The sequence below is a fragment of the Malania oleifera genome, chromosome 5 (assembly GCF_029873635.1).
Source record: "Malania oleifera isolate guangnan ecotype guangnan chromosome 5, ASM2987363v1, whole genome shotgun sequence".
In the NCBI taxonomy this organism is placed as follows: domain Eukaryota; kingdom Viridiplantae; phylum Streptophyta; class Magnoliopsida; order Santalales; family Ximeniaceae; genus Malania; species Malania oleifera.
The window spans coordinates 29,206,637-29,278,725 of record NC_080421.1 but is presented as its reverse complement, the minus strand read 5'-3'; the positions used below and the strand labels follow the sequence as shown (position 1 = coordinate 29,278,725).

The window sequence follows — 72,089 nt, the reverse complement described above, 5'->3', positions numbered from 1 at the left end:
TCATAATCCTTAATGAGCTCTAACCATCTTCTTTGACGCATATTCAACTCCTTCTGCGTGAAAAAGTACTTTAAACTTTTATGATCTAAAAATATTTCACATCTCTCTCTATACAGATAATGCCTCTAAATCATCAGTGCATGAACCACTGCAGCCAATTTTAGATTATGAGTGGGATAATTCTTTTCATATTCTTTCAAATTTTTAGAGGCATATGCTACTACTCTGCCTTGCTGCATTAATACACATCTGAGCCCCCTCAAAGACGCATCATAGTAAATTACTTAACCTTCACCTCCCAATGGAATAGTCAATATTGGTGTTGTGACGAGTCTCTGCTTCAATTCCTAGAAGCTCTACTCACAATTGTCGTCCCATTTAAACCCGAAATTCTTTCTCATTAGTCGTGTCATAGGCCGTGATAATGCTGAAAATCCTTCTACAATTCGGCGGTAGTAACCTACTAGTCCTAAGAAACTCCTGATTTCTTGAACGTTCATCGGCTTCGCCCAATTCCCTACTGCCTCTATTTTGCTGGGATCTACTCAAATTTCATCCCCTGATATAACATGCCCCAGAAACGCAACTTTCTCTAACCATAATTCACATTTTCTAAATTGGCATACAATTTCTTTTCCTTGAGCATCTGAAGTACTAGCCTTAAATGCGCATCATGCTCCTCAAAACTCCTCGAATATACCAATATATCATCAATGAAAACAACAATAAAATGGTTGAAATACTAATGAAAAACTCTATTTATCAAATCCATGAATACAGCAGGAGCATTCATCAGACCAAATGGCATAACTAGAAATTCATAATGCCCATACCTAGTCCTGAAAGCTGTCTTTGAAACGTTCTCTGCTTTAACTTCCACCTGGTGATAACCTGACTGAAGATCGATTTTGGAATAGACCTGTGTACCTTGAAGCTAATCAAATAAGTCATCTATACAGGGTAGAGGATACCTATTCTTAATTGTTACTTTGTTTATTTCTCTATAATCCATACACATCCTTATAGTCCCGTCTTTCTTTTTCACAAATAATATTGGAGCTCCCCACGACGATATACTAGGTCTAATAAACCCTTTATTCAATAAATCCTGCAACTGATCCTTTAGTTCTCCCAATTCTGCTGGATCCATTCAATAAGGAGCCTTAGAAATAAGTTGATGGAAAATTCTACCTCGTGGTTGGGAGGCAACTCAGGTAACTCTTTAGGAAAAATGTCTAGAAACTCCTTAATCACTGGTGTACAACCAAACTCCAATTCATTTTCTGTCACCTCCTTTTTATAAGCCATAAACCCTTGACATTCGTCCATAAGTAGTCTTCTTGCTTGCATGGCTGACACTAACTGATATGGGGATTGCACCCATGATCCCACGAATCTGAATTCTAGCTTTCCTAGTGGTCTGAAAATCACCTCTTTCAGATTATAGTCGATACTAGCATGGTTAGTAGCCAACCAGTCCATACCCAGTATTATATCAAATCCGTGCAAATCTAACACAATTAGGTCAACTGGTAATACTCTCCCCTAAATTTCTACTAGATAGCCCTTAAGCACCCTACGAAACCTCACCACTGACCCTGTCGGTGTTGTTACAGAAATTTCAACATCTAATAACTGTGTCTCAACACCAACCAATTTTACATACCCTACAGACACAAAAGAGTGGGTGGGACCTGTATTAAATAAAACAATGGCTTGATATGATAAAGCAGTAAAGGTACCTATCATGAAATCGTTTGTGGCCTCTGCGTCTCCCAACGTCAACGCATAAACCCTCACTATGGCTACATTCCTCTTCTGGTCTCCATGAGGCACCCTATAACCTCCCCAGTAAGGTCTAGGAGTAGGAGTGGCACCAGGTGGTGTAGGGCAATCTTGCACCAAATGTGTTGGTCTATTGCAACGATAGCAAACGCCTCTCCCCACTCAACACTCTCCCAAGTGTCTCTTTCCACATGTCTGACAAGCCGGGTAGACCTGCATACCTTGAGTCTTATGGCCCTCTCGTCTCCTACCTCTATCCCCTACCATAATTACCTCTTCTCCACTGACTCTGACTATATCCATGTTGATAGCCTAAAGGCATGGACCTCTTCTTTCGTCCCTACTCCTATGCACCCATCCGCTCACCGGCCTTAGCCATAGCTGCTCTATTTACCAGCTCAGCAAAGTACTGCACTTTCAACACTGCTAATTGCTTATAAATTTCTTGTCTCAGACCTCTTTCAAACTGCCTTACCTTCTCTACTTTATCGGGAACAATATACAGGGTAAAGTGAGACAACTCTATGAACCTCTCCGCATACTGCTGGACTGACTGCTGTCCCTACTTCAAATTTAGGAATTTCTCCACTTTGGCCTCTTTGATAGTGATTGGAAAATATCTGTTAAAGAACAATTCTCTAAATCGGCACAATGTCATAGCTATAGGTATCGTCCTCTGTTCCTCTAGTAGTTTTATAGCAGTCCACCATCTCTTGCCCTTCCCTGTCAGCTTATAGGTGGCAAACAAGACCCTCTGCTCCTCCGTGCACTGCAACACTGCCAAGACTTTCTTTATCTCCTCCATCCATTTTTCGGTGACTACAGGATCTGCTCCTCTTGAAAATGCCGGAGGATTCATCTTGGTGAATTTCTCTATCGTGCACCCATGGCCTCCAGATGGGCCTCCTTGCTCTTTGGAGCTCTGTGTGATCTTAGCCATAACCTGGTGAGCCACACTACGTAATACTGCATCTGAATTAGCACTGCCTACACCTGAGGGCCCTACACCCTCACTACCACTCGCATAAGCATTGTCACTACCTAGGTCCATCCTGAAAAGATAATAAACATAGCTTAGGGACCCCATCCTTATAATTTACATATCTAACCAAAACTTTTAGTATCCCCACTCTCTTGACATCTTTAGCTTAATTCGAGATCCAGTCCTCCACTTTAGAAACACAACTCAGCAATAATTTACTATGGTTTTCTTGAAATCGTCACCACAGGAAAGACACAAAAACCACCATGGAAGTCCTACCTCTAAACTACAAAACAAAATCTCAAATCCTTATTTCTATACTCTGTTATTATTTCCGCTGCATTCTAGAGTCTATAAAACCTAACAACCTAGGCTCTGATACCATACTGTAACGACCTACCTATATTTCCATATATTTTTTTTTTTCACTTAAACTGTCATAATCATAATCAACCTGGACCCATGGGTACCAGGGATATACCTGCCATACAACTATGATACCTAAGCATTGAGAAACATAAAATTACATACATACCATAAAACACCAGAAACCATACCAGAGTTCTACTAAATTTGTCATATATATATACACACACACATACATACATCCTAAAAAAAGCAAAAAGTATACTAGGGTCATAATAAAAAATAAAAAAAAAACTCCATTTGACCCTTGCTCATCCACTTACCCTACAAACAAGGTAGCTCAGACCACTTCTACTGCTGCGAGGTTCTATCCACCCTCCTACCTGGATTTCCCGAAATATTTGTAATGCTGGCGTGAGACACCTCTCAGTAAGGAAAATAAAATAACATCAGTGTGTGACAACATGAGTATTCTTGTATGATAAATATAAATAGTACACTAATCATAAAATTTTTTGTAAATTTCTGAATAAAAGCGTAACTTGTCTTAACATAACACATCATACTATTTTTCTATAACGTGTAAATCATCTTATATAACTGTACAATACATGAATTAATACCCATGATGGATAGTAAGCTGCTGTTATGTCTTGTCCCCACATGATAGGGTTGTGCGACCTAGAGGCGGGACGCTAAGTCAAACATAAGTCTGTAAGTATGATGAGTTTGTTCCACCTGCTCTGGGCTGCCAAAGGAACACCTGTACTACCATGAAACCATATTGACTGTCATCTCCCACACTCTACATAAGATGTGTGGTAGCACTAACATAATCATAATCTTAAACATATAGCTACGGTACCGTGCTTCGTGAAACTAAACTAAGTCATCCAGAATATGATAACATAAAGTACGTTTCAAATATTGATACATGGCTGTTTCATATTCATAGTAATACCTAACATGATAATATTTTCATGAATTTAACATATTATACATGATTACGGCATATGCGTCAACATAAATCATGGCATCTGTGCTGACATATCATAATATAAATTCACGGCATCTGCGCTGGCATATCATATCATACTGAATCATGCAATTTCTATAATGTTTCACATAATATTCATAAAATCATAGTTTTTGTACTGTTTTTATGGTTTTCCTGATATCTGTCATAACATGCTTATTCTGGGAAAATACATAATATTTGATATAGCATAATTTCATGGAAAATTATCCTTATGCCACACAAGTGCAATTCAATATTCTACACAAAAAATCTAGTCTGAAATCATATTTTCTGATAAAATGTATTAAAACCATTTCCTTGTTCATGAATAGTATTCCCAAACACAGTTCTATAACATAAGTATTTTCCTAAAAATGAATGCTATATAATAATAAATAATTTCACAAAAAACACTGACTTAGTTTATCCCCTTACCTAGCTTACTTAGCAGCCCACAAAATTTAACCAAACCTGCACCGATGGTGCTCCCAACTCAACAACCTGAAATTCACATTTTTCGAACAAAATTCCAGTATTATTCCACCTTCTATATTTTCCTCAGTCCAGAATTACCCAATAACTTATAAAGCCTATAATAATCAACTTACCCAAATTTTGGGATGGTGCCCAAGTTGGCATAACCAACGAACTACTCCAGCAAATTTGAAAAGAATTTTATTAGGAGTAGTGTGGCGGCTTCCAATCGTCGAACTGGCGAAAATCAGAGCTAGAAATTTAGAGAGAATGTAGAGGGAATGAAAATTTAGAGAGAGAAACCCTTTTGTGTGAATTTCACTAAAAAAATCCCGAGCTTAGGATATTTATAAAACACAGATTCGTCGACCAAAGATGTCACCTCATTGACGAGTCCATGAAGGAAGTTCATCAATGAATACTTAATCCTTGTCGACGAGTTTAAGGCCCTGAAATCAACCCTCTTGGTAATGTCTCGCCGATGAAACACGCATCCACATCAATGAGCCCAAGAGGCCTATTCATTAATGAGTACTCTGCACTCATCGACAAGACCCTGCTGAAACCCTTTAAAACTCCTTTTGTCTCCCCCCCCCCTTTATTATTTAATTATTACAATTCTTCGAGTCTCTACATATATACCTGAATCCTTAGGAAACATCCTGAGGATTCCAATTGAGATTGAAATCTCAATTACCCCCCCCCCCCCAAGCTGAATTCTCTCTCTCTCTCTCTCTCCATCTGTAAGCCAAATCGAAAAATGAACATCACTTCTTGGTCCTAGTTTTGGTCCTCAACACTTTAACCGAAGTGGATTCGTCGTTTGGACAGTATAGGTACTACTCTAGAGTAAGGGGAATAAATTATATGAGGTTTTGTATTAAAAAATACGATTAAAGTTAGATTTGTGTTATTTAAAATATGCTCAATTTAAATTGAGTGTGTGAAATTAATTATATTTATGTTCAGATTTTATTTTAAAAAGATATCCGAGTTAAATTAAACTAGAGGGATTTGGTTATATTAGATTTTTGGGAATATTTTGGAATTAAATTAAACTGCAGGGATTTGGTTAAATTAGATTTTTGGGAATATTTTGGAGTTAAGTTAAACTTCGAGGCAACAATGCTTAAGACTGATCTAATGGTTGTTAACTCCACAACTGGTGCAAAGATGTCAGTGTAGTCCATTGCTTCCTTCTACTTGAAGCCTTTAACTAGCAACCAAACTTTGTACCTCCTAGATCTATCATGCTTCTCTTTGATCCTGTACACCCACCTGTTGTGAAGAGCATTCTTACCTTTGGGCAACTTAGCTTGTGGTAACCCAAAATTTTGCTTTGATACCAACTATGGTGACCCAAATTTTATACAATGGAAGATCTCAAATTCATCATACCAGAGTACTAAATTACCTCATTATAATAACAATATCTCCGATATCAAAATAACATCCCTAAAAATTCCAAAACATTATAAACATAACTAATTTAATATCTATTCTAAATAACTCTTCTATCCCACCTGCGCTTCCACTACGCTACTCTAATTTCGATTATACTCCTTAAGATATCTGAAATGTAAGATAATAATAGGGTAAGATGCCTCTCGGTAAGTACGGACTAGATTATTATCAGTGTGTGGTTAAAATGAGTTTTAGTGTAAAAATAGCTTAATAATAATTTTATATGATTAAAAGTTTCATTTGTAATTTTTCAATCACATATATAAATAAATATTCATACTTTCTTCCAAAACATAATCACATAAATACTCAAATATGTGTAAAAGATTCCTTTTTGGCTGAAGCATGTCATGTTTAACCCCCATGACGGGGTTGTGCGGTTCGAAGACTGGACTTAACTGATTTTCTGACTAAACAACCAGACTAAATCAAATATCATGTCTATAAGTGCGATTTGCCTATCAGATTCATACTCATTCTCATACTTATACTCATACTCAGGCCAAATCAACCATCCACCACCAATACTTCCACAACCATGTGGCTGCACTAATACTCATCTGTAGCTACGACCATTAGGGTTCTTAAAACATATAATACAATTTATGCAATTAAACCGTATAATAATCTGAACATTTTCCCAAAATCAAATTTATAATCAAGTCACCTCAATATTTTCAATAACTCACATAATAAGCAAAACACAGCAAAAATCCCAAATTTGCTTAATTGTGCAATAATTTTGAAACCGAAGGTGTAGTCCCAAGAGGGGGGGGGGTGAATTGGGTTATTTAAAATTCTTTGGAATCTTTTTATAAGTTTTTAACTTCTTTTACAACCTTTTAAAGACTTCTAATATTCTTGCTGATTAGGCAATTCACACAACCACTTACTTTTTCTATTCAATCCACAACATACAACCAATTGATTAACTATTCAAATCAAGCAAACACAACACAATCAATCAATATTTGCTTAGCAATATTTAGCAGCCCTATATGAATGTGCAAGTTCTATATTTGGCGTTTGAATTTTAAAATAACATCCAATCACTTTTTCAAAATTAGAATTTAAATAAACCTTCAGCTAATAGGTTTTAGGTTGTTAACTAATCAACGTACTCTCTCACGGTTTTTGCAAAAAATTGATTAACCAATGTACTCTCTTTCGGTTTCCATAAGCCCAAGAACAAACTAGGCTTTAGTTTATTTAATTTCCAGTATGCGTTATTTTTATGATTGAAAGAATTACAACATCCACGTAGTTTATATTTTTGCTGGAATTTAAAGAGAGTAAGGGAAAGAGAGTGACACTGCTACTTTTACGAGGTTCAGCTTACCCCAACCTACGTCCTCGCCTTAGGTCAACCACCTAAAGATTTCATTATACCTTGTTCCTTTAGGGTGGAACAAAAACCTTTACAATAACCAAACTCTTTTTCAGGAAGAGAAACCTCTCCAAGAACCAACATATGCTTGGTCCAACAATCCAACAATACCTTGAACCGTCAAAGATCTAGTAGAAAGGAATGGATATCTGTGTACAAAAACACTCTCAAACACAGAGCAAGTTGTACAAGTTAACTCTCAAATCGTACTTCAAAACCAAAACTAAATAGAAAATGTGAAGCTCAAGGTTTAGAAGTCACCAATGATTCTTTCTTAAAGATTTAGATGCAACTTAGAACCAAACCCTTATTTTTAATCTAGAAATTTCATAGAGTTTCCCCCCAACAAAGGTGTGAGCAAGAATGAGCTTTAGGACAGTTTTAGCATAGAAATCGTATATTGCTTGAGCATATTTTCATTGAGTAAGGGAGGTATTTATAGATTTTTTAAAGAAGAGTTTCCTCATTTAACATGGAGCATTTAAATAACTTTTCAAAAGATATTAAATCAAAGAATCAAGTTTGAAAATCTTCCCGCAAGTTTGAAATTTCAAAATTTCTCCACAAAGTCAGTCGGTTGACCCACTCGACTGGGTCACTTTTTGCACTAGTTAGTCAACTGGATGGGCGACTGACACCATTCTATCTCTAAAAAAATTATTTTGACAAATTTGAATCGACTGACAGAACCACGTTCAAAATTGTCAGTCGACTGGGCACTGTCAGTCGGCTAGGCATTTTCAGTCCATTGAGTCAATTGGCTGGACAGTTAACTTTGCTGAAGGTTTCTTGTCAGTTGGCTAACTGAACCACGTTAAAAAATGGTCAGTCGGCTGGGTACTTTCAGTTCAACGCGTTAGTTGGCTGGACAGTCCTCTCTTTTCATATATTTTCTATTTTTGATTTCTTTAAAATCTAGTTTACTTGAAAAACTTAATTATAACTTTTCAAAAATATTTTCAAGAGTTTTTCAAGTATTGGTCTCTAAGTTTTTGTATCTTAAGGAGCTTAACATATCAAAATAGTAATGACTTGAAGTACTTACAAATATCCTTCTAAGTATGATCTCCTTAATCACTAAATCTTACAGCTTATTGAGGTTCACTTTTTACTTTAGGATCTGCTTCGCCTTTTACCTCTTCATTTTTCATTCATTGCTTCAATATACTGAGAAACTTTCACTTGATTGACATTGATCTTCAGCTTACTTCCATGATTAACCGTGAGTATCCTTTTGCTTAGACCTGAAATAGAACCACTCAACAACATATGTTAAAGCATCTTTCATTTTGTTATCATCAAAACAAGATTGAAAAGCCCAGATAGACTAACAATCTCCTCCTTTTTAATAATGACAAATGAGGAGCAAAAATATGCGTAAGCTTAAAAAGAACCCCCCTTACAACAAGCATCATTTTACTCGCTCTTACAATATTTGTAGTTTACAATATCATACATTATCATACTCATAATAAATATCATACAATATCATGCTCATTTAATATCAAATACTTATCCCTCTACCTTTTGATACATATCTCATGTTTGAATTTTTTTAATATCATATTTTTCATTATCATGCTCAATTTTTGCTCAATTACTACTCCTCCTTTTGACATCAATCAAAAAGAGTAAGATACAACATTCATATTTACGAAAAATACTTCAAAAGTCATATTTGTCATTCATAATTCACCATTCAAATACCAAGATCATGACAATATTACCAATATCATTACATGCTCATAATTATGTTGTATTGCTCAAATACCATATATTCATGGATTCCAATATACTTCTTAGATACTAATGTAGATGTCATATCATGCACTGCTCATAGATTCCAATTTTCATTTATTTATGTGATCCATCATAAGCATACATCGTTAAGACATTTCAAAATTCATGTTTCTAAAGCATGCTTAATAACTTTATGCTTAGATTTTCAAAATACCAATTTCAAGATATACACATGTAGCATATTGCATATCAACAAGGGGAAAGAAAGCAATCAAGCTAAGTGTTGTGTCATACAACATATCAAAGTACACGCCAAAACAAACTTAGAGCACATGAAGAGACAAACCCTAGGTCATATTACTGATCACTCAAATGACTTGAGTTTTATAAACGAATCTAGGTTTGCTTTGTCAGTTAGTCGGCTGACCTCAGGGTTAGTTGGTCGACTAGCATCTGTTCCAGGAAAAACTGCTTCAGTCAGTTGGCTGACCTCAGAGTCAATTGGCTGACTATAAATTTTTCTTTAAGTTTGTCCTTTCAGTTAATTTCTCTACTATGTAGTAGACCAAGCTCTCTTCTAATGATTATGAATCTATCTTCTGAGAGTGGTTTAGTGAAGATATCAGCCCATTAATCATTTGTATTAGTGAATTCTAGAATGATATCTTCTTTTTGAACATGATCTCCTAGGAAGTGATGTCTTATGTCAATGTGCTTGGCTCTTGAGTATGAAATAGGATTTTTAGATATTTTTATCGCATTCATATTATCATACTTAATTGGTATAGTTGTGTATTTTAAATTGAAATCTCTTAATTACTATTTCATATACAGTGTTTGAGCACAACAACTCCTGGCTGCTACATATTCAGCCTCAGCAGTTGACAAAGCCATGAAGTTTTGTTTCTTAGAGAACTAAGAGACTAAAGATCTTCATAAGAAGTGGCATGTACCACTTGTACTTTTTCTCTCTATTTTACACCCTGCATAGTTCGCATCTGAATAACTAATTATTTCAAAACCAGTGTCCTTAGGGTACCATAGTCCTAAGTCCATAGTGCCTATTAGGTATCTTAGGATTCTCTTAACAGCTATTAGGTGTGATTCTTTGGGTGTTGATTGAGAACGTGCACACATACACACACCAAACATTATGTCGGGTCTACTAGCTGTTAGATATAATAGACTTCCAATCATACCTCTATAATGCTTTGTGTCTATGGGGTTTTTTACTTTTCATCTTTGTCTAGGCTGATAGAGGTACTCATAGGTGTTCCTATGGATTTACTATATTCCATACCAAATTTTGTATCATTTCTTTTATGTATTTGGATTGACTTATAAAAAGTCTGATTCTTTGTTTGTTTGATTTGATGCCCAAGAAAATAGTTTAATTCCCCCATCATGCTCATTTCAAATTCTTCTTGCATACATTTTACAAATTCTTTACATAGATGTTCATTAGTGGCACCAAATATTATATCATCTATGTAGATTTGAATTAAAAGTATGTCATCTTCCTTAGTTTTAATGAACAAGGTACTATCAATTTTTCCTCTTGAAAACCTCTTCTCAATTAAAAATCCACTAAGTCACCTCTTCTCAATTAGAAATCCACTAAGTCTTTCATACAAAACCCTAGGGGCCTGTTTTAATCCATACAAAGCCTTAATTAGTCTAAATACATGATTAGGACTTTCTATATTTTCAAAACTAGGGGGTTGTTCAACATATACCTCTTCATTAATATACCTATTTAAGAATGCACTTTTGACATCTATTTGGTATAACTTAAATTATTTGTAGGAAGCATAAGCTAACAACATTCTAATAGCTTCCATTCTAGCTACCGGGGCAAAGGTTTCATCATAGTTTATCCCTTCTTCTTGGTTATACCCTTTTGCTACAAGTCTAGCTTTGTTTCTAATGATTATACCATTCTCATTCTTTTTATTTCTAAATACTCATTTAGTTCCTATGATCAAATATTTTCAGGTTTGGGTGCTAATTGCCATACATTGCTTCTTTCAAATTGGTTTAATTCTTCTTGCATGACAGTTATCCAAGAGTCATCTTTAAGGGTCTCTTCAACATTTTTAGGTTCATTTTGAGATAGGAATGCATAGCGATTGCACATATTCTTTAGAGAGGATCTAGTAGTTACACCTCTAGATGGTTCACCTATAATTTGTTCTTGAGGGTGGTCTTTCTTATACTTCCATTCTCTTGGTAATTTCAGATTTTCTATAAGTTCATCTTTTGGGTTTTCTTCATTTAGTTCCTTTTCTTCCTTGATTTCTATCTCATCCTCCTTTTTGAAAATATCATCCTTTTCTTCATTTTTGACTTCTCTTGAAAAAGGATTTGATTCATCAAAGTCTATGTGAATTGATTCAATTATGGTGAGTGTTCTTTTGTTATAGATCCTACAGGCCTTACTATTTGTGGAGTATCCTAGGAAAATACCTTCATCCGATTTAGCATTAAATTTTCCTAAGTTGTCTTTGTTATTGAGTACGAAACATTTACATCCAAAGACATAAAAGTAAGTTATGTTAGGCCTTCTTCATTTCCATAATTCATAGGGTGTCTTGTTTAGGCTTGATCTAATGGAAACCCTATTAATTACATAGGAAGGTGTATTTACAGCTTCGGCCAAAAAATACTTGGGTAAGTTATTTTCATTAAGCATAGTTCTTGCCATTTCTTTAAGGGTTCTATTTTTCATTTCCACAACTCCATTTTGTTGTGGGGTTCTAGGTGCTGAAAAGTTGTGACTTATGTCATGTGTTGACTCTATGAGTCCAATCTGATTTTGATAATAACAAATCACTTGGTATTTGATCTGTGCATTGAGATTGTGAACAAGAATTATATTAAACATGCACGGAAGGATAACTAGTCATGGAAGCGATGAAGATTAAAGCATACATATCTTGGCATAATTCATGGAACTCAAAGAATACAAGAATGAAGATGCAAGCAACAAGTTCAAGAACGTCATGGGAATGGTTACTTAGAACCAATGTATTTACATTTTCATATGATTTAATTTAAGGCTTAAATCATAATCTAGAATGACCTTAGGACTTATGCATTTCATGAACATATTAGGGGACTTTCATGGACTTAGAAATATTTTTAAAAGTCAGGAAAATATTTTTATAAAATGGCCAAGAAAGAGAGCAAAACATTTTTTCAAAATATAAAGAAAAAATTCAGGAAATAGGAACTTCAGTAGACCAAACTCAACATTCAGTTGCCTGAATTTGCCACTTCAGAAGACCAAAGTTAACCTCAGTCGTCTGAATAATTTCTTCAGAAGACCGAAGATTAAGTTCCGTTGTCTGAAGAATCTATGGTGAAACACGGAACCTAATAGAAGCACCTTAGAAGATTGAACTTAGACTTTAGTTGTATAAACCCGACACTTCAATTTTCTGAACCCCAAATTTCAGTCGTCTGACCCTGTGTCTAGGTTTATTTTTTGAAGCTCTAAGGAACTTCAGTCGTCTGGGCTTTTAACCTCAATCGTCTGAACTTGTGGGAAAACTTAAAAATCTAATTTTTAATAAAAGAACTCACGAGATATTTTTTGATCCAACGGTTGAGATCTATTCTAAGGGTAAGACACCTATATATTGAACATCTAAACCTTAGTACGTTAGCTAAGATCAACAAAAAAAGAAGAGAACATTTTTCTAAAAGAGGATTGAGAAACTTGAGCATATGGCTATACGATTGTCTGCACTCTAGCTCATACTCATCAAGCTTGGGCAAATCAACTTAAAAAAAAATAAAGGGAATTCATATACACATCTTAATTTTTTTTTTATATTGAGGTTTGGTAAATCAAACTACTTGTTAAGAGTTATTCTCATAAAAGGTTCTTCATCTAAACTAATTTTCTGATTGATATGTATTTTTCAAAGAAGCTTGTCATTGCAAAATCCATTTTTAAATATTTGTTAAGAGGTTGATCTTGAGTGTGCATATATTAAATCATTTTGATAAGATTACCACTTGAGAAAAGTTTTTGTTATTGATTAAATATTTTTTATGCAAGTGAGTTTTCATTCAAAGACTTGATATTTTTAATATTCCAAAATCTACTTGATTGAAAAGTCTAAAGGTTATATATACACTTGAGAGAAATATTATTGTGACAAAGTGTGTTTCAAATCTTTGCACTCTTTAAAGCTTTTTATGTATTCAAAGATTTAACCTAAGTTCTCTAAAGCATTGACTTATATAAATATTTTTTAGAGATTTGATAAAAGGGAAAGTTAGTGAATCATACTCTTGCATATAACGATTATATCATTACATACATTCTGAGCTTCAAGTTTGATCATATGATTATATATTAGGAATTTCAATTGTACTCACTAGCTTTGTTAGAAGCAGCATTAAGTGTTTTGTAGAAATTTGATATTTCATTGTAATCACGGTTCGAGTTGTGAACTGGGTTTGAGGAGAGAGCTGTATCTCTTGTAAGTAGTGGATTAAGAGGAAGCTGTACCTCCTGTAAGCAACGGATTGTAAGGGAAGTTCCGTCTTAATTTAAGGAGTAGGGATTATAGTGGAATCCTTAAGTGGGTTGCTCAAGGTAAGGACGTAGTTCGGGTTGGCTAAACCTCGTAAAATCGTGTTTGCATTCTCTCTTTCCTTATCTTTTTATTTTCCGCATTGCATGTCAATATCTAGCTTGCTTGTGTATGTTGAATAACTCCACACACACTTGATTGGGTAAAACGGAATTCATTGAGATTATTTAAATTAGCTTCAAATCCCTGTCATTAATTAGTTAAATATAGAAACAAGGATTAATTGGTAAATAAGTTTGAAAAAATTTAAAATACCCAATTCACCCCCCTCTTGGGATTACACCAAAATCAACACCATGTTCATTGCAAAATTTGTCAACATATTGATTCTTAAATTCTCTTCCTTAGTCACTTCTTAGATTTGAGACATTATACCCTTTCTCAATTTGAAGCTTCTTGCATATAGTGATTAACGAATTACAAGCTTCCTCTTTGTTAGTTAAGAACAATACCCATGTATATCTAGAGTAATTATCAACAATTACGAAGGCGTATTGTTTTCCTCATAAGCTTAGAGTTCTAGTAGGACCAAACAAATCTAAGTGTATGAATTTTAGGGGTCTACTAGTTGATATATGTTTCTTCTTTTTGAAGCTTTTTCTTGATTTGTTTTCCTAGTTGACAGGCATCACACAATTTATCTTTGATAAACTTTGTGTTAGGCAAGCCTTTAACTAAATTCTTTATAGAGGGTTTAGATCTGAGATCCATGCTTGCATGTCCTAATATTCTATGCCAAAGCCAACTATTTTCACTCATGGCAGCTAAGCAAGTTATATCTTGAGAGATCAAGCTATCAAGGTTTATGTAATACACATTGTTCATTTAATGTGTAGTGAATAGTGTCTTATGATCCTTAGAATTCTAAATGATGAATTTTTATTTTTTAAACATTATTTCAAATCCTTTGTTGCTAAGTTGACTAATGCTTAATAGATTATGCTTTAGACCATCAACTAACAAGACATCATCTATAGTGAGTGAAGAGTCTTTACTTATTTTACCAATTACGATGATCTTGCCTTTTGCATTGTCACCGAAGGTTACATATCCTCCATCCTTTTGAGTGAGAGAAGTGAACTTAGATTTATCTTTTGTCATATGCCTTGAACATCCATTATCCAAGTACCATTTATCTTTAGACGGAGTGGCCCTAAAGCAAACCTACAAGAAAGGATTTATGTTGTTACTTTTGGAACCAAAACTTTCTTAACTTTCTTTAAATCTTGTCTAGTTTTGGCATTTATCTTCCATTCATTTTTTACTTTAATGTACTTTTTCTTGAGTGGACAATTAAACATTATGTGTCCTTTATTTTTACACATGTAGCAAGTGGTATGCTCATAAATATTTGTCGATGAAGTACTTGCATAGTGTTTAGATTGATTTACAAAATATCCTATGAACAAGTTTTTCTTTTTCTTGTTTGGTGTTCCATTGTAACCTATTCCTTCTTTATTATTAGTCATCCTTTGTTGTCCTGCCATTTTTTTGAAATTATCTTTACCTTTGGTAAAGTTGTAAATGACTTTTTCCTTTTCTTGAATTTGATTTTTAAGATCACTTATTTCTTGCACTCTCTTGCTATCTTCATTCACTTGAGACTTAGCTAATTTTTTAGACAAGTTATCTACTTTCTTCTCAAGCTCTTCAATCTTTAAGTCTTATTCTTTTTCATCAAGTTTTGAGGACTCAAGATGATTTCTAAGTGTTTCGTTCTGTTGTTTCAAGCTTATATTCCTCTTTGAGACTTTAATGAACCTATTATGGAGAGAGAATAATTCAGCTTAAAGTTCTTTATAAGAAGGCATGCTTTCACATGAGTTATTACATGATTCATCACACGAATCTTCAGAGAGAGAGTAGTAAGAGTTTACCTCTTCTTTGTGTGCCATGAAGCACATGTTTGCTACTTCTTGATCGCTTGACTCACTCTCCAATTCACTCGAACTTGTGTCATCCCAAGTTGCCTTCATTGTAGGTTTCTTTTTCCTCTTTTCCTTCTTGAGTTGTGGACAGTCCGACTTGATGTGTCTATCCTTTTTACAATGATAGCAAGTGGGAGGTTCATTTTTGCTTTTGCATTCCTTCTTATTACTTTCACCTCTTTCAGCTTTTGATCCATTGAATTTTCTAGTGAATTTCTTGTTTCCTTTGAACAATTTTCCAAGTCTTTTAGTTATGAAAACTAAGTCTTCTTCTTCTAATTCACTAGATTCATTATCTTCTTCACTTGAATGTTCTTTCAAGGCTTTTAGAGTTATAGACTTCTTATTTTTATTTTCAGTGCTTCTTTCCTTCAAAATCATTTCATAGGTTAGAAGTGATCGTATGAGTTCATCTAATGAAGTAGTTTTGAGGTTTCTCCCTTTCGTAATGGTTGTGGCTTTCAGTTCCCAAATAGGTGGAAGTGCATTTAGAATTTTACAAATCATCTCATGGGTGGAATATGTTTTTCCTATAGCACTTAGTGAGTTTATGATATGTGTGAACCTAGTGTACATGCTTGTTATAGTTTCATCAGAATTTATCCTAAAAGCTTCGTATTCACTGGTTAACATATCAATTCTACTGTCCCTAACATCTACCGTGCCTTCATAGGTTACTTCTAATTTATCCCAAATTTCTTTAGCTGTTTTACACATCATTACTCTATTGATCATTTGCATCAAGTGCACAATATAGGGCATTTATTACACTCGAGTTAATTTGCAGTTTTTTGTAATCTAATTCGATTAGTCTTTATCTTCTTTTGGTACTTCTTTTCCATCTACTAGTTTAGTAGGGATCAGATTTCCATTTATGACAACATTCCATGCCTTTCAGTCCATTGTTTGAAGGTAGATTCTCATTCGTTGCTTCCAAAAGGTGTAATTTAATCCACAAAAAATAGGTGGTCTAGTTGAGGGTTGACCCTCACCAAAGGGAGCTACTCCTATTTGTGTCATCTAGATTTTTATATAGCTACTCCTATTTGTGCACAATATAGTTAGGATTTGCTATAATCGGGCTCTGATACTAATTGAAACCTAAGGTGTAGTCCCAAGAGGGGGGGGGGGGGTGAATTGGGTTATCTAAAATTCCTTAGAATCTTTTTATAAGTTCTTGACTTTTTTTACAACCTTTTAAAGACTTCTAATATTTTTGCTGATTAGGCAATTCACACAACAACTTACTTCTTCTATTCAATCCAAAACATACAACCAATTGATTAACTATTCAAATCAAGCAAACACAACACAATCAATCAATACTTGCTTTGCAATATTTAGCAGCCCTATATATGAATGTGCAAGTTTTGTATTTGGCCTTTGAACTTTAAAATAACATCCAATCACTTTTTCAAAATCATAATTTAAATAAACCTTCAGCTAATAGGTTTTGGATTGTTAACTAATTAATGTACTCCCTCACGGTTTCCGTAAAAAATTGATTAACCAACGTACTCCCTTTCAATATCCACAAGCCCATGAACAAACTAGGCTTTGGTTTGTTTAATTTCCAATATGCGTTATTTTTTTTATTGAAAGAATTACAACATCCACGCAGTTTATATTTTTGCTGGAATTTAAAGAGAGTAAGGGAAATAGAGTGACACCGCTACTTTTACGAAGTTCAGCTTACCCTAGCCTATGTCCTCGCCTTAGGTCAACCACCTAAGGATTTCATTATACTTTGTTCCTTCCGGGTGGAACACAAACCTTTACCATAACCAACCTCTTCTTTTAGGAAAAGAAATCTCTCCAAGTAACAACCTATGCTAGGTCCAATGATCTAACAATATCTTGAACCGTCAAAGATCTAGTAGAAAGGAATGGATATCTACGTACAAAAATACTCTCAAATACAGAACAAGTTATACAAGTTAAATTTCAAATCTTACTTCAAAAACAAAAATAAATAGAAAATGTGAAGCTCATGGTTTAGAAGTCACCAATGGTTCTTTCTTAAAGATTTAGATGCAACTCAGAACCAAACCCTTTATTTTTAATCCAACAATTTTGTAGAGTTTCCTCCCAGCAAAGGTGTGAGCAAGAATGAGCTTTAGGAGAGTTTTAGCATAGAAATCGTATATTGCTTGAGCATATTTTTTCATTGAGCAAAGGGGGTATTTATAAATTTTTTAAAGAAAAGTTTCCTCATTTAACATTAAGCATTTAGGTAACTTTTCAAAAAAATATTAAAACAGAGAATCAATTTTGAAAATCTTCCTGCAAGTTTGAAATTTTAAAATTCTCCACAAAGTCAGTTGGCTGACCCACTCGACTGGGTCACTTTTTGCGCTAGTCAGTCAGCTGGACAAGCGGCTGACACCATTTTGTCTCTTAAAAAATAATTCTGAGAAATTGTCAGTCGGCTGACTAAACCACATTCAAAATTGTCAGTCGGCTAGGCACTGTCAGTCAGCTGGGCATTTTTAGTTCATTAAGTCAATCGGTCGGGCGTTTTCAATTCATTAAGTTAATCGGCCAGACAATTAACTTTACTGAAGGTTTCCTATCAGTCGGCTGACTGAACCACTTTAAAAAATGGTTAGTCAGGTGGGTACTTTTAGTTTAACGAGTCAGTCGGCTAGGCAGTCCTCTCTTTTCAAATATTTTTTATTTTTGATTTCTTTAAAATCTAGTTTACTTAAAAAACTTAATTATAACTTTTCAAAATCATTTTCAAGAGTTTTTCAAGTATTTGTCTCTAAGTCTTTGTATCTTAAGAAGATTCACATATCTAAATAGTAATGACTTGAAGCATTTACAAATATCCTTCTAAGTATGATCTCCTTAATCACTAAGTCTTGCAACCTATTGAGGTTCACTTTTTACTTTATGATCTGCTTAATCTTTAAGCTCTTCATTTGTCATTCATTGCTTCAATATATTGAAAAGCTTTCACTTGATTGACATTGATCTCTAGCTTACTTCCATGATTAACCGTAAGTGTCATTTTACTTGGACCTAAAAAAGAACCACTCAACAACACATGTTAAAGCATCCTTCATTTTGTTATCATCAAAACAAGATTAAAAAGTCCAACTAAGCTAAAAAAATATAAAATAAAATCATGTTATACGATTTGTATAATAATTATAATTTTAATAGATTAACAGAGAAAATGTATAATAATATACTCGGGTATATTTTAATAAAAATGCGGGTATAATCACCTCCACATATTTAATTTACCACAAATATATTTAAATAAAACAAATATAACTGTATTCATGTACCCAAATTTAATCGATCAAATCCGTGTAATTTAATTTAAATCAGGTATATATTTGAATAAAACCAATATAATCATGTAATTAATTTAAAACAGACATATTTTTAAAATAAAATATGAACATGGAAATAATTAAATTCTCATACTCAATTTAAATAGAGCATATTTTAAAATAAATTTTGACATAATCTAGCCCACTTACTCTAACTTTGGAGTGGTGCCTACGACGTGCGAAAGAGGAAATTTCTTTGGTTAAATCCTTGAAGAGCGGAACTGACTAGGACCCAAAAATGATGTCCATTCTTCAATTTTACAAAGAAATGGAAGAGAAATTGGGAGAGAGAGAGAAAGAGAAATAGCGGAGAGAAGGAAGGGGGGTTGAATGTCTCCTATAGGATCAAGATTCTTCCTAATCCTACCCTAACTATTATTATATTATATTATATTAATATATTATATTATATATTTAATAATAATTATTAATTAGTAATTAAATTTTAATTTATTTATTTATTTTTATTTTTATTTTTATTTTTTATTTTTAGGATTATTACATTAATCATGTATATATGTTTTTGGGGTGGTTACATAGCTAGTTCCCACGTTTTGTTAGAGATGAGGGACTTTATCTTGTCCTTCATCACAAGCTCCCACTTGCTTGAATCTCTTGCCTGACATGCTTCATCATAACATTTGGGTTCTCCTCTATCTATAAGAAGTAAATAATTTATATTCCTATTATTTGGTACATGCAGCCGAGAAGATCTCCTAAGCTCTAGAGTTGGAGTAGGAGGCGGTGGTGCAATAATCTGCTCCACGGGTTCTTCTGCTTGAGGATTCTCGACATTTTTCTGTTGTGTCTGCTTCTCCTGAGGATTCTTGATGTTTCATTGTCGTGTCTCGAGACCTTCTAGGACATCATCTAAGTCTACATAGGTTGTTTCATTTTGAACTGGTTCTATGGGTTCTGTTATGTCTTTGTCTTTGTACATCACCTTTTTAAAATTAGGAATAGCTTCCCAAGAGGGGGGGTGAATTGGCTTTTAAAATTTTCATTTAATTCCTTTTTAGAATTCTTAAACTTATTTTATTTCTTTTAACCAATTTGTGACTTATTTGTTTAATTTGTTATGCATTCAAGAACTTAGTTTCTTTATTTAATCCTTAACCATACAAACATCCAATCATTCAACCAAACCAATCAACTATAATTAGAAAGCAAACAAACAAGTCAATACACAACACTTATGTAATATAAAAATTCAAAATGGTTGTTTGTTGATATTAGCCAAATTTGAACCAATCCCTGTAGTGAATGAGAATTTATGCTTGCTGATGTAAAGCCCTATATAAATGAATTCAATCACTCTTTCCAAACATTTAGAATTCAAATAAACTCTTGATAAATTTATCTTTCAGATGTTAACCAAGTAACGTACTCCCGTATGGTTTCCGCAAGATATGGTGTAACCAACGTACTCCCTTTCAGTTTCCGCAACCCAAATCAAAATTGGACTCTAAGTTTACTTGATTTCCAAATATGCATAGTATGTATAGTTTAGATATTTAAAACATCCACGCAGTTGTATATGAACTGAAAATAAAGAATAGGGAAAAAGAGAGTGAGACGGGGAATTTTACGAGGTTCGGCTTATACCCAGCCTACATCCTCGCCTTTGGCAAACCACCAAAGGATTTACTAAACTTGTTTCGTTGATGAGTGGAACAAAACCTTTACAAGTGATACCTCATGCTCAAACACTCCTTCATTAGGCTAGAGCCCGCATCTCTAAGCAATATCCCTTTGCTTAGCCAACGATCCAAACAATCTTTGGAACATCAAAGAACTACAAGAAAATAAGATATAATATGCATACAAGTATACTCTCTCAAAGAGCAAGTTAGTACAATTTCAGCACTATATACTTCAATGCAAAATATCAATATGAAATACAATGAAGCTTAAGTGTAGAATTCACCAATATCCTTCTCATATAAGGATAAGCAGTAGGAATTCAGAGAAGGAAGGATTAGCACTTCAGAATATCTTAGCAAAAGAGATTTGCAATGAGTGAGCAAGAGAACTTTGGAAGAACAAGAGTGCTTTCAGCTTCTCAAAACAGATTTTTCAATTCTTGGATGTATTTTGATTTGCAAAACCATGCTTTTATAGGCTTTCAAACTTGTTTCCATGTTGCTAAAGTTTCCTTGGAGAGTTTTCCAAAATTTTAAAAAGTTTGGAGCCCAAGCAACGAATATTTAAAAATTAAAACTTTTAAAATTTATGCCTGTTAAACAATGTTCAGATGACTGAAGAGTCGAGTTCAGTCATCCGAAGTTCCTGAAACCCTTTAAAAAATGAACTGAACATAGGGTCAGATGACTGAAGTAGGGTTCAAACGTCTGAGGTTGTTCTGTGTGCTGTTTAGACAGCTGAAGTTCTTCTTGTGAACAGTGTTTGATTGGTTGACAATTGTAACCCTACTTCAGTGTTTTGTCCATAACCTTTTATGTATAACTCAAAATTAGGTGTTCTTGGTGTAAAAATAAAGATAAGAGAAAATCCTACAATTTTCATGTTGAACACATTTTAAAATAAGGATATTTTGATAGAGAAAAATTCACCTCAATGCGGATGTATAAAAACTGACAACATTTGGAAAAACTATTTTTGGTGCTTTTCATTCCAAAAATGATTCTAACCTTTTTAAAATAACTTTTAACCTTATAAAAATATTTTCCAAGTATGTTAAAAGGTATCTAGGTCCAAGAAGTTAACCTAAGAGTTTCAAAATATTTCAAATGATATTTTAAACATTAAAGAACTTACATGAGACTTATAAGACATTAACATTCTAAACGCTCAAGTCTTCATGCTTGTTTTGGCCCTTTCTTGGTCTTCAAGCTTTAATATTCTTTGAGCTCTCTCACTTTGATTTTATTTGGCTCTTTTGACTTTAAACATTCCTTAACTTTCAACAAATCATGCATGACCTCATATTCTTCAAGGTTTAATATATCATCTTTAAATCCATGCTTTGACTCATTTAAGCTTCATTTGATCCTTGTGAGCACTTTGACTTTACTTTATCATATGTGAGCCCTGAAATAACATTACTCATACAAATATGTTAAATTCCACTAGTTTGTTAACATCAAAACAAGATAACAAGATTTTAAGCCTTATAAGGCCAACACTTTTCATTAAAGATCACATCTCTACTTCTGATCACCTTCTTGTTTTCATTGTCTAAAATGTGATACCCATACTCATCTTCACTGTAACCGACGAAGGTGCATTTTTGGGACTTTGGATCAAGCTTATTTTTGACATGATCACTACTATGCACGTATGCAACACAACCAAAACTTTCAAATGTGAAAGTCTCGCCTTTTTTCCACTCCATACTTCTTCTGGTAGACTGTGGTCCAATGGTACTGATGAACTCTTGTTAATTAAGTATGTTGTTATGCTGACTACTTTTTCCTAGAATTGCTTTGGTAAGCCTGACTGCATATGTAACACCCCAACTTGGGTCTATTAGGGAGTACTGTGTCTCTCCTCCTCCACATGGACCAGACAACAAGGGGGGTGAGCCTTATCGGACTAATGACTGGCCCCACAAACCAACACATGTCCTTTTTAGTGTGTTTGGTTCTCACTCATACATTTCTTGAGAAAACTTCCCAAAAGGTCACCTATCCTAAAATTGCTCCAAGCCAAGCACGCTTAACCGTGGAGTTCTTATAGAAAGACTCCTGAAAAGAAATGTGTACCTTGTTGATATGGGTAGTAACATCAAATCATTTTTAAGCTTTTCTTCCACGGGGTATCATATTCTCCCCCACTTATAGAATGCAATGTCCTCATTGCAAACCCACATTTCCAAACTTAGGCGATGTGAATCTCATCACACTTCCTGTTGGGTAATTGCTTTGATACCATTTTGTAATGCCCCAAACTAGGTTTGTCAAGGACTACTGTGTCTCTCCTCCTCCACTTGGACCAAACAACAAAAGGGGCGAGCCTTATCAGACTAATGACTAGCCCCACAGACCAACACGTGTCCTTTTTAGTGTGTTTTTTCCTCATTCACACACTTCCTGAGAAATTTTCTTGGAAGGTTACCCATCCCAAGATTACTTAAAGCCAAGCACGCTTAATCGTGGAGTTCTTATGGGAAGGCTCCTGAAAAGAAAGGTGCACCTTGTTGATATGGGTAGTAACATCAAATTCTTTTTAAGCTTGTTTGCCACAGGGTATCACAGCATACGCACGCTTCTTGCTCTTTCAGTCAATGATCGGTTTATCCACTCGGCTACATAGTTGTGCTGGGGCGTACCTAGCACAATTCTTTCCATCCTGATATCATATTCATAGAAGAATTTTTTGAACTTGGTGTCTTCATACTCACCACCTATTGACTTTTTTAGCCCGATCCCTGTTTTGATGCTAACAAAGGACTGGTATCTTATGTGTGTTTTGAGTGATTGAACAAGTTTATATTTTGACACACACATAAGGGACAGGAAGTGGAAGTCAAGTCAGGACTTAAAGGGCATACAACTTGGCGTATTCCATGGGGTCTGAAGAGCAAAAGACAAGAATACATATTTGATTTTATTGTATTCTATTTTGTTTTTATAATTTGGTTTGTAATAATGCATGGCATGCATGATATGGATGATAGCTCACGATGACGATAGACAGACCTTAGAGGAACCAACACTTGCACCAAAAATCTTTTTCTAAAAAGACTAAAAATCAAATAAAGGTTTTTGAAATAGATTTAGAGTCAATTTGGGGAAAAAAGGACTTACGTCGGATTGTTTGGTCAAAATAAGGGCAAAATAGTAAAATTCAATGCTCTCGGTTGACTAACCAAACTTGTATTATAATCCAACGGTTGACCAAAACACTGTTTGTCTAGGGTCAACTTGTTGACCAAGGCTCAATCGACCAATTGACTTTGAATTGAGCTTGACCAAAGTCAAAGCCTTGGTCGATCGAACCCAGCATGCACAAATTGGCTCGGTCAACCAAATCGGTCCGAAGTCAACATATTGACTTCCCTCGGTCGACCGTTCTTTTTTGAATGTATCGTCCTTGGTCAACTGAACCAACGCGTGTCTGACACCCCAGCTACTCTATCAACCAAAAGTATAGTCCATTTTGGCCATGGTCGACTGAACCAAAATGAGTAGCCAACCGTCCTGTGTCTTGGTCAACTGAACCCACGAAGGATTCAAAAATCGCCTTGAGACGGTTGACCATATCTTCAGTTCTAAATTGTCACAGTCGACCAAACTTGTTAAAGTGATCGACTGAACCTTAAATACGGTTGATCGAACCTCTCGGTTGGTCAATTTTTTACCGCAAGTAACATGGGTTATTTTTAACTAAACATGTTTAATTTTTTTCCAAAATACCCAGCGTGTCCCCAACAATCATATTTTTCCCCAAGTCTATATATACCCCATCATTACTTAGATTTTAATTTGAGATTAGATGCAAATCCTCTGAAAATATTTTTGATTTTTTCATTCCTTTATACTCTCCCATACTCATTACATTGAAAATATTTTCGAGAAAAAATTTATTTGGGCATTTTTTTTTTTCACAACAAATATCATTTACTCTCATTTCCTCTTATTGTTTAAAATCATTCCTTGAGAGTATATGTTAACTTTTTGTGTCTGTCTCCTGTTTTGATTATGAAAAACCACAGTATCTCATCTTTGTGCTAAGTGTATGAATAGGTGTATGTTTCTTAGCACGATTGACAGATGAGAGGTGGAAGCTGTAAGAGCACCTAAACAAGGATATTCCGGCGTATTCCATAGATTGCAAAGGAGCTGCGAATGAAGATCGATTTATATTTCAAGTTGTATTATGCTTTTATATTTATCATTTGGGTCTGTAATCTTATATGGTCTGTAATAATTAATGCATTTCATGCATGATAAGACAGATAAGCTCAATGACCATAACTGGACCTTAGGGATCACCCTTCGGTCGACTGAAGGTCAACTGATGCCAGATTTTTAAAGTTAATTCTCAAATGTCTTAGACTAACCATAGGACCCCCTATACTACATAAAAATATGTCATATCTTCTTAAATTTAATCATCATATGAATATGGTTTATATATAAAGGAATCAGAACTAATATGCATCAAGAATGCATGTTCGGTCAACCGAACCTGAGTGCTTGAAAAGCATTCGGTCGACTGAACTGGAAAGTGGTCAACAGTTTGATCATGACACGGTTGACCGAACCCTGCCCAGGTCAAGTTACCCAGTCGACCGAACTTTCCCCCGGTTAACATTTTGACCATACGGTCGACCGCACCTATTGTTTAAGCCCACCACCTGGTCGACTGAGTTCCCACATGTGTTATGCCAACTGCCCGGTCAACCGAACTACTTAGTTCAAATCCACATAGTCAACCGAACCGTGTGAAAATGACAAAGTGCCTTTGGGAACCCTTGTCTAGTCGACTGAACTCCTAGTTCAAATTTTACCTAGTTGACCGAACTTGGACACTTGGTCAACTGAACCTCACGTTTGGTTGACCGACCCTCTCAGGTTGTTGAATTTTTACCAAGAGTTAAATTGGGTTAATTTTTATTAAACTCACTTAATCTTTTTCAAAAATACCCAACGTATCCCCAACGACTATATTTTCTCCCATATCTATATATAGCCCCTCATTTGCTAAAATTAAGCATGGATTAGGGTTCATGATTAAGAAAAATACTTAGAAAATATTTTTGGCCAAAATCCTCTTACTCCTAAAATTCTTCAAACCTATTGCTAAAATTCTACCTCTTGTGCTTATCTATCTACTAACTTGAAAGGTAGTATTTCTTATATCTCTTACATAGGTTATTCTCTCCCTTGTTTCAAATTGTTTCATGTATTGATTTTTGGAGAGATACCTAAGGTTTTTTCAATTATATTTCACTCATAAATATTTGATTGGGAAATACTTTTGAGTGGCTGGGAACCTATCCTCATTGCAAGTGTTCGTAAGCTTGGTTTGTGCCTTGATGAAAATATTTTGAGCAAGCATAAAAACCCTATTATCCACTATGCTTATTACTTGAGAAATACTATTTGAGATATGTGTTAGGGCTGTTAAGACATTTTGATTAATCTTATCACAAGCATATCGGCTTGTGATCAAAAGCCTCACTCTCACAAACACACATTGATATACATTTAATTGAGAGTTAACACTTGAGTTAATGAAATCTCACTAGAGCTTAATATCCTATCATTTGTGAGTGCATTATTTAGTTGAGTATATTGGTACATATTTTCTTAGTGTAAGAAACACTTTATTTGTACACAAATTCCTATATCGTTTGTATTCCAGGCGTGGGCCTGAATAGGGAGACTAACCCCAGTAAATAGTCTGGGACTAGCTTAGACCCGGTTAGGAAAGGTAGGTACGCCATCCTGGTAAGGCATGTTGGTTGAGGTCAGCCCCTTGAATTGACTTGGTTGTAACCAGTGCCGTTCCACCCGTGAAGTGAGCCATTAGTAAAATCTTCTGGCTTGCGAGCTAGAGGCGGGGATGTAGGCACAGTTGGTCGAACCCCGATAACATATCATGCGTCTACTTTATATTTTTAGCACTTTATATTCCTGTACGTGTATATTATAGCACATGATTTAATTTTCGCATATTATCTGCGCATTTGGGTTTATGTGTATATAGAAAGACCATAGGTTGTGAAATTCTATTGTTGAATTAGCTAAACCTAGGAATAAATTTTAATACCCAATTCACTCCCCTCTTGGGAATACACCAATTCCAACAGTATAAGTTGTGTTTCTCCACATTTTTCTTTGATAAATATCTTGGGAGAAATATTTTTCTAGCTTGTGAATCTTTAGCATTTCTATTGCAAGATTCATAAAGCTTATCTTATCTTTGTTACAAGAACTAGTTTTTGGGCATAACTCTAAAATCTCCTATGCTTTATTTTGAAAAATATTTATGGAGATTGCTTTTGAGAATTCGAAGATCTTTGAAGTATACTTTGCATTTTTTTTTTTTATCAAAGATCATTTATTATTATTTGGGCATAAATCAATTTGAGTGCAAAATTCTAGGTTCTCCTACACTTCATTTAAGAAATATTTTTGCGAGAAAATTTTTATTAAAGTTTGCATCTTTGAAGTGTTTTATCATATACATCTAACTCAAAGGTTGCACAAGTCATTTTGAAAAAATCACATTCTCACATTGAGCTTGATTGCATATCATATGTGAGTGTATTTGTGCATATTAGTGTACACATCAGCTTTTGTTAGAAGCAATTTATTTGTACACAAATATTTTATTGGTTGTATTTCCGACGTGTGGTCGGAAGAGGGAGACTAGCTCTGCGAATAGTCCCGGACTTGCTTAGACCCAGTTAGGAGAGCACCAGACTAGTTCAGACCCTGTTAGGAGAACTATGTGCACCATCCTAGTAAGGTGTTGTAAATGGTGTCGCTCCACCCACAAGTGAAGAACTTAGTAGAATCCTCTTTCTTGTGAGCTTGAGATGGGGACCTAGGTAGTGTTGGCCGAACCTTGATATCATTTCTTGTGCCTGTTTTTAATTTTCGCAATTTAAATTTCAACACCTGAATGTCTGTGTTTCATTATTGTGAATGATTGGGTAGCTGAGATTGTTATACATGACTTGATTATTTGCTCAGTTAAATTCTTGTTGAGTAATTAGTATTTGCTTAGAAAGACCCTAGGTTGTGTATTATTGACTGCTGGTTAAATTGAACCTATGAAAAAAAATTTTAATACCCGATTCACCCCCTCTTAGGATTACACCAATTCCAACACCACCGTTGTCGGTTCTTAGTTTCTTGATTTTTAAACTAGTTTTATTTTCAACCATTGCTTTCCAAATCTTAAAAGAATCAAAGACATCTAATTTATATTTCTAAAAGTAAACTTATACCTTCCAAGAATGATCATCAATAAATGTCATGAAGTAATTCCTTCCACCTGTGGATGAGATGGTCGTTGGTCCCCATACATCTAAATGGAGTGTTCAAGTCTCTCCTTCTTTGGGGTACTAGTGTATGTCTGGAAACTGACCATCTTCTATTTCTCGAGTATGCAATCCTTGTAGATATCAATCTCTACTGATCATAAATCACTCAACTTTCCCTCTGAGTGCATCACTCTGAGTCCCTACTCACTATGTGATTGAGTCGTTGATGCCAAATGTTGTTATGGTCATTTCCTGTAGCAATTGAAATAGACATGCATGCATTAGAGGTCATATAAACTATTCCACTTTTCTTATCTCGTGCAATCGTCAGTGCATTATTTGAAATCTTCCATTCATTGCCAATGAATGTTGTGGTGTATCCCTCATTTTTCCAGTTATCCAACTGAGATCATGTTCTTTCTCGGGTCTAAAATATATCTGACATCCTTCAGCTACCATACGGACTCATTCATTTTGATCTTCCCAATTCCCTTGGTGGCTATGTTGCAAGGTTGATCATTGCCAAGGTATACCTTACCGAAGTCACTTGGTGTATACTCCTCTAAGCAATCTCTACTGCAAGTGGCATGAAATAAGGCTCTAGAGTTTATGACCCAAGACTCTTTCTTGCTCTCCAAAGAGTATATCAACATGTCACCTTTTCTTGATCTCTTCTATCAAAATCATGCTGATGACCTCATCATACTTTAGCTTTTATTTTCCTACGAAGTTATTGATTGCAGTAATAATACCTTTCCAATTCTTTAGAAACTAGCTAAGTATCAGAAACGAATTTCATTGTCAAACGTGATTTCAACTGAGGCGAGTTGATCTGACAGCTAGTTGAAATTGTTTAGATGTTTACTAAAATTTTCACCTGCAGACATGTTTATGGTAAATGAATTTTTCATTAAGTGTACCTTATTGGCTGCTGATGGCCGTTCATACATGTTGAAGAGCACATCCGTAAGAGATTTGGTAGTTGTCATGTGCTTGATATTGAAGGCAACAGACTTTGCCAGTGTCATCCTAATAGCTCTGAAAGCTTTCTAATAAAGCAACTCCCACTCGTCCTCCTTCATGGATTATAACTTTCCCTTCAATGGTAAGTGCAACTTCTTACCAAACAAGTAGTCTTCGATTTGCATCTTTCAAAAACTAAAAATGGTACCGTCAAACATCTCGATCTTTGAGTTCTTTTCATTTGACATATCGATTCACCTATCTAAATATGAAATCAGTTCAAATGGACAACACGTTTGGATTCGAAACAGCCGAAAACCTTAAAAATGGTTCAAGTCATTCAAAAAGTAGACCTAAAATGGCTCCGAAAAACCTGGTCAAACTGGTCAACCTTTCGTTAAACTTAACAAAATATTCTCCCTTTTAACGAAATATGCCTGATGTTGTTAGTTGACGTTGTTATTGACATTGTTAAGTGACTACTAACGTGGTAAGCAAGGCCTAGTTACTGAAGTGACAAGTGGGTCTAGTCGTTGATGTGGCATCTGATGTGGCATGGTGGGTCCCAACTGCTGATGTGGCAGCAGAATGGATGCTATGTGGCGTTGATGTGGCTGCTGCCTAGGCACTAACTTAACTACTGACGAGGCGCTGACACTTTGCTTACAATGTGCTGACACCTTGCTGATGAGGCTGTTAGGAGTCCTAGCAAGGAGTATATAGTCTAGAGGGGGGTGAATAGACTCTTTTTACGGAATACGTATTTTTCTATAAAATAAAAACTCTTGGAAAGATACAAGAAATTATATCGCAATATAAATATAAATCATGCACAAGATATAAAATAAAGAGTGTAAGGGAGAGAAAGAACAACACTAGTATTTTTACGTGGTTCGGCACCAAGCCTACATCCACGCCTTAGCACCAAGCCAAGGATCCCACAATCCACTAAAGATACTCCTTCATTGGCGGAGAAGCCTTACAACTCGAGAATAAATCCCTACACTTGGGAACGAACCCCTACCGCGCTTTCCAAGAGCCTTCGCTTCGGTTCACAAAGAATCTTACAACAATGGTTCACAAAGAACCTTACAAGAGATTGAAAATACAATTTAAGGCTCCTTAAATGAGCCAATATGAAACACAACCAAATCCTCACTCTATTCTCTCAAGGAATGAATCTTACAAGATAGGTGAGCAAGAGAGGATTGAGCACTTGTGAAGAATAACTAAAATGCAAAGTGCAAAGTGCTAGGTTTTGGATAAAATGATATTTTTCACAAATATGATCAACAATGCTCAAAACCATGTTATTACAAGTCTAAAAACTTGTATTTATAGCCCAAGAACCTTAGGAGCCGTTAACTAGCCGTTGGGGGGAAGAAAAAATACTTTATTTGGCAAACTAGCCGTTTTCCGCCCGTTGGGGCGCTTCTGCCTAGAATTCGTCGACGAAATCTGAATTTCGTCGATGTGGTCCCTGAATCAGAAAAAGTCACCAAATTAAAGTTGTGGAATTTTGTCTTAGCTTTCCAGAGACACAAAGATCGTCCCATTTAGACTTTTTTATAAAAAGTTATGCCCAAAATACCATAAGGTGTTTAGGACTCAAGACTGCACTACGACAGTGACGATTACTTTGTTTTTCCTTGTCAAAAAGTGTTTTAATGACTCAAATCATTCTTGGACGAAATTATATGAAATATATTAAGTCTAATGAAGATTAAAACTTGTCCAAATGAGTTTCCTTTTGAATATAAGATATTTTAATTAATAAAACACGTTTGAAAACCCATTTTGATATCTTATATGCTTAGTATGTCCTTTTGTAAATATACTCGACTTTCTTTGAACCTTTAGGACATTAAACTTGTTTTAACACAATCGGGACTAAGTATAAAAATGTTCTTAAAACTAGGATGTTAAAAACTTGTCCCTTTGAAAACATATTTGAGTTTTAGGATTCATTTGACAAACTCTTGTTTTAACTTAGAAAGTTATGAAAGGTGAGTTTGTGTTTATGTCTTTAGTGCAATCCTATAAACTCATGTGTCCAAGTATGCTTATGCAATGGCTCAACTCTTACTCAGAAAATCATGCAAAACACACACCGCAAGAGTTATAATACGCACTCACTCACACAACCCTTATTACAATTAATTTATACACAATAAAAACTCCGAGATGTGCTTTGATGTCTACTAGGTCCGATCTTTGCTTCTAATTTGGTACCTCTGTGTATCTGACACTATGTACCTATACTAGATAAGATCTGCAAGGATGGAAAATACTAGAAAGAACAACTAGGTTAATATCATCAAAACATATAAGCCAAGATAGTGTAGCTGACAAGGCTAACAGAGGCATTGACTCAGCACTGACTGGATGTTGACAATGCGCTTGCAGCACACTCCGTGAGCTTGGTCGGCGTGTGAGGGGGTGTGATGTTACACGTTGGCTACTAGGAGGCACGTGAAGGCGCGTGGCAACGATGGTAGACTGCTGGAGGTGTGTGTGGGTGCACGCAGGCTCGTGGGACCTCCGTTCGAGCTCCAATTTGCACCGTTGGCTTTCTCTCCCAAAGAGGAACACGATGGTTGTCTCAAAACTCAGCTTTGAGATACTAGTACGAGGCTTCGATCTAGTGGTTTTTGCTTCGATTTGGCGATTTTAATCTGATCTAACTCTGATACCAATTATTAGGGATCTAGAAACAATAATCACACATAGGAAAAAAAATAAGCATGCAAAATAAGAACACCAGATTTAACATGGTTCGGTCTAATTTGACCTATGTCCACGGAGCACACCCCATTTCACTATAACTTGGGAGAAAATACAAGAGGAGCAGATACCACTCAACTCAACCCTTTTCTTACACCTTTCTCTCACTCACCTTCAGTACAATTGCTTTTACACTCACTCACTCCAGCGCATCAAAGCTGGCTCCTTCACAACTCATCCCCATCTGCATCTCATCCTCATTAAGGCTTATCAAGTCATATCAATATTCTCCGTTTCCATTTTAGCTTAACAGGGAATGTGACCACCATTTAATGGTTTGTCAACCGACCATATTCGAATGTGATTTATTGTGTTTTCTAGGCTTTTTTGAGTCTTTCAAGGTGTTTTACCATTTAAAAAATTTGTGTCTAATTAAATCAAGTCTTCTAGATATTGAGATTTACTGGATTTTATATTTTTTTATTCTTAAAAAATGAATTATTTATATTAAGAAGAAAAGGGTTTCAAAAATTGGGGTTTATTATAAAAAAAAAATTAAAATTTGTATGTTATTAATAATGTTAAATAATTTACAAAGAGTTTGATTCTTCTTATTTAACAAAATATTAGTAATTATTTATAACATATAGAATATTTATATTTCCCGCCCACCACACGGGTGCCCATAACCAGTATCTATAAATATATTATTCAATACTCTATTAATCAAACTGAAAAGCACGCGCAGTGCGCGTGCCTTCGTCTCATGGGCGGCCACCACCATTGACCAATTTATATCTGATGGAACCAAGTCTACCGTCAACGGAAGGCACAGTACCGATAAATTTAGATTTTACAATTGTCTTTATCCTCCAATTACCTTTAAGATCAGTGTCAATGCTTCTCAATCTCCAATCGAGTTTCATCTTCTCGTCCCATGTCTCATCCCTCGTAACGTTCTGAAATTCAGCTTCTCACCTAGCTACCTAATTCGAGTATTCAGTTCTTCCCAACCCCATAAGCGAGATGAGACCGACGGCAGGTTTCTGGCTGGCAGCCGCTATGGCGGTTCTGGCGAGCCCGGCGCTCTGCGATCCGCAGACCAATTTTCTGAACATGGGATGCAGCCAGTACAACGCCACCAACCTCTCCAACTTCGTCGCCAACCTGAACAGCACCCTCTCGGACCTCCGTGGCCTCCTGGCGGCAGACGGCGGAAGACGGCGCTTCGCGACTGCGCAGCGGGCAAGGAACTCGGACCCCGTGTACGCGATGGTGCAGTGCCGGATGTACCTCTCCGCCGCGGACTGCCTTGCCTGCTTGGCAGTGGCGTCGGCTCAAATTCGCAACTGCTCCTCCGGCAACGGCGCTCGAGTCATCTACGACGGGTGTATTCTCAGGTACCACTAGCTTGTTAATTAATTAAATAGATAAAATATACTGTCGAAGTGGATGGAACGGTATCGGCACTAGTTAGATTTCACTTTTCAGAATGGTTGGATGTCGGCGACTGTACCATGCACAGGCCACCCTTCGTTTTCACACCCTGCTATGTGGCGCTCCACCACTGACTCCACTGTCACACTGGTTTTCTCTGCATCTGCTGCTTTGGATTAAGATTTTGTTTGGGAGAAAGATATTATTTTAAAAATAAAAGAAGTTAATTTTTTATTTTTTTTGATTATGCACGGGTATCCAAATGTCCGTTTTACTGTGACTAATCCTGCGCCCCTTGAAATTGATCCCACAACTTTAAAGGAAAAGTAAATTCAGGAGTTTAGAGACGGAAACGAACTCGTGAGGGTTTGAACACCTAACCTCGTGAAAGAAGTTAAATTTATTGCATAAACTAAGAGTAGTAAAGAATTTTCACTTATATTTGCTCAATTTATTATATCAAATTTACAACAGTAAATAGTAAAAGAATTACAGTTCATTCTTTTTCACCCACCTTTTTTTTTTTTTTTTCCCTCTAAAATTTGGCCGATGTGAATCCTTTTTGAACTAGGTGAGGTGGGATCTTGGCTTATCAAAAGGTGGGAGTGTCCTGTGGTGAGACTAACGAATCTACACCAAGATTTCTTTTTAGGGATAAAAGTATTGATCTCCCTTTTAAGGTTCCATAAAAAAATCCGAACCTCATTACAATTTTAAAAATTATGAGTACCTCCCTTAATATTTTGAAAATAAACCTTTTTTGAGGTTTGCCAAAAAGGCATAAACCTCTCTTCATATTTGGTAAAAAAAACTTTTTACAGTACAAATGTTTCCAAAATTAAATGTTAGAAAAGGTTCGTAAAACTTTTGAAATATCAAAAAAGGTTCGTATATATATATTTTTTTATCAAATCAAGGGAAGATAATATTTTTCTCTTATTTTAAAGTGCATTTATAAATTTAAATTTTATTTTTATAGGCCATTTTTCTTAAAAACAAATTTGTACATTTTCCCCCATTAATTCTAAGTAATGTTGAGTTACTTTTTGGGAAAACTACACTTGCTTTTGCTTGGGGAGCAAATGCAAATATTAAAAAGTAGGTATATATGTATTTAGAATCAACAGATTTAATTGACTTTATATAACTAAAATGTTAGAACTATTTTTAGCATGAAAATTGTATCCGGATATTAAAAAAAAAAAAAATAACACCGTTAAACAAATTTATGACTTCATTGAAAACTCATCTATAAAAGTTGACTTTTTTGAATGAATTCTATTAAATATGAGTAAAGATAGTATTTGAAAGCATGAATTTCGAGATGTGGATTTGAATTTGTATATATTAAAAAAATCCTGAAGTCCATGCTCAATGTTCTCAAACCTATGGAAAATCTTTTTTATAGTACTGTGTCTATTTATTTATTTTGCATACACAAAGGCACATGTGGTGTACAAAGGAATGATAAAAAAAAGTTAGGCACTAGGATTACGTATGGTCCCTCAAATGCCTATTCTTATGAATAAATTGCTTAGAATAGATTAATTCTTAGAATAGATTAATTACGATTACAGATATAAACAATTATGTCATTAATAAAAACTAAATAACAAATGAAACTTTTTATAAATCTGTAACAAGGGAAAAAAATAAGGAAAAAATCATTCCCAAATATTGCAGTGGCAATGTTTATTGCTTTCTTATTACAAATTGGATGATGTAATAAGCAATATATAATGAATAGTTATTTCCTTTGTTTTCACATTTTTAATTATATTATATCTTATTTTAAAGAATAACATTTGCTAGCCTAATGTAATCGAGGAGAAATTAAAGATCAAGCCACCTGACATCATTGTCAAAAATTATGAAAATAAAATCGAAAACACAAAAAACGAACTACTCTTTTGGTTAATTTTTATATAACTAAAACAAATTAAAATTTTTCCTAAACTAATTTATTTTTGACCTTGAATCAAATAACAAATAGAAAATATGCTTCAAATAGTAAGGAAAAAAAAAATACATAAACCTTTCTTATGGTTTAACCAAAAAAGAACACGTCACCCTATGACTTTCTTACCATCACTAGATTCCCTTATGATTCTCAAAAAATATGAAAAATTATAATACTGTTAAGTAGGTTAAATTAGATGTATTAGATTACTGCAATACCCTTACTGAAGTATGTGACTCATATTGGGTGGAACACATGTACAGAGAAAGTATGTTGACGAAAATAAGGAAGCTGGTCTAAAGAAAACTGTCCATGATTTGCATAGTGAGTATATAATGATCCGAACCCGTGTGGGTTTGATGTAGGATGGGATTGGTCTACCTATGTCCTATGGTTTCAACCCTCACACGAGCACATACACTCAATACACTTTAAATTAAGAATTCAATTATCCAAACATAAACACAATAAACTAGAGGACATTTCACATGTTTTGGGATTTTTAAAAGGTGTATGATGCTGTTCAGAGATAAGCCACAAAAGTTCTTTCACAAAGGAATCAAGTTAAATGTAGAAAAATGATATTTCAATATTTCAAGAATAAGGGTCCTATGATTAGCACAATAATATTTCCAAAATTGATTTAAAAGCTAGTAAGTATCCATCATGAAATCTAATAGCTCAGATGTGATATTTAAACATGGAAGTTTAGATTTCAAGCATGCGTTTACACAAGGTTAAGTAAGGACTTAAACAATGTGAAATAATATGGAAAGTTCATATTCTGGGTGGCTATAGTCGACTGGACTTAAGGGCCAGTTGCCTGAAGAATTTAAGAATAGATTTCTAGAGTGGCAGTGCTAGGTCAGTCAACTGATAGATGGACCTTAGTCGACTATTTGAGATTTTAGACAAAATACCGAGAGTCAATAGCGGGTTAGTTGACTGACCATCGGGGTTAGTCACTTGACCCAGGTTAGTATACTGACTGTCAGGCTTAGTTGATTGACCTGTTACGAGTTTGAATAAAAATGCAAGGATTCAAGGTTATTTCTTATCCAAGGCTTATAAGGCTTCAAACAAGGGTTCTCAAGCAATTCAAGGGTCAAATAAAGAACAATCTTACCAAAGAAAATCATTGGATGGCTCATTTCAATTCACCACAAATTAGAACACACCATATAATTCCTTAATCAAGTTGTAGCACTATGAAAACGATAAGCTATTGTACGTGTGTAATATTCCAATTGATTGTTGATTTTCACAATCACAATGATGGTTGATTGGATGATATTCTACATAAGTTAGAACTCATCTAGAGTCCTTTGTGCACACCATGAAATTTGGATATATATATATATATATATATATATATATATATATATATATATATATGCATTAAATGAAATGAAGGATTGTTGGCATTGGGGAGTAACTTGGTGATGGCCGTGTGGGTGATGGATGGAGGTTGTGAAAATGAGATACAAATGGAGTCGTTGGATAACTAGTGGTCTCACACCACCTGATCTCTGGGGAGAATAATTTGTACCCTTTTGCCGCTCAATCACAAGGATCGAAACAATGGTATATACACAAACAATTCACAAAGACAAAGACTTTAATTCAATATCAATATATTCTCTCTGCTACTCCTTACAATGACACAAAACATACTTATAGACTTAATCAAGGGGAAATGGAAAGGCACAACAATAACTAGCTAAGCTAGCATTGGGGGGGGGGGGGCACAAAATAAATACACACAACTCTCCATCTTGGCATCTCTAATAGAGGAGGAGAAATAGCGGTCGAAAATGATCTCTTTAAATCTTCCGCACGTCAAAGCTACTGGTACCGGCCTCTACTCCTCTAGGAGCCTCACAGCAGACCACCAACGCTCAACCTCCCATATCAGTCTGAATGTGGCATATAGTACTCTCTGCTTATCAGTACAATGCAGTACAGTTAGAATCTTTTCCATCTCCTGTATCCAGTTCTCTAGCATGATCGGGTATGTACTCCTTGAAAAGGTCGAGGGATTCATCCTGGTGAGCTACTCTATGGTGCAACCTTGGTCCACCGGTGGGCATTCCTATTCCCTAGAATTTCATGCTATCTCAACCATGACTTGTTGTGTAACACTACGCAGGACCACCTCAAAATTGTTACTGCCTATACTAGAGGGCCCTGCATCATCACCAGCAGTATGAGCATTGCTATTCGCTAGGTCCATCCTAAAAATAGAACAGAAACAATCTTAGAATCCTATTATCATAACACACCTATTGTGTTTATCTATCTAGGAACCATAACATATCCTCCTATACCAATCGCCTTTAGATCCTCATTCCTAATTTAAGATTCAGTTTTACCACTCAGAAACAAGAATCAACAATAGTTTACCATGACTTTCCCAAAATCATCACCCCAGGAAAATCACGGAAACCACCACAGAATTTCCTGCCTCTAGGCTACGAGATAGAACCCTAAATTCTAATCTTAATCCTCACCAGAATTCATTCCTATACTCTAGTATTGTTATCCACTGTATACTAGAGTCTGCAAAACCTAACAACCTAGTCTCTAATACCATACTTTAACACCCTGGGTTATATATATATATATATACAAGTCAACCCAGACCCAAAGTGGGGTACCGGGGATACATTTGTCCATATTCATGTTTTATCTATGCAGTGGAAAACATAACCCAATTAAACTTTAAGTACAATACCAGAGTACTACTGTCTCCAAAAAATATACATATTGACCCCCAAAAATCATTGAATCCTTAGAGTCTATAAAAATATATACCCAGTCCCAAAATAAAAACATACCCTCACTAATAGAAATCTACTCCTCCTCTATCATGGAGCTCAGTCTGCCTGACGTCCCGAATTTCCTGAAATGTCAAAATCTATGGGGTGAGACACCTTTTAGTAAGTGGGAATAAGTTATTATCAGTGTGGCAATGAGTTTTAGTGTATCACATCATTTTCATAAAAATATAAATTTTACTAAGGAATCATGGAAATCTGCTCTCATATCCATATACATATACATATATCCATATACATATACATATACATATATACATACACACACACACACACACACACACATTTGCAACCATACATTTTTCTCAAAAATGTAATCATGTTCAATAAATATTTCTTTGTACAAAATAACATATCTGTCAAAGTACCATCATACGAGTGTATTGCGTTTGTAATTAGGAAACCCATTCATATTATTGTCATGTAATAACCCCACATGACCGGGTTGTGCAGCCCAAAGGCGGGACTTAACCCTGGTTGACCTACCAAGTTAAATCAAAATACCTCGTCTGTAATACAATTGGTCCACCGCAGCCTAGTTTGGACGGTAGTCAACATCTCTCTGAAGATCCAATCGACTTCCATTACCAACATGCTCCCCGAGCTATGTGCTTGCACTCACTCAATCACTAGCAATGGTACCGAGCTCTCATATCATTAACCAACAGGGTTCTCATTTCCATTACTCGTTATGCATATATGTTGATTTCCAAAAATTTCCATTTCTCAAAAATATGTTTCGGCTCATGAGTATCCATGTGTATGTATGACATCTCGTCTATAACTCATGGCCCATTTCCCAGAAACATGCCCAAGCTCATGAGTATCCATGTGTATGTGTCACATCTCGTCTGTAGTAACTCATGGATGTTCATTATAACTAATAAAAATATGTCTGTATAAAATCTCATTCCATCATAACTGTGTAAAACATATCTATACATATCTCATATCGACATAGCTATTTGCCTCATATCTATTTATATCTCAACATAAACCCCATTCATCATATAAAATATTCACGGATTCATTTTTTAGTAAACACAATCATTTCTCATGCCACACAGATTTTCAATCATATTTAACCATATAATAATTAACTATTAAAACATCGGTTATTTCCAAAACTACCATTTCATATATATAAGTTAGAAAATTCATATGTAATATCTTCATATCATACTTCAATTTAATCAATTAAATTTCCTAAAAATTCTGACATAATTTATTCCCCTTACCTATTTCCTAAGAACATGCTTGCAAGTTTCCTAGATTAACACTCATAGCGTTTGCACAAACCCATGTATTCACATGCCTAGTTTAATCATGGTTACGTAAAAGCTGTAAATCATGGTTTTGTAAAAGATGTATATCATGGTTCTGTAAAAGCCGTATATCATGGTTTTGTAAAAGCTGTATATATCTCTGTGTTAAATCTCTTTACTATATCTGATATTTCTCATGCCACACAATTTTAAATGAAATTCTTATACTATAATCTGTACGGAAAAACAGTATTTTCATGCTATATAAAAAAAATAATAATATACATATCATTTGTAAAACTTTCCTATAACCCAAATTTCTGAATTTTCACAAACATATAATAGATGTAAAATTCATATCCCATAAACTCGTGTTATACTTTAATTGATAAAATTTTTGAAAATTAACTGGTGTAACTTATTCCCCCAACCTGATTATCAAGAAACCTGCTAAAAATACTATACTCATGCTCGTGGCGTTCGAAACTTAAAAACCATGAAATCATACATTCCCCAGAATAATATCACATTCACATTTTTTTTTCAGAACCCACATACTCTATTTAATCAATGAAACATCAAATAATTAACTATTTACTACTCTTACCTCATTCCTAGGGAAACGCCCGCAGGAACCCTAAACCCGTGCCTGCGGCGTTCACACCAAAATCATGTATTCCACAAATCCCAATTTATCATTTTACCCCAAAATTATGTTCATATTCACATTCCTAGACCTATACACCCATTAAACTAATTTAAACACCAATCAACCTCATAAACAACTTCCTCACCTCAGTTTGGGATGGTGCTTGGGATCGACAGAACATAATTCTGCTCCGATCAAAATGACGAGGATTGCCACTAGGCCTTAGATACGAAGTCTGATCGTCAATTGGGCGAGTCTATAGTGAGAAAATTAAAAGAGAGAAAGAGGGTTTTCGCAGCTGCAGGAGAGAGAGTGAGGGTTTTGAAATTTTACAAGAAAAATGACTTGCTACCCCTTTTATAGTATTCTATCTCAGGCAAAAACCATCGACGGTTTTCGTAGACTCCTAGAAAACCGTTGCCGGTTTTGTCTTTAACCAACCTAGTTTTCACTGTTACCCCTTTACCCGACTGCGGTAAAACTATATAATCGTCGACGATTTTCTTAGCATTCTATAAAATCATAGCTGATTTCTCCTCACCAAGCCATTTTCCTTCCTTTTCTTATTTATTTTAATATTATATTTTCAGGGTCTTTACGTATAGAATTTTGTCCCAAAGCAAAACTGTCGACAGTTTTCTTGGGGGTTTGTGAAACCGTCGACAGTTTAGTCTTTAATCAAACCGTTATTAATTGTTTTACCTTTTACCTAACCACAATAATTCGAATCTGTCGACGATTTTCTAAACTCCCACAAAACCGTCGACAATTTGGTCTTTACCAAACCAAATTCCTATTTTTTCATAATTATTTTATTAATATTATTTTTCGGGTCTCTACATGGTTTAAAAATTTCTGAATAATTTTTTTATTTTTATTATTTTCCAAATTAATATAATCATTTTATTTTTATTTTAATTAAAAAGTTTGTATAAAATGAATGATTTAATTTTTAAAAAACTAGTTTTATATATTATAGTTGGATACAAATTGCAATAACAGCTTAAAAATCATAAAATTTTAATTGAATTTTTTCACATTTTTTTTTCAGAGGTAGAAGTGGATTTTAAGAAAATATATGCACAAACGGAGAAGCCGAGAAAGGGAAGGAATGAAACATGTTGCTGAGTGGTTGATAAGTCTTGCCTCAGTTTCTTTGTTATTGAAGACCCTCTTGTTTCACTCGTAGAGAATTAATGTTGAATTCAATGTTGATTTTCGTGTAGAAGAGGGAAAATGAGTTTGAGAGGATATTGTGATACTTGGCCTTATAGCTGCATCCCAAAATTTACTGTTTGAGTTTGTACCAACTTTGACTCTAGCCACCTTCTAGAAGTCTTCTAAGACATTGGGGTTGTCAAAAGACATTAGGGTAGACCCTTTCGACAGTCCTTTTCTGTGAGATAGTTTTGGATATGAAGGTGACTCCGCTTCCATTGCATAGCCGTATTTGAGGCAATGAGTTTTCTTCACATACTATTTTTTTGTTAGCATCTGAGGAGTTCATAAGTCGGCTTTATTTATATGGGTGAGCACCAACTTTACTCAAAAGTTTAGGCCTACTAGGTCGTGGGTCCAACCATGTATATATATAAATATTTATCATCCACTCAATTTTCCCAATATGGGACAAACTTAGAAGTGGAATTTTCAACAATCTCCCCTTCATTTGTGAGTTCAAACTGCTCTCTCTTGAATAGAAACCATATCTTTTATGAGACTAAGTTCAACTCTCCAACAGTTGACCATATGAGTCTTACCACCACGTCTTATGTGCATCGGATTGTATTCCACGTGCCTCCAAACCAATCCTACCTCCCACGTTTTAACCATATTCAGATCCATCTTCCTAACCTTGATGATCCTTATTGACTTCGATCACACACTTGGTCCTCTAACTGTTAGCATGTCAGGAGAATTAGCTTCATGCCTTGACTTTTAGACTTTTTTCTATAATGTCGTTCACCCAGAGTTACAAACCGTTAGCTCTAATACCACTTGTTAGCATCGGAAGAGTCCATGGGTGGACCTCATACACATAACATGTGTTGGGTTATCCTACATCGGTTGTGGAAGGGGCTGGTGGTCAGTTATTAAGTGTGAGGGAAAGCCTCACCCTTTGAGCTAACTTTTGGGGTTGAGAAGACCCTAAACCACCCAACATAGGTATCAGAGCTTTGGTTCAACATTCTCCCTTGTATGCGTTGCCGGGGAAGACCCTAATGCCTTGTCGGGAGAGATTCTGATGTGTGGGGGGGGGGGGGGAAGATTGTCACTACAAAAAATAAGGTTATTAGTGACGGTTCAAAACCGTCACTAATACTCACAAAATAATTACTACTAGTATTAGTGATGATTTTTTGAGTATTAGTGACGGTTTTCAATTAGTCGCTATATCTACCGTTACTAATACTTATTAGTGACGAATTTTTCAAACCGTCATTAATAATAGAGTATTAGTGCTAGATTAAAACTGTCACTAAAAACCTAAGTTTGTCACTATAGATTCTACACTGGCTCGACCAAAAATCGTCACTAAAGTCATAGTATTAGTGACGGTTTTAAAATCGTCACTAATGCTCTATTATTAGTGAGGGTTTTAAAAACGTCACTATTGCTCTCCAAAACCGTCACTAATAAAAAAATAAAATGTGATGTTTATGATTTACATGATTTCCATAGGACTCTAAAATAATTATAATAATCAAATAATGCAAATGAGTCCATGATTGATAGAATTTTTACTTAGCATATGCAAAAGTAAATTTAGATATGAAGTTCAAAGTTCATTTGAAGTTTACTCATTCTTTCAAAAGTGTTTTTACATTCAACAGAGTATAACCATATGAGCATATGGTATATGACTATGATTATTTTGGAAAAAAGTAAACAAATTTTCAGCAGCATGCTATTTATAAATAGAACATTTCCCAAACCTGCAAGTCACAAAGGCATGCAATTCACAATATTTTTACATCATACATATGCCATTTAGATTAAGACATGCAACAACCTAAAAGTATCTACCAGTAGGCAATACACATTACTGCATTAGCCATGCAGGTGGCGTTCCAATCAAGCATGCAGTCCTAATGTCCATTACCAGCATGCAGTTCACAAGATATATTAATCCAAACATGTAGTGCAGAAGTTGAATCATCTACTAAACTGAAGTTCGAACTTTATGACATAATATATAATTTGCCTATACAAGACAAGCTCAATCTAATATAACAGGCAGTTGATGAGGATGTGAGTATCGGATCATCTAATTATATTAAAGATTAAACTACATGCATTGCTATTTTTGTTCGAAGATTTCATGTTTTGGATTTAAATTTGTCTGAATTTAGATAAAAATTAACATAATTTTATATTATATTTTGTCCTAATTCAATTTAACATTGCTAGATTTGTTAAGCATGTGTACCACAAACAAAGTTTACAATAACAATAAGTTGCGGAAGAAAACACTGCATCAATTCACAATAGATTTTTCTTCTCTGTTTGCTAGGTCAAAAGTTTATGTAATGTTGCATGGATTACAATGCCTCTTCCAGTTCAAATCAACCATATCCCCACCAAAATTTAGAAGAAAAGAAACATGAGTTCATAATTGAAATAGAAATTCTAGAATATTGTGTCTGGAAACTTGATTTATATCTTAAAGAAATATTGCAAATGTATGTTTATGAAATTCAAGAATCTAAAAAAAAAAAATTGCATTTATTTTTTGTTTTAATTATGGACCAACTCAAGTTTTTGAAAGATAAAATTTGAATTTGGAACATAAAGGTTTTTGGTACATTCTAGGAAAAAGATATTTTACATGAACTTTGTGCTATGGATGCGTTAGCTAAGGAGGAGCCTCCTTTAGGACTTGCCTAAACACTGTTGCTTTAAAATTCCACTCAGTTGAGGGTTGTATATTGTGTAAGCCTCTCGTCTTTTCTTACAACCATGATTAAAATCTTCATGGTCTCATGCTTTCTCCTTGCCATATAGGTCATCAACTTGGACAATACCATTTCAAACTACTGCATGCATTGGTCCTTGTTTTGCACATAATTAGAAGAATCCAAATAAACCTTTTTTTGAAGTTTCTATTCTTTAGGCTAGGGGGAACAAAATTTATTCAGTTCTTAAATTTTGAATTACATCTTGATTTATTTTACAAGAAAAATATTTCAACATATTCGATTTGCATAGAAAAAAGTCACCAATAATGCTAAACAGATTAACAATTAAACAAAATTCAAATGGCGAAACAGCAACTAAAAGTCCAAAAACGAATTTTTCGCAGATAAGTTACCAACAATTCAAAAATAAGTAATGCCCACAAAAAATCCAGCTTAAAAACCCCAATTATGGAAATATCAAATTGGAAGCATGGGTCTCGCGTACCATTAGGGTCGAGCTTCGGTGAACTGATCAAGGCGGCATGGATGGAGAGAGGGTAGTATTTGGAAGGGGCCGTCGCTGACCAAATCTCCTCTACGCTAACCTCAATTTCGGCCAAAGAAGTCGTCGGAATGACGGACCCTACTCTTCCCACGTGCTGATACGAACTCCATCTCCCGCTCTCCTCCCTAATTTCATTTTTTCCTACATTCAAATTCAAATGATCATCATTGAAAGAAGACCATAAGAAAAGGGAAAAAGATCACATAATTGAAAATCATATGCACGTGTATGAAAAATAAAATTGGAAGTGAAGAAGTGTGTACCTGAGGATAGAGGTTCATCCATGGTTTTATGCTCTTCCATTTTTATTTTTCAAAAGAATTGCTTCCGGGCAAGGAGCAAAGTGAGGAGCAAAGAGACAACAAATGAGAGGGAAAGAGGGACGTACCTGCATGGCAAGAGTTGACAACAGCGACAGACGGCGGCCCAAGGGGCCCAATGATCAAATCGACGGCGAGGCAAGTTGTGTGTCGTCTAAGATCGAACAGAAGTTCCAAAGATTCGAAGAGAAAGAGAGAGAGGGAGAGGAGATAGAGAGTGACGGAGATAGATAGTGGGAGAGAGCGGGGAAGCAAATTTAAGCAAGTTGTGGCGCAGTTTAATGGATTTTGGATTTTAAGCACTAGTGACGGTTTCAAAACCATCACTAATACCCTATTATTTGTGATGGTTCTCCCAAACCATCACTAATACCCTTAACTAATTTTTTTTTAATATTTTTTAAATAAAAATACAAGTAGTGATGGTTTCAAAATCGTCACTAATACCCTATTATTAGTGACGGTTCTCCCAAACCATCACTAATACCCTGAACTAATTTTATATATATATATATATATATATATATATATATATATATATTTTTTAAAATAAAAACACTAGTAGTGACGGTTTCAAAACCGTCACTAATACCCTTAACTAATTTTTTTTTTATATTTTTTAAATAAAAACACTAGTAGTAATGGTTTCAAAATCGTCACTAACACCCTATTATTAGTGACGGTCCTCCCAAACCGTCACTAATACCCTTAACTAATTTTTTTTAAAAAATAAAAACACTACTAGTGACGGTTTCGAAACCGTCACTAATACCCTATCATTAGTGACGGTTCTCCCAAACTGTCACTAATAGCCTTAACTAATTTTTTTTATTTATTCATAAATATTAGTAGTGACAGTTTGTTAATCGTCATTAATAAGTGACTTTTAGTGACGAATTTAATCCGTCACTAATACCCTAAAATCGTCACTAATATTTTCTCGGAAAAAATTAAGCGCGAAAATTATTTAATGCACTGTTTTTGGTAACGAAAGTATTAGTGACTGTTTTAAAACTGTCACTAATAGTGTCGTATTAGTGACGACTACTAAAATCATCACTAATGCTTACACTATAGTGATGGTTCTTAAAAACCGTCACTAATACCAACTTTTAGTGATGAAATTGAATTTGTCACTAATACTTTCGTCACTAAAAATCAGTTTTTTTGTAGTGTTTTGAGTTATCCCATATCGGTTATGGAAGGGGCTGGTGGTCAGTTATTAAGTGTGAGGAAAAACCTCACCCCTTAAGCACCTAATATCAGGATCGGAGTCTTAGTTCAATATTCTCTCTTTTATGTCATGCCGAGGGAGATCTTGATGGTTGCCTTAGTGGGAGAGACACTGATGCCGTGCCGGGAGAGATCTCGATGTTTGAGGGGGAGATTGTTGGGTTATCCCGCATTGATTGTAGAAGGGGCTAATGGTTAGTTATTAAGTGTGAGAGAAAGCATCACCCCTTAAGTTAGCTTTTGGGGTTGAAAAGGCTCTAGACCACCCAACACTAGCATGAGAGTCTTAGTTAAACATTCTCCCTTGTATGCCATGTCGAGGGAGACCCCGATGGTTGCCTTGCCGGGGGAGATCCCGATGCCTTGGCGGGAGAGATCTCGATGTGTGAGGGGGAGATTGTTGGGTTATCCCACATCGATTGTGGAAGGGACTGGTGATCAGTTATTAAGTATGAGGAAAAGTCTCATCACTTGAGCTAACTTTTGGGGTTGAGAAGACCCTAAATCACCTAACATTTTTATGGGAGCTGAATCTCCAAATCCATTTTCTCAGAAGTGTTGTGTTCATCATCTTAGTGCTTTCACATCTCTAAGCCACCTTGGTCAAATAGGCAAGTTCGTATTTTTCTATTGCAGCCGAGGGGCATTTAACGGTTAAGAATTTTACTTGGAAAAATAAAAAGAAAAGAAAGTAAGGAAAAAAAAATTTTATTTTTCATTATGTTTTTCTTTTATAGTAAATTCTGTTAAAAATAAAAGTTTGTTTTTATATGATTAAAAATTAAGAAAAACTAAATATTAGCAATGAGTAAAATCAAAATTTTAATCATAAATTTGGTATATTTTTCATTTTCTCTCTTACTTTCTTCTACGTGTTTGTGTGTCTGTTTCTTTAATGTTATATCTGTGATAAATTAGTCATATCTTCATCAATATCAAAGAGGGACCCATTTTCATTAAGTACATAATAAAGGAAACAGATATACGGACCCGTGGAGGGTAGGTTCCTGTATAATTTCTCCAAAAAGGCTAATGAAAATATTTTTTCCAAGTCCCATTGATTTCAATGTGAATGATGGATCCAATAACGCACGCATACACCTTGATCCAGTGAGACTGCTCATTTCTAGGCTACAAGATGACATGATTTGTTTCCATCTAGTATCAATTAGGCTAATTGCAGCTTCTCACAATGGAATTGCGCGTTACCTATTTGTGTACAAGATACTCCTGTTCATTTAAAGCTGAGTAGTTTCTTTCATTAATATTATATTTCATTTCATTAATATTATATCAATGAAAAATCGTACTGGTTGATTCTTTTAAATTGTTGAGGTACGAGAGCAATAGCTTCTATGACCAGGCCACGCTTCCTGGCAATGAAGCAAAATGCAGTAATCGAAAGGCATCACAGACAAGTGCTTTTGAAGCTGCACTGAATTCGCTACTAATGGATCTTCAAGTTGCAACTCCAATGACCAGTGCTTTCTTCGCAGCTGCTAAGAAAAGAGTGGTTAGCGATGGCAGTGCTGTAGTGTATGGGGTGGCACAGTGTGCCGAGACAGTGAGCAAGAGCAGTTGCCAGGATTGCTTGAAAGTTGCATACGACAACATACAGATATGTCCTCCTAATGTGGATGGCAGGGCTCTTGATGCTGGCTGTTTTCTGAGGTACTCAGAAACATCCTTCTTTCCCGAGAACCAAACAATGGATCTTGCACCCATTTTAAGAAGAGGTAAGCTGGGTAACGTCTCTAACTTCCTCATTCCTGCAGTGGGTATATACGGAATTATAATGAATGTGAAATGCTGCTGGGTTTTGCTCATTGGGCATGCATGTTGTGATTCTGCAGGAGGTTCAAGCAAGAAGAAAGCCATTATTGGTGGAGCGGTCGGAGGTGTAGGCCTTATTTTGCTTATTATTGCTTTGTGTGCAAGACGTCAACTGTCCAAAGAGCCAAAGACTGCTGCTAGAGGTAAAGCAAGGAGCACCCCCGCGCGTGGTTTTTAAGTCTCAATACACTACAGGAGTTTCAAATTTGATGACTGTTGAATGCTCTTCTTAGTTATCTGGATATTAGATTAGGTGTTCTGAGCATCAAACTTCCCCAAGGTTTCTGCCTGTATATATTTTCCTCCAAACTAAGATTGTGTTTGGTAGCATAGATTCCGAGTATTGAAAAATTTGAATTTATATGGAACTCAATATAATTTTGTATTGTGTTCTGTTCAAGTTCACATAAATCTAAGAATTCCAAGCTCCCAAACAAGTGAACACGACATCAAATCTGTATGTACGTGCTCCACATTTGGCCACATTGATCAAACTCCTGACAAACTTTTTTTTTTCTTTCTTTGAATCCACCAATTTATTGTGGGTTTGGATTGGGTTAACCTCTTTATAATTCATGCTTTCTTCTCAATGTGTTATATTTCTTTATCATATGTTCCCCCATTTCTGTTGCCTAGCCTTATTTATTACCTTTCATTAATTTCTGCTGCTTTTAAGAATTGAGAATATTACATAACACTTCCATTTCAATTCTTAAGAAAAATATTACGAAACTGATGTGCTCTCTTTCTAACAGGCGATATATTAGGTGCAACTGAGTTGAGAGGCCCAGTGAGTTACAGTTATAAAGACTTGAAATCTGCAACCAGAAATTTCAGTGAAGAAAACAAACTAGGAGAAGGAGGTTTCGGTGGTGTATACAAGGTGACATTATTATTTTTATTATTGCGCTGTTGAACAGCGCATTCTTAAAAAATGGGATCTTATTATTATTATTATTATTATACCTGTTGTTGTTGTTGGTGTGCGTCCAGTCTCACATCGCCTCTGTGGATAGTCCCAACCTAGTATAAGATCATCTTAACTCTCTCTGTCCTTAATACTTAGGTTTTGATAATGAGCTTTCTAACTTGGTATAAGAGTCGGAACTTGGGTTGCTTTGTTGAATTATGGCTCATTCTAGAAGCCTACCATTGCCATTGAAGTCTTCAATGGTGGGCTATTTTTTCAAAGGTAGATGATTAGTGGTTGTAATAGTGGTATTTCTTAACCTATATAAACCCATCACCTCCATTTATAATCTCATCCCCAAATTTGCCTACTTCTCTCTTAGGCACATTCTCTGTTCTCTCTCTCATTTTGTAATATTTCTACAATAGAAAAATATTGATTGATAGTGTCCGAGGACGTAGGCACAATTAGCCAAACCTCTTTAAATTCTAGTGTTCTTCCTTTCATCTATTCAGTAGTTAACTTTTATCGGGTATAGTTGTAGTAATATATTGTGTTAATTACATGTCTAAGGAAAATTCTTTCTAGGAAAGAGGGATTTAAGCGGTCCGTTGTGACCCCCCACTTCCCTGGGAATTTACCTGGTGTAATTTTGCACAATTATTCACTCTCTATTTACCTATACAATAGTAAACTGTAGTAAAGTTAGGTGAAACAATCTCAAGTTTCACAACAATTGGTATCAGAGCCAAAGTTATTCTTAGTATGCTCTGTGGTTGCAGCTTAGTCTGATCTTCCATATCAGAAAAGTTTTCCTTGGGCTATTGGCATTTCGCATCGGCAGCTATTGAATAGCATTTATGGCATAAACGGCAGATAGTGCAAAAGCATCCACGTCAAACTCGTCTATTTTGGCAAGAACTACTGTGACAAGTGCCAGATTTGCAGTGGAGATTTTTAACGGCACCGGTCATTTTGGTATGTGGCAAAGTGAGGTTCTAAATGCTCTCTTTCAGCAAGGTCTAGACATTGCCATTGAAGAAGAGAAACCAGAAGATATTGAGAAGAAAGAATGGAGGACCATCAATCGGTTAGCATGTGGTACAATTCGATCGTGTCTTTCAAGAGAGCAGAAGTATGCATTCTGTAAGGAAACTTCTGCAAACAAGTTGTGGAAGGCACTGGAGGAAAATTTTTTGAAGAAAAGCTCTCAGAACAAACTCCATATGAAGAAGAGACTATTTCGCTTCACTTATGTCTCGGGTACCACTATGAATGATCATATCACCAACTTTAATAGGTTGGTTACTAATCTAGTTAATCTAGATGAGACTTTTAAAGATGAAAACCTGGCTTTGATGTTGTTGGGATCCCTTCCCGAGGAGTTTGAGTTTCTTGAAACTACTCTGCTCCATGAAAAGGATAAAGTGTCTCTTGGCGAGGTTTGTGCTGCTTTGTACAGTTATGAATTGAGGAAGAAGGACAAGCTTGAAAGCACAAGTGGAGCCAACGAGGCTCTAGTAGTTCGAGGCCGTTCACAAAGCCATAATAGTAGAAAGAAAGAGAGATCCAAGTCAAGGTCCATACCAAACAAAGATGAATGTGCCTTTTGTCGGGAAAAGGGGCACTGGAAGAAAGACTGTCCGAAGCTAAAGAATAAAGGCAAACCTGATAAAGGAAAGGCCATCTCAAATGTGGCCGAGTACGAAGATGGAAGCTCAGATCTTTCGCTTGCTGCTACGCCATCAACTAGTTCTTCAAGTATATGGCTACTAGATTCTGGGTGCAGCCATCATATGTGTCCCAATCGGGATTGGTTCTTTGATTTTAAAGAACTAGAAGGTGGAGTCGTTTACACAGCAAATGATGTCCCTCTTATCACACATAGGATTGGTTCAGTCCGCTTGAGAAATCAAGATGGATCAATCAAAATATTGACGGACGTTAGATATATACCAAGTTTGATGAAAAATCTTATTTCTGTGGGAACCCTAGAATCAAAGGGATTCAAAGTAACAGCAGAAAACGAAGTCATGAAGATCATCTCTGGTGCACTCATGGTAATCAAGGGAATTCAAAAGAACAATAACTTGTATCACTATCAAGGTCGTACAGTTATTGGGATGGTGCCAACAGTTTCTTCTGATGATAAAGAAATAGAAGCAACTAGGTTATATCATATACGCTTGGGGCATGCAGGTGAAAAATCCTTGGGACTTCTTACAAATCAAGGATTATTAAAGGGAGCAAAGACCTACAAGCTAGATTTCTGTGAACATTGCATCAAAGGGAAGCAAACAAGAGTGAAATTTGGTACTGCAATCCATTATACCAAGGGTATTTTGGATTATGTTCACTCTGATGTGTGGGGACCTTCCAAGACAACTTCACTAGGAGGAAAACACTACTATGTGACCTTTGTTGACGTTTTTTCTCGAAGAGTATAAGTGTATACTATGAAAACTAAGGATGAAGTGTTAGGAGTCTTCCACAAATGGAAAAATATGGTGGAAACTTAAACAAGCAGAAGGATCAAGTGCCTCCGTACAGATAATGGTGGAGAATATAGAAGTGATCCATTTCTTAAAATATGTGAAGAAGAAGGTATTATACGACACTTCACAGTGAGAAGTACACCCCAACAGAATGGAGTGGCAGAACGTATGAATCGAACATTGTTGGAGAAGGTTCGGTGTATGTTGTCCAATGCTGGGTTGGGTAGAGAATTTTTGGCTGAGGCTGTAACATATGTCTGCCACCTCATCAACTACCCACCATCTATTGCTATTTGTGGTAAAACACCATTGGAGAAATGGTTTGGAAAGCCTGCTACAGACTATGATTCCTTACATGTATTCGGTTCCACTGCCTACTATCATGTCAAGGAATCAAAGCTGGATCCGAGGGCTAAGAAAGCAATTTTTATGGGAATCACCTCTGGAGTAAAGGGATATCGTCTTTGGTGTCCAGAGACAAAGAAGATAATCTTTTGCAGAGATGTTACCTTTAATGAATCTACTTTTTTAAGAAAGGTGACAACAGAAAGTGTTGAGCAAAAAGATGGTGCTCCAAAAAAGGTGAAGTTTGATAGAAGAATTGTTTACCCAGAAAATGAAGACTCTCCTATGGTAGAAGAAGAGTCACCTATAGAAGAGGTTTCAACCCAAGAACCTCCACAGCAACATGAATCTATTGCATTGAGTAAGCCAAAGAGAAAAATTAGAAAGCCTGCTCACTTTGTTGACATGGTGGCTTACGCATCTCCAATTGCAAACGATGATACTCCTATTACTTACAATGACGCAATCCAAAGTTCGAAAGAAGAAAAGTGGAGGGAAGCCATGAATGAAGAAATGCAGTCCCTTCATAAGAATCGAACATGGAAGCTTGTTAGTCTTCCGAAGGGAAAGAAGGCAATTGGGTGTAAATGGGTATATACAAAGAAAGATGGATTTCCTGACAAGAATAGTGTTCGCTACAAAGCAAGGTTAGTGGCTAAAGGCTATGCACAAATGGAGGGAATTGATTATAATGAGGTATTTTCTCCAATTGTAAAATATTCCTCCATTAGAATCTTGTTGGCTTTAGTAGCAAAATTGGATATGGAACTAGTTCAATTAGATGTAAAAACTGCATTTTTACATGGAAACTTGGAAGAGGAAATCTACATGACTCAGCCAGGAGGTTTCAAAGTTGCTGGAAAAGAAAATATGGTGTGCAAACTTGAAAAATCGTTGTATGGATTAAAGCAATCCCCAAGGCAGTGGTACAAACGATTTGACAAGTTTATGATGGGGCAAAAGTACGGAAAAAGCAAATATAATCACTGTGTGTATTTTTGCAAGTTACAAGATAGATCTTTCATACATCTTCTTCTTTATGTTGATGATATATTAATAGCCTCCAAAAGTCAGACAGAAATTGACAAACTGAAGGCTCAGTTGAATAGGGAGTTTGAGATGAAGGATCTAGGTGAAGCAAAGAAAATTCTCGGTATGGAGATAAGTAGAGATAAGAAATTGGGGAGGCTTTGTTTGACTCAAAAACAATATTTGAGGAAAGTACTTAAGCATTTTTGTATGGATGAGAAGTCAAAACTTGTTAGTACTTCGCTTGCTCCTCATTTCAAGCTGAATGCATTTATGTCTCCAAAAACTAAAACAGAACGAGAATACATGTCAAAAGTACCATATTCAAGTGTTGTTGGTAGCTTGATGTATGCCATGGTGTGTACAAGGCCCGATATTTCATAAGTTGTTGGAGTTGTGAGCAAGTATATGCATGATCCTAGAAAGGAACATTGGCAAGCTGTGAAATGGATTCCACGATACATTTTGTATACGGTAGATGTTGGACTGATATTTGAGCAGAATAAGCAAGATGATCATAGTATTGTTGGATACTGTGATTCCGACTACGCTGGTGATTTGGATAAGCGTCGGTCAACTACTGGCTATGTTTTTATTCTTGCAAAAGCGCCAGTTAGTTGGAGGTCTACTTTACAGTCAACAGTTGCTTTGTCCATTACAGAGGCAGAGTATATGGTCATCACAGAGGCTGTGAAGGAGGCAATTTGGCTTCAAGGATTGATAAAAGATTTGAGAATTGAACAAAAGCACATCAAAGTGCATTGTGATAGCCAAAGTGTTATCCATCTAGCAAAAAACCAAGTCTATCATTCAAGGACAAAACACATCGACGTTCGATATCACTTTGTTCGAGAAATTCTGGAAGAAGGTGAAGTCTTCAATGGTGGGCTATTTTTTCAAAGGTAGGTGATTAGTGGTTGTAATAGTGGTATTTCCTAACCTATATAAACTCATCACCTCCATTTATAATCTCATCCCCAAATTTGTCTACTTCTCTCTTAGGCACATTCTCTCTTCTCTCTCTCATTTTGTAATATTTCTACAATAAAGAAATATTGATTGATAGTGTCCGAGGACGTAGGCACAATTAGCCAAACCTCGTTAAATTCTGGTGTTCTTCCTTTCATCTATTCAGTAGTTAACTTTTATCGGGTATAGTTGTAGTAATATATTGTGTTAATTACATGTCTAAGAAAAATTCTGTTTAGAAAAGAGGGATTTAAGCGGTCCGTTATGACCCCCCACTTCCCTAAGAATTTACCTGGTGTAATTTTGCACAATTATTCACTCTCTATTTACCTGTACAATAGTAAACTGTGGTAAAGTTAGGTGGAACAATCTCAAGTTTCATAACATGCTTGGCTCTTCCATGGGTTGGACTCAATCTCGCCTCAATTCTCTTGCCATGGGCTCGAGGAGGAATGTTGGTGTGCATCCAGTCTCATATCGTTTCTGTAGGCAGTCTCAACTTAGTATAAGAACTCTTAACTTTCTTTACTTAATAGTTAGAATAGTTAGGTTTTGAGGATGAACTCTTTAATTATTATTATTATTATTATTATTATTATTATACTGTTGAACAGGGTATCCTTAAAAATGGAAAGATAGTTGCCGTGAAAAAGTTGACCATAGGCCAATCCAGCAAGGCAAAGTCAGATTTTGAGAAAGAAGTAAAGCTTATAAGCAATGTTCATCATCGTAATCTCATCCGACTTCTTGGGTGCTGTAGCAAAGGACCTGAACTACTACTTGTTTATGAATACATGGCAAATAGCAGCCTGGATAAATTTTTATTTGGTAAGTAAAACTATCAAATTCGCAAAGCGAATATCTTATGATATTAGAAGTAGCTGTTAGGAGAGATGGCCTGACAAAGAAATGCTGAGTTATTCGTGCTTCATAATCTTTCATTTATAGAAACAAGTTCAACTCTCCTTTTGCTTTCTTTTTATAGTTAAAATTCTAGGGGAAATTATAGCCCGCGCCGGTACGTGGCCCTATGCCGGTCTATTGGATGCATGACGCGTGGCTCATACTGGAAAAATAATCACGTGAAGTTAACGTCGTTAATCTAAAACACCGGCGCCCTCGAGTGCACAGCGATGCCGTCCGAATATTCCTGTGATTCCCAATCTCCACAGCCCAGTCGCCGGCGGTTCCGTCTTCGTCTTGGCGGCCTTGACGAACCCAGCGATGTCGGCCCCGCGTTCCAGCTCCGACCGGGACAAAATTTTGAAAGATTTCAATTTTCAATAGCAGTTTCATTTTTAAGAATAAAATTTTCAAAGAAAAATAAAATTTCGGCCAGCGGTCGGAATCTCCAACGCAGAAGAAAATATCTGGCAGCCACCAAATTTGCTTTCCGTTGCTTACATTCCATGTGCTCTGTTTTGAGCTTCATTTTCAGAAAATCTCAGGCAACCAAATAATTTTCAACGCAGAAGAAAACCTCTGGCAACCACCAAATTCAATGGATAGTAGGCAACATAATTGAACATACATCGAGCTAAACATTTCAACAAACAGGTGGTAGGCAACATAAATTAAGACTTTCAATGGCTTTTTTTTTTTCTTATGATTTCATACTCAAAATGGGGGATGAAACTTGAAACGAAAGTGGAAAAGATGAGGACAAATCTCTACCTTGCACCGGCCGGAGGCGCATCCCCGGCAGCCGTTGACGGCGTTTGCAGGGTTCGGTTTTCCTCATCCTCCGCTGCCAGTGGATGCCGGTAAGTTCAGTGGATCTTCTCTTAAACTGCATTTTGGAAGTTTAAACTTCGCATCTTTAATTTATGTGAATTCAATTTAGTTTAACCAAAAATTACATCAAGCTTCTTTCCCACAAAATGAAATTGAAACCTAAAATTGCTCCCGATGAAGCTTCAAAATATTTGCCTGTGAATCCATAAGTTTAATGCGTTGGAGATAATGTGGTTGCCGGAGATTTTCTGAAAATGAAGCTCAAAACAGAGCACATGGAATGTAAGCAACGGCGGGGCTGGCTTTGATTAAGGCCATGAGGTGCTTGCCTAGGCCTCAAATATTTTGGGGTCCTAATTTTTTTTTTAAATATAATAATATTAATATTATTTATAAAATTTATGTGTTTGATGGATAGAATGTCCATGCATATAGCTAACATTATTTGATATATCTAAAAAAATTAATTTTAAATAAAAATAAAATTAAAAAAATATATTAAGAATGCCTAATTAAATCATCCACCTAGAGCTCATGTTGTGAAGAGTCATGTTGCTGCAACAGAAAACAAATTTGGTGGCTGCCAGAGATTTTCTTCTGCATTGGAGATTTTGATGGCTGGTGGAAATTTTATTTTGCTTCGTCAAGGCCGCCAAGAAGAAGATGGAGCCGCCAACGACTGGGCTGTGGAGATTGGGAATGACAAGAATATTCCGACAGCATTGCCGTGCACTCGTCCGCGCCGGGGTTTTAGATTAACGACGTTAACGTGATTATTTTTCCAAGCATGAGCCAAGCGTCATGCATCCAGTAGACTGGCATAGGGCCACGTTGGAGGGACCGGTGCCGGCTATAATTCCACAAATTCTAGAGCTCAAAATATCATTCATTTTGGTATATAAGGGATTTGGTTGTATGAGATTATCAAAGTTGTAGCTGTTTTAGTTGTAAGTCCTTGTAAGGATAGACTATAATATTATAAATCCTTATATTTATATAATGACTTACAACTATAGATGACAACTTGATGAGGGTCTCGATATAAGAAACATGCAATCTTGCCTTGGTTTCAATTATCCCACTCTTCGATTTATCTTTCTTGAAAGACTTTCATTTGTTTCTACCATATGAACTGCTCTCCTTAGGCATACAAAAAGTTTCTCCATTACAACTGTTCAAATGTTGTGGAAAAGAATGGTTTAATTAACTTGGTTGAAAGCACACAATGATTATTTTTTTACCCCCAAAGGACAAGGAGACAAAAAAATCATGCAATTTTCATTTATGAAATATTGTATTCTTCAAATAGGGATAGTTATTGGATAAAATCAAATGGTGTAGCCTAATTGTTGCATTAAGCTATGAATCAACGTGAGAAAGTCCTTGGTTTGAACCCATTTGGTGTCATTAGCTCTTCAAAGCCACCTTAGAGCTTCAATAGATGGGTAGCTTTCTTACTATCGGTTGTAGCTTTGGTGCAATGGTAGGCACTCGAATCGAAATGCCAAATTTCAAATACATTCCTTCTGCAAGAGAGAGAGAGAGAGAGAGAGAGAGAGAGAGAGAGAGAGAGAGAGAGAGAGAGAGAGAGAGAGAGAACTTTCCTTGATATTTAATATCCTAAAGTTGAAACAAATAATTTTTCTATGTGAAATTGATGAATAGTATTGCAAAATCTTAACTTTTAGGTGAAATTTATACTTAAAATTGATATATTAGGAAGTTTCTTCCAATGCACTGTTGTCAGCAATGGAGCTATACAATAACAACAACGACAAGTCTTAAGTCTCACTATGTGATGTAGGTTATATGAATCATTTTCTGCTAATTGATATCATCAAGGGCATTTTCCTCAACTAAAGAGATGTTAAATCTTTCCTCTCTATGTCATCCCAAGCTATTTTTGGTCTATCTATATCTTTTCTAGTACCATTAATAACAATTGCTCTTCCTTAGATGTACTACTTGGTTAGAAGTTTCAATGCACTAACCATCTAAGTTGCATCTGCCTTTTCTTATCTTCTATCAATGTGATGCCTAACTTATTATGAATATGTTCATTCCTTATTTATCCTTTAAAATTTTTTTTACCTCTAATCCACCTTAGCATTCGCATTTCGATAACTTTTACTTTTTAAATATGTTATTCCTTGGTTGCCCAATTTGTATTCTGATTCATATAACATAGTTAGTCTTATAGCCATTTTATAGAACTTTCCTTTTAATTTTAATGGTATTCTTCAATCACACAAAACACTAGAAGCACTCCTCCATTTTACCTATCTTTGTTTAAATTTATGCACTACATCCTCTTCAATTTCTACTTTCACTTGTCTAACAGATCCAAGATATCAAAATCTACTAGTACTGTTGATTTCTTGATTATCAAGTTTAATATTATCTTTAATATTCCTCATTACATGGTTGAAATTACATTTCATATGTTCTATTCATTTCAACTTATGCTAAAACTTCTATACTCTAAAGCTATTCTCCAAAATTCTAACTTAAATCCTACCTTAGTCCTGCTTTATTCAATCCAATATTATATGTAAATAATATACACAATGGGGGGTTTCGTTCTGGATATTCCTAGTGAGTTCATCGATCACTAAAGCAAACAAATAGGGGCTCAAAGTCGAACCTTGATGTGCACCTATTATGATTGAAAATTCTATAGATTCTCCTCCTGCAATCCCAGCACTAGTTGTTACCATATGATCATATATATCCTTAATGACATTAGTATATATGCTGCATACTCCTTTATTTTCTAAAACCCACTATAGAACTTCCTTAGGTAATCCATCATATACCTTCTCTACGTCAATAAAAATGATTTGCAAATCCCTTTTCTTTTCTCTTAACTTTTCTGTTAACCTTCTTAGAAAATAAACAGCTTTTGTTGTCAATCTCTTAAGCATAAAACCAAATTGATTTTATGAGACCCTTATTTCAATTTTTATTCTTTCTTCAATTATCCTTTCTCATGGTTTCATCGTATGACTTATTAGTTTCATTCTGCGATAATTATTACAATTTTGGATATCACTCATGTTTCTGTATATAAACATTTTCTTGGTTTTCTTAATAGTGTTGAATTAGTCAATATATACTTTATTTCTTAGACATTTTCATACTTCAATTAGGATGTTATCTGGTATTATAAATTTCTCACTTTTTAGTATTTTCTTCATTTTTCACTTCTAGGTTTAAGATTTTAATTTGGTTTTCGTTAAACAACTTACTAAAGTATCTTTGGCACCTCTCTTTTATGTCATCGATCTTCTTTTGCCAAAAGATTATCATTCTGATGCTTTATACATTTTACATTACATAAATCTTTACACCTTCTTTCTCTAATTCTAACTAGTTTATGTATTACTCTTTCCCCTTCTTTTGTATCTCGTCAAGCATATAAATTATCATAAGCTTTAAGTTTAGCTTCACTAATGACCTTTTGCATCTTTTCTCGTTTCTTTATACTTTTTCAAAGTTTTCTATATTTCTACAAGTTCGCATTTTTTATATCAAATTGTACTTTTATCTTTATGGCTTTTTGGACATTTTGATCTCACCACCAACTTTCTTTACTACACTAAAATCTTCTTTTGTATTCACCTACAACTTCTTTAGCTATCCTTTTACAAAGTGTTCACATCTACATTATCCCCTATTGTCCAATCATCCTATTTGAACATTTTATCTTTAACTTTTACCATATTTTCTCTCTTCAAACTTCACTACCTAATCCTCTTGTGTTGATTTATGTTGTTATTTCTCTTCTAGTTTTTGGTATAAATTTTTAATACTAAAATTCTATGTTTTGTAGTCTAGCTTTCATATGGGATAACTTTACAATCCTTATAAGATAAATAATCTCCATTCATAGTTAAGAAAAATCTATTTGCCTTTTGTTTTGTCTACTCTTAAAGATTATTTAGTGTTCTTCTCTTTTCTTAAAGCATGTTTATTATAACAAGATCATATGATAGTGCCAAAATCTAAAATCATATCACCAAACTCATTTTTATCTCCATATCCATGGTCTCCATGTAACGTCTCATTTTTATCTCCATATTCATGAAAATAATCTCCTATGATTTTTTTTAAGACCCTGGCATCCTTCATATGATACTATCCATATCTTTCTAAAACTCTTCTAAAGTTTTCTATTAAACCTAGGGGAGCATACAATGATACATGTACACAAATGGAATTTATTGTCCCTTGACTTAAAGCTATCTTGATTTTTATGATTTTATCCAATATTCTTCTAAGCTAGATTTACTACAATATCTTTTAGGTCATTATCTACAATGATCCCCACCCTATTTTTATGCTCTTCTTTTTCCCCTGTACCAAATTTTAAATCTCAATTTTCTAATTTCTCTACCTTTCTCCCCTACCTACTCAGTCTCTTGGAGGCAAATTCAAAAATATTAAACTTGAAACTCGACTTGAATTCAATCGATTTCATAATTGTTAAACTCAAACTCAACGTAGTTACAAGTTCATAAAACTTGAGTTCAACTTGATTAAGCTGGACTTGATTATAAATTAATGTTATATACATATATAGATATATATAATATGCATATATTATTAAATATTTTTACAATATATATAAAACATACATAATATAAAAATAATAAAATTAAAAAGCTTGATTAGGCTCAAAACTTGACTCGAGTACTATTATTGAACCCGAACTCATTTCACTAAAAATACTTGAGTAGCTCGAATTTGAGTAAAATGGAGTCGAGTCGAGTCAAGTTAGGGGATAAGTCGAGCCTGAGTAGTTCGTGAGTAAGCTTGACTCAGTTACACTTCTAATTCTATCAACTAACTACATGCTTTTTCCCATAACTGTTCGTAGTTCCAAGTTACTAGTCTAACCTAGTTTCTTGTACTACCTTCTTGATCCTTTTCCATTTAGAATGGCCCAACCTAGATCATCCTTGTCCATTTCTTGTTACGCAGAGGTTATATAAGTGCAATGCATTGCTTGTAAGGAATCCCTTGTTGAACATTTGGTGATGATTCATATCATAGGATCTACAAGTTTTGGGCTAGGCATCAAGAGCCTAATGCAACCCTCATCATTTATTCGGTGCTTCTTATTCTTCTTCTTCTTCTTTTGTGCCATTTCTCCCATTTCAAGTGTAAATCATGTAAATTATTTAATTGAAGAAAAGCATATTTCTCGCCACATGGTCCCCTTTTTATTATTATGATTCTTATTATTGGCCTACATTTTGATCTCTTTTGTTTCATTGAGTTCTATGAAGGAATAAAAGGAAACTAGGATTGAATTTTTTTTTTCTTTTTTTTATTCTGCGTTCTGCCCAAAATTCTTTGGCACTCAACAGGTGAAAGAAGGGGTTCTCTCAGCTGGAAACAGCGATTTGACATAATCATTGGCACAGCAAGGGGCCTGGCGTATCTACATGAGGAATTCCATGTTCGTATCATACACCGAGATATAAAGTCAAGCAATATTCTTCTGGATGATGATTTCCAGGCCAAAATTGCAGATTTTGGGTTGGCAAGGCTTATGCCTGGGGATCGAAGTCATCTAAGCACCAATTTTGCAGGCACACTGTGAGTAGTTAGAATAAATGTGCGAATACGAATTGTTAGTCCACTTCTTGCAAAAGCATCACTCACACTAGATGAATTTGCATTTCATGTGTTCATATTGGTTAACAGTTTCTTGGTTGTACTTGGGAGCTCGGACTTTGGGTTTGTCATACTTCAGTCATGACACTAGATAAATTTGCATTTCATGTGTTCATATTGGTTAACAGTTTCTTGGTTGTACTTGGGAGCTCGGATTTTGGATTTGTCATATTTCAGTCATGTATAAAAAAGCTGTGACTTACTTGAATGCAATTAAAACAACAATATGATCGAACTCATTGCAGTTTTGGACTAACAATAACCAAATAATCAGAAAGTGTTGACTAACTGGGAATCTTTTTCCCTTTGACTAATTCTCATGCATTAGGGATTACACGGCGCCTGAGTATGCAATTCATGGACAGTTGTCTGAGAAGGTTGACATCTATGGTTACGGTGTTGTCATTCTCGAAATCATTAGTGGCAGAAAAAGCAACGAATCGAAGCTTGACCCTGAATCTGAATTCCTCCTTCAACGGGTAAATGCAACACGTCTTACTCTGCAGTGTGCGTGAAATCAATATCTGCATTTGCATTGTTTGTGCATTACAAGAACCTTATTTGACTCCGAATTTTATCTTCTAGTCTGATTGTGTTGCTTAGATTTATCAGTCTTGTATTTGTGTGTTGTATGAGGGATAATAGGCATGGAATTTGTACGAGAAAGACATGCATATAGAGTTGGTGGATAACAGCTTAGACCCAAATGAGTACAAAGCAGAGGATGTGAAGAGGATCATAGAGATAGCCTTGATGTGCACTCAGTCATCAGTCGCTTCCAGGCCAGCAATGTCTGAAGTAGTGGTTCTGCTAGTAAGGGTTCTGTGGATCATAAACCCCAAACTCAACCTGTTTTTGTTGATTCGCACCAAAGGGTTCAGGCAGACACGTCCACCTCTACCAAATCCTCCTCAACGTCCAACGCCACTGCATCAGTCAGTCAGTTCTCCGGCCGGTAACTAGATCAAGGATTTGTCAACTGGTGAACTACTGGTGTTCTGACCATGAATCCTGAAATCTTCTTGACAGTAATCAGGCCAGTGGGTTGCTAGTTCTTGCCAATTTGCATATGCAATTTAGTTGCAGCCCAGTTGTAGCAATATCTTTCTTACTCTGGCAGAAGAAATGCTGCACCAATTTCCTTATATATTGTGTGACATCTTTCGCTTGTTCCCTTTTTACATCCTTTATAGGAACCATCTCCGGTACTTATGAAATTGGAGAAATGTTTTCGGACTCCAAAAAATAATTCATCTCAGGTTGTTTGGGACCGTGGATTTCAGACTGTAGGTTTGAATTTTGTAAATTTTAGACAAAAAATGATAATATTGTAAGTCATTTTAATGTATTACAATTTTCTGGGAAGAAGGGTGTTCTTTGTAAGCCATCTCCTTAAGGATGAAACCCAAAGAACTAATGCAATGCTAAAAAACAAAATTTACCAATCTGCCCTCCTCTCTCACAGTAATCCCCAAGGCACTTTGATATATACTCCCAAAACATTTTCTAGTTTTAAAAAGAAAGCGAATAGAAAAAAACATGTATTCTATACTGCCAGCTGCAATTTCATGATTGAAAGAAAGTGTTTTAGCATGACGATTTACTTTTTTGAATTTTTCAATGATCTTACTCAGTGTAAGTAAAAGAAACGCAATTTTTATTGATATGTCTTCATTTTTGGTGGATGAATATTGTGATTACAAAATAAGAATTGGAAGATTACAGACAAAGAAATTAAAGCCCTCCCAAGAACAACATAAACAACCAACCAAACCAGGATCACAATCCAAACAATGATAAATAAGAAACAATTCTAAACATGCCTAGTTTAAACAAATCTAAACCCACCAAACAAAAATCGAGAGATTGAACTAATGACGAAAAGAAGTGAGGCCCAACCTATCCATCCGAAGGATACCTTTCAAAGAATGTGATAAAAGATGTTGTTTTTCGTAGATGACATTATTTTTCATTTTTCCTTCTCTAATAAGAAAATCAGCCGCACTATTGTCTTCCTTATATTGATGGATCATCATGAAATTCACTCCTTCTAACTCCGCCACGATGTCCTCCCAAAAATACCAAAGATATCACAAGGTACATCTACCTTTCCGTAACCAATCAACAACAATTCGTGAGTCACTTTCAATAATCACATTAAAATAATGAAGTCGTTTGCATAAACAAATTCCTTCTAGAACTGCTTTTAATTCTGCATTATTCTTCGTACTATCACCTTACAAGGCTTAAAATCTTATTTTGATAATAACAAATAAGAGGAACTTAACATATTTGGTTAAGTGATGATATTTCAGAATTCAAGTATGAGAATACAAGGTCAAGTGCTCACAAGGATCATTGAAAACTTATACTCCAAAGAAAGATGATCAAATGAAGCTTAAATAATATTAAGCGGCATGGATTCAAAGATGATCTAATAAATCTTGAAGATCATGAAAACATGAATATTAAAGAGAACTTGCTAAAAGCTTAAAGTATGTTAAAGCTTGAAGACAAGATGAAGTCAAAGAAAGACAAGCATGAAGACTTAAGTTCTTAGAATGTCAAAGTCTTAAGAAGTCTTTATGTAAGTACTTCAAACAATTTCAATATGAATGTATGAAGCTTTTAGGTTAATTTCTTACACCTAAATACCTTTTAAAATACTTGAAAAATATTTCTATAAGGTCAGAAGTTATTTTAAAAAGGTTAAAATTATTTTTGGAATAAAAATCACTTAAACGGGATTTTCCAAATTCTGTTATTTTTTTTTTTTTATATCCACATTGTTGTACATCTTTTTCTATCAAACACTCATTATCCTAAAAAGTGTTCAACATGAAAGTTGTGGGCTTTTCTCTACGCTTTTTTTTTTTTTATACCACAAACGTCTAATTTTGAATGGCATAGAAAAATTTATGGCAAAAATAATGAAAGAAGGTCGAAGCTATTAGGTGACCGAAGATTAAGTTCAGTCTTCTTAAAAATTTCTAGATGAATTTCTAAAGAGGTAGTATAGCCTCAAATGATTGAACTTGTCACTTTAGCCGACTGACCTTGTTTTTAGTTAAAATTTCACTGTTTTAAAGAACTTCAGAAGACTGAACCCGACTCCTCAGTTGACTGAACACTGTTAATGACTATTTTTTTAAAAGTTTTTAAATTCAAATTCGTATTTCTTATGCTCCAAACTTTCTATAAACTTGGGAAACACTCTAAATCACTTGGGGAACATGAAATAGACTTGATTTCTCATCTATAAATAACCCCCAAAGGCTAAGGATTAAATTCACGAAGAAAATATAGCAATTAAGCTTTCTTGCTCTCAAATCTCCCAATTCTCTCAAAGCTCTCTTGTGCAATCAATTTCTAAATTTCACTAATGAGATTTTGTTGATTTAAAGGCCACGGTTCTTGTGTTCTTAACCGAGTTTTACAACAAAGAAAGAACCCCGGTGATATCTTCTTGAACTTCATCTTTCCATATTGTGATTTTGATTGAAGTATATAGATTTCAATTATACTAATCTACTCTTTTGGAAAGTGTCTTTGTACATCAATATTTGTTTCTTATTTTGTAGATGGTTCATGTTCTTGAATTGTTGTTAAACCAAGCGTGAGGTATCACTTGGAGAGGTTGCTCTAACCTATTGAAGGAGTGACCAAGCGTAGGGTATCGCTTGGAGAAAGGGCTCCACCCTGAAGGAAGGATTGTAACGGTTTGCTTCACCCGAAAAGGAGTTGTATAGTGGAAACCTTAGGTGGTTGGCCTAAGGCGAGGACGTAGGCTAGGTATAAGCTAAACCTTGTAAAAAATCTCGGTCTCACTCTCTTCCCTACTCTCATTAAATTTCTTGTTTATATTAACTGCGTGGTTGGATTTTAATTCTTGATCATATATACTATGTGGATTGAAAATTAAATAAACCAAGGTTTAATTTGTTTTTGGGATTTCGGAAACCAAAAGAGAGTGCATTGGTTGATCAATAAAAACTACGGAAACCTCAAAGGGAGTACGTTAATTGGTTAACACTCAAGATAAATTAAGTAAAAGTTTATTTAAAGTTTGAGTTGTTGGAAGTTTGAGTTGTGGTTTGTATTGAGGAAACACAATCCATTCATACAGGGCTTGAATCAAATTCATATATGCAGGGTGACAAACAAACTCTACTTTGAGATCTCGTAAAAGCTTAAAATTGCAAAAGTACTACATATCATATCTTGATTGAGATATTGTGGTTGAATGATTTAATGTTTGTTTAATTGATATTGTTGAGAATTATTGGGTTGTGGTTAATCTAACTAAGCATTAGAAGTTAAAACAAACTTGTGTGTTCACTAAATGAACAAAAGGTTGCAAATTTATAATAAGAGTTAAAAGAAAATTTTAATAACCCAATTCACCCCCCCCCTTGGGACTACACCTTAACTTTCAATTGGTATCGGAGCAGGGTTGTAACAAATCCTAACTAGAAGCTTCATAATGATCTATATGACACACCTAGGAGTAGCTCCCTTTGGAGAGGATCAATCCTCAACTAGACCACCTATTTTTTGTGGACTTAATTACACTTTTTGGAAACAATGAATGAGGATTTATCTTCAAACCATGGATTGGAAAGTTTGGAGGTTGTTACAAATGATGACTTAATTCCTATCAAACTAGTAGATGGACAAGAAGTTCCTAAGGAAGAAAAAGATATGACTGAAATTGATCATAAAATGCTGCAAGTCAACTCTAGTGCTATAAACGCCTTATATTGTGCACTTGATATTAATGAATTTAATAGTCATGGCTTGTAAAACTGCAAAGGAAATTTGGGATAAACTTAAGGTAACCTATGAAGGTACCGTGGATGTTAGAGATAATAGAATAGATATATTGACTAGTGAATACAAAGTTTTTAGGATGAATCCTGACGAATCAATAACAAATATGTATAATCCACTTATGAGTTGATCCGTAAAATCCTTAAAGGTCTTCCACCCGTTTGGGAACCAAAAGCCACAACTATAATGGAAGGAAGAAATCTTAAAAACACCTCACTAGATGAACTTATAGGATCCCTTCTCACGTATGAGATGGCTATGAACGAAAGAAGTGGAAAATCTAAACCTCATGAATCCATTGCTTTTAAAACATCAAACGAAAACTCTAGTGATGAAGATGAAGAAGAGATGGATGAAAATGAAATAGCCTTCCTATCCAAGAAACTTGCAATTCTTAGAAGGAAGAATAAATTTACAAGAAAAATATGAAACTCAAAATTAGATGAAGAAAAAGAAAAGGCAATCAGTAAAAATAAAACAAAGGCTAAACCTCCAACATGCTATAATTGTAAGAAAGTTGGACATATAAAATCGGATTATCCACAACTTAAGAAAGATTTCAGATAAAGAAAAGGAAAAAGGCAATGAAAGCAACTACTTGAGATCATATGAGTACAAGTAGTTCAGATAATGAATTAAGTGACCAAGAGGTTGATTGTTTTATGGCATGGGATAATGATGAAGAACAAAGTTTCTCATCCAAAAATTTTAATAATTCTTGTGATGACTTAGCAGAAGAATCCAATGATGAAAGTATGTCTTCTTATGAAGAACTTCAAAATAAACTATTCAAGGTGCATAAGATTCTAGTTAATATGATTAAAAGATACACATCATTGAAAAATAAGAATGAAGGTATAATGAAAGAGTTGGAATCTCAAAAACTTGTGGAAAGAGAAAAAGAATTAAAAATCAATAGACTAGAAAGCAAGAATGAGAAGGTGATAAAAGAAAAGAGGATCTAAAGTCCAAAACTTCTAGGGATAATGAAAAAGACTTATATATTTCTGAACTAGAAAATAAAATTACCAAGATGTCTCAAAACCAAAAAAAAGTTGCAAGAAAAGGGTAAAAATACTCTAGACTCAATAATCAGTAATCTTAAGAGGAAAAATGAGGATCAAGCTGCTGAAATATGGATCGAATAATTAAGATGCACAATGGAATAAACAACAAGTAAATGTAAATAACACACAACCAGAACAAGATCAACACGAAGATTTACGTGGTTCAGCAAAACCTACATCCACGGAAGTAATGACACACAAAAGCCACTATGGAAATCAAAATGTACACAATACACTTCTCAAATGATCACTCTCACTCAAAATATGCCCAGATGACATATATAGAGGTTCCTCAGGGGTTTCCCCTCGTTTGCCTAAACACCGAACGTTTAAAAATTCAAATTTCTGAAGAAACTACCACAGTCTAGGTGCCTCTCGTCGACGAACACAGGGTTTTGTCGACGAGACCAAGAAGAACCTTCTTCGATGAATATAAGGCTTTCGTCGATGATGCCAGAAGTTTGAAATTTCCTACTCTCGGTAATTATTCGTCGATGAACTTCAGAGCCTTTGTCAACAAACCTCTGTTCTCCCCTCATCGATGAACACAAGGCTTTCATCGATGACGTCTGTTGTACTGCCCCCTTCATGTTTTTCATTCTTCCTTCTTTTCTTATCAAAACAAAATTATAAGAGCCATAAATAAAAATCTTGACCTTGGTGATTATACGCCCCTTATGAGAGTGTCGAAAAACATGATCTGCTCCACCTTGAACTTGAAAAACGTTAGGTTTGGGTTTGTCTCTCTTTATCAATTAGAGACATGGAGTAAGTCTAAGCAATGCTTGAACTTCTTAGAAGTAACTAATTTCTTCAGAATATCTGTTACATTTTCAAATGTGTGAACTTTCTCTAACACAAGTTCACCCGAAGCAATCAATTCCCAAATTGTTGGCCTAATTGCGCTTTTCAATCTTGTTTTGATGATAACAGAATGAAAGATGATTTAACGTGTGTTGTTGAGTGGCTTTATTTCAGGTCTAAGTAAAAGGACACTCACGTTTAATTATGGAAGCAAGCTGGAGATCATTTTCAATCAAGTGAAAGCTTTTCAGTATATTGAATCAATGAACAAAAAATGAAGAGCTTAAAGTCCAAGCAGATCTTGAAGTCAAAAGTGAATCTCAAGAGGCTGCAAGACTTAGTGATTAAAGAGATCATGCTTAGAAAGATATTTATAAGTACTTCAAGCCATTTCTATTTAGATATGTGAAACTCCTTAAGATACAAAAACTTAGAGACTTGCACTTGAAAAACTCTTAAAAATGTTTTTGAAAAGTTATAATTAAGTTTTTCAAGTAAACTAGATTTTAAAGAAATCAAAAAATAAAAAAAAATATTTAAAAAAAAGGACGGCCTAGCCAACTGACTCGATACCCAGCCAACTGACTTAGTACCCAGTCAACTGATAGTACCCATCCGACTGACCATATTTCAATATGGTTCAGTCATTCGACTAACAGGAAACCTTCATCAAAGTTAACTGTCCAGCCGACTGACTCAATAAACTGAAAATGCCCAGCCAACTAACAGTGCCCAGCCAACCGACTATTTTGAATGTCGTTCAGTTAGTCGACTGACAATTTATCAGAATTTATTTTTGAGAGACAGAATGCATGGTGTTAGCACTTGTCTAGCCGACTGACTAATGCAAAAAATGATCCAGTCGAGTGGGTCAGCCAACTGACTCTGTGGGGAATTTTAAAATTCAAACTTGTGAGAAGTTTTTCAAAATTGATTCTTTGAATTAATATCTTTTGAAAAGTTACCAAAATGATCTATGTTAAATGAAGAAACTTTTCCTTAAAATGGTCTATAAATACCTCCCTTGCTCAATGAAAAAATACAAGCAAGCAATACACGATTTCTATGCTAAAACTCTCATAAAGCCCATTCTTGCTCGCACCTTTTGCTGGGGGGAAACTCTACGAAATTTTTGCATTGAAAACAAGGGTTTGGTTCTGAGTTGCATCTAAAATCTTTAAAGAACCATTGGTGACTTCTAAATCTTGAACTTCACATTTTCTATTTAGTTTTGGTTTTGAAGTACAGTTTAAGATTTAACTTGTACAACTTGCTCTGTGGTTGAGAGTGTTTTTGTACGCAGAAGTTATCTTGTACTCCTGTAGATTGTGATGATTCTAGGATTGTTGGATCGTTGGCTAAGCGAGGGGATGTCGTTTAGAGAGGTGCTGCTCTAGCCTAACTGAAGGAGTGACCGAATAAGGGTATATCATTTGGAGAGGCGGGCTCTAGCCTACTGAAGGAGTGTGCAAAGGTTTTTGTTCCACCAAGAAGGAACAAGGTATAGTGAGATCCTTAGGTGGTTGACCTAAGGCGAGGACGTAGGCTGGGGTAAGTCGAACCTCGTAAAAACAATGGTGTCACTCTCTTTCCCTAACTCTCTTGAAATTTCAGCAAAAATATAATTTGCGTGGATGTTGTAATTCTTTCAATCATAAAAATAACGCATATTGGAAATTAAGTAAACCTCATCTTAATTTGTTCTTGGGCTTGTGGAAACTGAATGGGAGTACGTTGGTTATCAATTTTTGCGGAAACCGTAAGAAAGTACGTTGATTGGTTAACCACCCAAAACCTATTAGCTGAAGGTTTATTTCAATTCTAATCTTGAAAAAGTGTTTGGATGTTATTTTAATATTCATTTCAAAATCCAACTACAGGACTTGCACATTCATATACAGGGCCGCTGAATATTGCAAATCAAAAATTGATTACTTGTGTTGTGGTTGTTTTGCTTGAATAGTTAATTAATTGGTTGTGTTTGTTGTGGTTGTGGATTGAATAGAGGAAGTGCGAGTTTGTGTGGATTTCCTAATCAACAAGAATATAAGAAATATTTAAAAGATTGTAAAAAGGCCAAAACTCTTAAAAAGAATCTAAGGAATTTTAAGTAACCCAATTCACCCCCCTCTTGGGACTACACCTTAGGTTTCACGAATCCCGTGAAACCTCACATCAATGTGCTTGGTCCTAGCATGGTATATGTGATTCTTCGCCAAGTAAATGGAACTCTGACTATTATAATGCACAACCACACCATCTTACTAAAACCCCATCTTTCTGACTAAACCAGTAAGCCATAAGGCCTCCTTTGCAGCTTCGACAACTGTCATATATTCCGCCTTAGTCATGGACAATTCTACCAATGACTGTACCATGAATCTCCAACATACCAGTCCTCCTACAAGGGTAAACACATATACCGTTGTAGACCTTCTCTCATCCATATCTCTAACATAATTTGCATCGAAAAACCCTATAACTGAAGGATAATCCTTTTGCTTGCCGAACATGATGCCATATCCTGATGTACCCCGCAAGTATCTAAGAATTCATTTTACAGCTTCCCAATGCTGCCTTCCTGGATTAGAGAGGAACTTACTCACCACGCTCACTAAATCAGCTAAATATGGTCTCGTACACATTATAGCATACATTAAACTTCCCACAACACTAGTGTAGGGGACCTTTGACATGTCCCAGATTTCTTCATCTGAACTTGGGCAATATGCAGTAGACAACTTGAAATGATTTTCTAGAAGTGTACACACCGGTCTTGCATCAGTTATGCTAAACCTCTCCAACTTCTTCTCCACATAATCGCCCTGAGATAGCCATAATCTCTTTGCAGTCTTGTCTCGGCAAATCTCCACCCCAAGTATTTTCTTGGCTGAACCAAGATCCTTCATGTCAAATTCCTTATACAACAAGTCCTTTAACTGATTCACCTCAGTTAAATCTCTTGCAACTATCAACATATCATCGACATACAATTACAAGAAAATAAGTGAGCCATCATCAAGTTTATCCTCATATCCGCAGTAGTCATACTCACATCATTTGTAGCCAATTTTTATCATATAGGAATCAAACCATTTATACCATTGCCTTGGAGACTATTTCAGCCCATAAAGAGATTTCTTCAACTTGCAAACAAAATTTTCTTTTCCCTGTTCAATGAATCCCTCAAGTTGAACCATGTAGATTTGTTCTTCCAAGTCACCGTGAAGAAACTCTGTCTTCACATCCATTTGTTCCAAACGAAGATCATAATGAGCTACTAACCCCAACACAACTCTGATAGAAGTATGTCGGACCACTGGAGAAAATATCTCATCATAATCTATCCCCTTCTTCTGTGAGTATCCTTTTTCCCTCAACCGTTCCTTGAACTTCTCACCTTGCTTTTTTGATATTGCCTCCTTCTTCCTGTACACTCATTTGCACCCAATCAGTCTCTTTTCATCTGGAAACTCCACCAACTCCCGAGTTTGATTTTTACATAGGGACTCCATTTCCTCAATCATTGCTCTCATCCATCTATCTTTCTCCTTGTCGTGCACTGCCTCTTGAAATGTAGTTGGATCATTGCAACTAGTAAGAAAAGCATAAGACACTATCTCTTCAAACCCATACCTTGGTGGAGGCCGAATAGTGTGTCAGGATCTTCTTAATGAAATATCATTGACTTGCTGGCTTTCCAAGCTAGAGCTCCCTACAACCACGGGACCATGATCATTTATGTTGCCCTGAGCTTCCAACTCAACCTGCACAATATGTTCATCACTTCCCCAGCTTTCTGGCTCCTGTTTTTGTTCATCACATTCTTGAGTACACTTCACCATAGCCTTCTCATCAAAGACTACATCCCTAGTGATCACCACCTTGTTTGCCATAGCTTATACCCCTTTACACCTATTGGATACCTAAAAAAAATGCAACAACGAGACTGCTTGTCATTTTATTTTGTTCATCATTGTCCAATTCCCAAGCATAGTAAAATTCCATTGTCAAGCATAGTAAGTAAATCTTGGAGTCCCAAAGTCATTTCCACAGGGATTCAATTGGGAAGTTTAAGAGTTCATATGTCACAAATTAATTCAGAGTGAGATGTGTGGGGATTGATTTTAATGAATACAAATGTCACTTGATTATAATAATTTAATTAAAGGGCTAAGTTTTAGATTTCATCCTAATCTCATCAATGGTAATCAAATCTCATCTTTATAACTCAACCAACATCAATATACCTATTGAACTTGATTGGAAAATATATCACTTGAAATGCATGGGTTTGAAAAAAAAAATTTGATTAATGTCAAATGAAAATATTTTAGCAAACTTTTAGAACGTAAGAACAAAAAACATTGGTTGTGGCAAGATTTAACTTGTCTACAATCAATCAAGAAGTTTACAAAACCAAAAGTTTTTAGAAAAAAGATCATTGAACATTAATCAATTTTAAACATAAAATACTTGAAG

At 35.3% G+C, this 72,089-nt stretch overlaps 1 pseudogene; it reads left to right on the top strand.

Annotated features, from left to right (window-relative positions):
* The first annotated feature begins 32,642 nt into the window (after positions 1-32,642).
* Positions 32,643-62,271, top strand: LOC131156285 (cold-responsive protein kinase 1-like; annotated as a pseudogene).
* The last annotated feature ends 9,818 nt before the right edge of the window (positions 62,272-72,089 follow it).